This window comes from Melanerpes formicivorus, unplaced genomic scaffold (assembly GCF_026170545.1).
Source record: "Melanerpes formicivorus ecotype bairdi unplaced genomic scaffold, bMelFor1.0.p_v2 SCAF_34, whole genome shotgun sequence".
Taxonomy (NCBI): domain Eukaryota; kingdom Metazoa; phylum Chordata; class Aves; order Piciformes; family Picidae; genus Melanerpes; species Melanerpes formicivorus.
In genome coordinates this window covers 6,066,827-6,132,438 of record NW_027142386.1, presented here as the reverse complement: position 1 = coordinate 6,132,438, position 65,612 = coordinate 6,066,827, and the positions used below count along the sequence as shown (strand labels likewise).

At 56.4% G+C, this 65,612-nt stretch overlaps 6 protein-coding genes and 1 non-coding gene across 8 annotated transcripts in view; 4 read left to right on the top strand and 3 right to left on the bottom strand.

The window, feature by feature from the left end:
* Positions 1-13,841: 13,841 nt before the first annotated feature.
* Positions 13,842-20,398, top strand: DUSP26 (dual specificity phosphatase 26). Its single transcript, XM_068156696.1, is given in 5 exon segments — positions 13,842-14,167; positions 16,222-16,494; positions 18,591-18,669; positions 18,671-18,800; positions 19,613-20,398. Coding segments are annotated over 4 exon segments (588 nt in total). The 5' UTR covers positions 13,842-14,167; positions 16,222-16,315; the 3' UTR covers positions 19,813-20,398.
* Positions 20,399-23,282: 2,884 nt separating this feature from the next.
* On the top strand, positions 23,283-31,209 carry RNF122 (ring finger protein 122). 2 transcript variants are annotated; one of them, XM_068156186.1, is made up of 6 exons: positions 23,283-23,386; positions 26,562-26,718; positions 28,031-28,076; positions 28,757-28,798; positions 29,461-29,540; positions 30,886-31,209. In XM_068156186.1, exons 1-6 carry the CDS (start codon positions 23,362-23,364, stop codon positions 30,998-31,000), a joined length of 465 nt encoding a protein of 154 aa, XP_068012287.1. In that variant the 5' UTR covers positions 23,283-23,361; the 3' UTR covers positions 31,001-31,209. The 2 variants fall into 2 exon arrangements, with proteins under 2 accessions (XP_068012287.1, XP_068012286.1); XM_068156185.1 differs by having other exon boundaries at positions 29,458-29,540.
* Positions 31,210-32,520: 1,311 nt separating this feature from the next.
* Positions 32,521-32,614, bottom strand: LOC137450373 (small nucleolar RNA U13). Its single transcript, XR_010989577.1, has one exon. It is a non-coding gene; the product is annotated as a small nucleolar RNA U13 (small nucleolar RNA).
* Positions 32,615-32,849: 235 nt separating this feature from the next.
* Positions 32,850-37,275, top strand: TTI2 (TELO2 interacting protein 2). Its single transcript, XM_068156694.1, has 7 exons — positions 32,850-33,735; positions 34,407-34,593; positions 34,920-35,012; positions 35,345-35,529; positions 35,623-35,766; positions 36,232-36,394; positions 37,135-37,275. The coding sequence occupies exons 1-7, from the start codon at positions 33,083-33,085 to the stop codon at positions 37,213-37,215; spliced, it is 1,506 nt and encodes a 501-aa protein (XP_068012795.1). The 5' UTR covers positions 32,850-33,082; the 3' UTR covers positions 37,216-37,275.
* A 31-nt stretch (positions 37,276-37,306) lies between these two features.
* On the bottom strand, positions 37,307-42,604 carry MAK16 (MAK16 homolog). The gene is made up of 10 exons (XM_068156695.1): positions 42,549-42,604; positions 41,862-41,911; positions 41,222-41,331; positions 40,484-40,548; positions 40,226-40,377; positions 38,968-39,022; positions 38,804-38,878; positions 38,388-38,498; positions 38,135-38,191; positions 37,307-37,857 (listed from the first exon to the last, which is right to left on the bottom strand). The coding sequence occupies exons 1-10, from the start codon at positions 42,561-42,563 to the stop codon at positions 37,660-37,662; spliced, it is 888 nt and encodes a 295-aa protein (XP_068012796.1). The 5' UTR covers positions 42,564-42,604; the 3' UTR covers positions 37,307-37,659.
* Positions 42,605-47,144: 4,540 nt separating this feature from the next.
* Positions 47,145-59,976, bottom strand: SLC18A1 (solute carrier family 18 member A1). The gene is made up of 17 exons (XM_068156692.1): positions 59,887-59,976; positions 58,173-58,363; positions 57,578-57,938; positions 57,185-57,243; positions 56,840-56,923; positions 55,919-56,011; positions 54,979-55,068; positions 54,156-54,199; positions 53,941-54,001; positions 53,705-53,800; positions 51,122-51,200; positions 50,977-51,028; positions 50,120-50,183; positions 49,900-50,019; positions 48,912-49,045; positions 48,519-48,643; positions 47,145-48,322 (listed from the first exon to the last, which is right to left on the bottom strand). Exons 2-16 carry the CDS (start codon positions 58,294-58,296, stop codon positions 48,530-48,532), a joined length of 1,575 nt encoding a protein of 524 aa, XP_068012793.1. The 5' UTR covers positions 58,297-58,363; positions 59,887-59,976; the 3' UTR covers positions 47,145-48,322; positions 48,519-48,529.
* Positions 59,977-64,131: 4,155 nt separating this feature from the next.
* ATP6V1B2 (ATPase H+ transporting V1 subunit B2) overlaps positions 64,132-65,612 on the top strand; it is a 13,032-nt gene continuing 11,551 nt past the window's right edge. The window contains exon 1 of the mRNA XM_068156693.1: positions 64,132-64,276. Within this exon, the coding sequence (XP_068012794.1) occupies positions 64,165-64,276 (112 nt within the window). The 5' untranslated portion in view covers positions 64,132-64,164. The remainder of the gene's footprint in view (positions 64,277-65,612) is intronic.

Sequence of the window (65,612 nt, the reverse complement as noted above, 5' to 3'; positions counted from 1 at the left end):
CCTTCATCATCCTCACCACCTCTGCTGGACTGTCTCAGCCACAACAGCTCCAAGCCCTGGCTCTAGAGCACAAACCTCTGCCTGCTTCTCCTTCCTTTTCACCCACAGCCCAAGCTGCTCCTGTCAGCCTTCGCTTCCCTGCCTCCTCCCACCCTTTGCAAGTGGCACCTTCCTCCAGGAGGAGCAGGAAGATGTATGGCTGTAATAGATTTCCCCCCGCTGGAGTGTACATTGAATTTAAGGCTTTGCCCTGGACTCGGCTCGGTCGCTCATTAACGCACCTCGAAACCAGCCGCATAAAACAATCCTCCTAAGTGCTGCCATGAAAAATGGTGGCAGAGATCAGAAGTGATCAGAATGCAGAGGGGAGCTGCAGCTCTCAGTGTTTAAGGGAAAAAAAAGAGAGAGAGAGAAATGATTAATGAAATGGAAAAAAAAAAGAAACCCTCCCCAGCATCCTTTCTTCTCTTTGCAAGGGAGGAAGGCAGAGAGCTCGACAAGAGCTACAGCTCCTCGTGTGAGGAGGATAATAGCAGGAATGATATGTCTCCAGGAGATTCCCAAGGCCTTCTGCTCACATAATAAATTGCCCTTGTCACTTGTTGGGAAACTTATGAAGAAAGATAGGCCAAAGCCAGCAGAAGCAGCGAGGGGGTGGGGGGGTGGGGAAGAACAAAAGATTCAAAGCAAAGGAGCTCGGCCCCTGCACGGCTCCGCTCCCGGCACCTGCCCAGCTCCGCTCCCGGCTCCGCTCTCGGACCCTGCCTGGCTCCGTTCCCAGCCCCTGCCCGGCTCCGCTCTCGACCCCTGCCCAGCTCCGCTCTCGACCCCTGCCCAGCTCCGCTCCCGGCCCCTGCCCGGCTCTGCTCCCGGCTCCGCTCTCGGCCCCTGCCTGGCTCCGCTCCCGGCCCCTGTCCGGCTCTGCTCCCGGCTCCGCTCTCGGACCCTGCCCTGCCCTGCCTGGCTCCGCTCTCGGTCCTGCCCGGCTCCGCTCTCGGTCCTGCCCTGCCCTGCCTGGCTCCGCTCTCGGTCCTGCCCTGCCCTGCCCTGCCCTGCCCGGCTCCGCTCCCGGCTCCGCTCTCGGTCCTGCCCTGCCCTGCCCGGCTCCCCTCTCGGCCTCTGCCCGGCTTCGCTCCCGGCTCCACTCTCGGTCCTGCCCTGCCCTGCCCTGCCCGGCTCCCCTCTCGGCCTCTGCCCGGCTTCGCTCCCGGCTCCGCTCTCGGCCCTCGCCTCCCTTTGCTCAGCAAAGTGAGTTGGAAATGAACAGAAAGGGTTGGCTCTCCAGGCTCATGAAATGTCTGTCAGGGTGTGATGGCAAGAAAGCCCAGAAAGGGACTGAGAGATGCAGAGGTGCAGAGCTTAAACCCTGTGTAAGAGAGCAGAGGATGCCACTTGGAATGGAGGCCAGGGCAGGGGCTTCAGGCATAGAATCACAGAACTGTCAGGGCTGGAAGGGACCTCAAGGATCAGCCAGTTCCAACGCCCCTGCCGTGGGCAGGGACACCTCACACCACAGCAGGTTGCTCACAGCCACATCCAGCCTTGCTGCAAACACCTCCAGGCAGGAGGCTTCCACCACCTCCCTGGGCAACCTCTGCCAGTGTCTCACCACCCTCATGGGGAACAACTTCTTCCTCACAGCCAATCTGAATCTCCCCATTTCTAGTTTTGTTCCATTCCCCCCAGTCCTATCCCTCCCTGACACACTCAAAAGTCCCTCCCCAGCTTTCTTGTAGCCCCCTTCAGATACTGGAAGGTCTTCTCTGAGCCTTCTCTTCTCCAGACTAAGCAACCAACTCTTTCCCCCTGTCCATGTGTATCACACAGCTCAGGAATTCCTCCTGCAGACCCAGCAAGGGCTGGCACACAGCCACAGCCAGGCCTCTGAGCACTGCCCTGCTTCTCCTCTCGCCATGCAGGGCCATGCAGCAGTGCCACACAGGCTCAGCTTTGACCCTGAGAGTTTGCAGAAGCTCACTGGTGAGGTGAGGAGGGATTCAAAGCAGGGAGTCAAGCTGGGAAACCTGCTCTAATTTCCTGCTCTGCCTCCAGCTTTGGCCTGACATTGTAAATCAGTGCAAGCCAGAGGGTGGAAGATGGAGAGACCTTGCACTGCTTGGCTGGTACTGCCCAGAGCACACAGGGACCATCTCCCAGAGTGTAATCAACACAGCTTGGGACACCTATTTGTGCATATGCAGGAAGGGCAATTTCACCTGGCAGGGGGCCTGGAGGCTCAGGAGTGAGCCAGCTCCCCTTTGTGAGTCCCCTGGGAAAACCTAGGACCTGGTAAATAATCTTTGTGGTTTTTCCCTTCCTGTGGCACACTCTCTGTGTTTTAATTGCTGGGGCTGGCAGCTTGCTGCTTGCTCTCCTTTCCTGTGGGCATTGCTGTGAACACCTGCTGCAGGTGGTGGCTCCTCCTCTCTTGCTAAAGCTCAGCTGTGAGGATACTGCCATGAGTGCCAGGTGCATGGAGAAGATAAAAGCAGGTCCTGCAGTGCTGGCTGCCCTTTGGCTTTCTGCCATGGCTCTGGGGCTGGCTGTCAAAGGAGGGCTGGGCTGCGGTAGGTGAAAGCAGCCCTTGGCAGAAGAAGAGATGCCCACGGTCAAAGAGCAGCCACTGATGCTGCATTGTTATTCCACTGAGCAAAACACAGAGGAATGGCTTTTGCTTGAGCCCTGCTCCAGGTCTGTGTGGGGAGATAACAGCCTGTTGAGGGCAGGTTATCACTCTCTTGTTGGTGAGAAACAAGCTGAGGGGTTGGAGAAGGAGCTGCACTGTACCTTCCACCTCTGGGCAGCATAAATCAGCCAAGAGCCGCTGCACAGCCATGGTTCCCCTCTCCAGGATGGCCTCACCTGGACACAGTTGTTTAGCTGCTGCCAGAGCCTGTTAGTGCCATGGCTTTAGGCAAGGCAGGATCAGGATGTGGCCTCCTGGGCTCAGCCAAGTCTTTTCAAGCTATATGCCTTCCCCTGTGCAGTGCTGGAATAACAGGCCAGGAGCAGGGTCATTTGTTTGGCCTTTCATCCTTCAGCATGATGGATGAGGATGCTGATAAAGAGCTGCTTTGAGGAGAAAGTCTATTTTTGGCCCTCAGCTCCTCTCACATGTGTGGCTGTATGAATTGTCTTGCTGCTCACCTGCTTCATGAGCAAATTGCTCGAGACTTCTGCATCTGCAGCTGCTGTTCTCAGGGTTAAAGTTGGGGTTTGTGATAAAGGCTGAGGATATTCTGCTGCTTTCCTGTAAATAAAGACCAACTTTCCCCCTGCTTTACAGCCAGCTCCTTCCCGTGGGGCAATGTCTCCAAGGAAGCCCCACAGACACCCCTGGGACTGCAGCAAATCTTGGTGGATTTCACAGCCTGTTATGTGCCCCAATCCCTTGGCACTTCCCAGCTCCAAAGGTTCTCCATTCCTGAGGGACTGCTGCTGTAACTTCCAGGTCAAGGAATCACAGCTGCATATCCCACGGGAGAAAGGCAGAGGGGAAAACATGGAAATATCCTCATCAGCTACAGGAAAGGGGAGAGCGTGAGAGCTGTGGCATGGGAGTGGTGTGCAGGAGGCTTAGCTTCAGGGCTGCTTTTGCCTCAGCTCCCTGCATGGCTCTGCAGCAGCTGCTGTGCAGAAGTGAGGGCTTTCATTTTCTCTCCTCTCTCTAAGCAGATTTTCCAGCCTTTTCTGCCTTGTCTCTGCCCAGGCAGAGCTCAGGATAGATTCAGGTACCTGCATTCTGCCGCTGGATGTCTCCCAGTGCCATGGGACACTGATTTCATTTGGATTTCTAATTTATTTCACAATACTCTGCAATAATTAGAATTATTAAAAGCCAAAAATGTTCTTTGCTGCCTGTTCCTATTAGGCAAAGCAGCTCAGACTCTCAGGTCTTTGGGGAGGGAGGAGAAGGTTTGGGTTGGGTTGTTGTGCTTTTTTTTTTACCACCTCCTACTTTTTTTGTCCTCCATGACCTTTACTTCTTTTGCTGACACTAACAGAGGTGGAGAATTGGTTCCTCTTCCCGTTGCACCAAGCATTCCTGCAGAGGGAAGGTTGCTTTGTCAGAGCTGTGCTACAGGGCACATCAGATGCTATCATCTGCCCTTTCTCAGGCTAAATCATCAACAGCTTTAATCTGTTTTCCTTCCCTCATTATTCCTCTCCTTGGAGCAGGAGGACTTCCCATGTTGACTGTAATATTGCTGCCTGTGCTGGCAGCAGATGGGAAGCCAAGCTGGAGGTACAGGAGATGCTACCAGTAAGAGCCAGCAGCTAAATGGAATGGTTTGGAGTGTAACCCTTCCAGTCAGGGACAGAGATGGTTCTCAGAAATGTTTAATAATGATGACAATAATAATAGTAGAGGGAGAAGAAGAAGGAGAAGAAGGAAGTAGAAAGAAGGTGGAGGAAGAGAGGAGAGAAGGAGAGAAGGAGAGGGAGAGGGAGAGGAGAGGAGAAGAGAAGGAGAGGAGACAAGGAGAGGAGAGGAGAGAAAGAAAAGGAGAGAAGGAGAAGGAGAGAAGGAGAAGGAGAGAAGGAGAAGGGAGAAAAGAACAACAAAACAACAAAAATAATCATCATCATCATCATAACCAAATAGGCCTGAGGCACAGCTCTGTGTTCTGTGTACTGGTAAAATCCTGCTATGAGGACAGGCTGAGGGAGCTGGGGGGTGTTCAGCCTGGTGAAGAGAAGAAACCAGGAGGACCTTAGAGCTGCCTTCCAATAGCTGAATGGATCCTGCAGGAAGGCTGCAGAGAAACTTTTGCTGAGGGTGTCCAGAGACAAGGGGGAATGGTTTGAAGCTGAGGCAGAGCAGGGTTAGACTGGAGCTGAGGAAGAAGTTGTTCAGTAGGAGGGTGGTGAGGCTCTGGCACAGGATGCCCAGGGAGGCTGTGGCTGCCTCCTGCCTGGGGGTGTTGAAGGCCAGGCTGGATGAGGTCTTGAGCAGATGAGTCTAGTTGAGAGGTGTCCCTAGGCATGGTGTAGAGGTTGGAGCAGATGATTGCTGAGCTCCCTTCCAAGCTGAACCATTCTGTGGTTCTATGTGGAGAGGCTTGGATGCCACTGGGATTTTATTAGGTTTTAGTGGAATAAATCAATCAAGTGAGAGCTTTCCTGGGAAGAAGCAGGAAAGAATTCCCATGCTATGAAATCAAGCAGCCAAATATTCAGGAGGAGGATCATTCCTGGCAATCTCATTTGAAGCATCAGTTTGGGATGTAATCCAGCTGAAGCAAACCAGGGACTGCTGGAAAGGCTGAATGTGAGCTTGGGCTGTGCCACTCTCCTGGATCTGTGGACATCTCACTTAATATCCCTGAAGTGTTGACCTGCCAAGGCCTCTACAAGCTTTCCACAGCATCACTGCTGGGAGCACTTGGAGATCCTCCCCTCCCTCCCTTCCCAGCCTGCCGCCGGAGAGCAAACCCTGGGCTCAGAAGGAAAGCGAGGAGATGGTTTTGATTCGCGCATTTGCAGCGGTAGAGCCGAACCAGCGTTAGATCTTTAGGAGCCCTGTAGCCAGGCTGGGATTTTCAAAGCTCTCTGTATTAGCTGTCTCCCCCTTGTCCCACTCCCTCCCCCCCCCACCGAAGCCTCCTCGTTCCCTATTCAAGGAGCCGAGCGGAGCCTTTGTGCTCCCGATGCCCAGCAGTCACCCTGGTGCCTCTCCCTTCCTCAACAAAGAGAAACCTTATCTTCTGATGGACACATCCAGCACATTCTCTGTGACATTTAAATCTCCCTTTGTAGCCAGCTCAGATCTTTTTGGGGCTGTTAAAAGCAGCCCGCAGAGCCGGGTGATTTCATTACTGCAAATGTTATTACACTGAAAGCCTGTTTAAGACATAATGTCACTGAAGGGAAAATAGGATCCAGCAGCCACTGTGGCCCGATGGAGGGTGCTGGGATTCATCACAGCCTGAAAGAAACCTCTCCAACATCAGACCTGCTAATGGAACAGCTTTTTATTTTTGCCCCCCACCCCCGCCTTTCTTCCCACCCCCCTCCCACCCCCCCACCCCCCCCCTCGTTCATCAAATCAAACCAACCACTTCCTCAAAGCCTCAAGGCTAGGAATTAGAAGAGAAGATTGAAAGGAATTAAGAGAGCCAACCCTCGTTGACTTTCTAGTTGGAGCTCCTGAGCTGTTCTGGCTGCTTTAGAAATCAGAGCTGGGCTGCTGCTGGCAGTCTTAGCGCCACAGGCACAGGGAATGGAAATGCTTTGTGTTAACAGCAGCCTCACACCGAGGTGCTGCTGATGCCTGGATGGGCTCAGAACGAGGAGGTCCTGCTCCAAGAACAACTCAAGAAGAGAAATAATCACAGACTTGCTCCAAGAACAACTCAAGAAGAGAAACAATCACAGACAGGTCCCAGCCTGCCTGCAATCAGTGTGAATTTCCCAGGGACTTGGCTGCAGTGTCCATCCTGGTGCAGAGAGAATTCCTTTCTCCTCCCAGGAAGACTTCCCTAAGGATTTGGGGGTTTCAGGAGTAAAATGGGAGCTTCTAGAGAGGCAGGGGTGTGATGCAGTGAGGAGCACGCAGCTCTGGGAGGTTTACACAGGTGGGTTTGAGCTGTGCAGAGGTGGTGGTGAGCTACAGAGCAGAGCCAGCCAAAAGGACCTGCACCATGCAGGAGATTTAGGCTGGAGGTTAGGAGAAAGTTCTTCACCATGAGGGTGGTTGAGTGCTGGAACAGGTTGCCCAGGGAGAGGGTTGGGGTCCCATCCCTGGAGATATTCAAGGCAAGGCTCAACAGGGCTCTGGGCAACCTGACCTAGTGGAGGATGTCCCTGCTGACTGCAGAGGGGTTGGACTGGATGAGCTTTGGAGGTCCCTTCCAACCGAAGTGATTCCATGACCTATGTCTCCCAGGCCTTTGAGATGCAAGCGTTGGTGATTAGCTCTGTTTTGACCTTCAGCTCAGCCTTTCCAAAGCCTGAGCAGCTCAGGCTCCTCGCTAATGGGGGAGGGGGCATCAGGAACGCTTTGGCTGTGCTCCCTTCCAGGGTGGGGAGGGGCTGTGGGCAGCTCTCTTCCGTTTGACATCTTTCCAAGCGTTGAAACACGACGACTATCAAGTCAACAGCAAACCTCTCACCAGCTTCGAGAAGGTTTGGACTGTGCCCCAGCCTCCTCTGCTAACAAGATGTGACAAGCTGAAGTGAACAGCTAGACAGAAAGCATCAGGATTTCACAGCCCAGTTTGCAGCAACTTGTTGGGGGGGAGGGTTTCAGCTTCTTTATTTCCCGCCCCCCCCCCCCCTTCTTTTTTTCCTGCTTTCTTTTTCCTTTCATTTTTTCTTTCCTTTTTTCCTTTTCCTTTCCTTCCTTCTTTGTTTTTTCTTTCTTTTTCCTTTCCTTTTTCCTTTCCATTTTCTTTTTCTCTTTCCTTTTTTCTTTCCTTTTTTCTTTCCTTTTTTCTTTCATTTTTTCCTTCTTTTTTCTTTCCTTCTTTCCTTTTTTCTTCTTTCTTTCCATTTTCTTTTCTTTTCTTTTTTCTTTTCTTTTTCTCTTTGTTCTTTTTTCCTTTTTTTTCTTTGTGCTTTTCCCCTTCTTTTCCCCTTCTTTTCCCCTTCTTTTTCCCTTTCTTTTCCCCTTTCTTTTTCCTTTTCTTTTTCCCCTTCTTTTCTCCCTTTCTGTCTTTCCCTTTTCTTTCCATTTTCTTTCTTTTTCCTTTCTTTTTCCTTTCCTTTTTCCTTTCCATTTTCTTTTTTCTTTCTTTTTCTTTCATTTTTTCTTTCCTTCTTTCTTTTTTCTTTCCTTCTTTCTTTTTTCTTTCCTTCTTTCTTTTTTCTTTCCTTCTTTCTTTTTTCTTTCCTTCTTTCCTTTTTTCTTTCCTTTTTCTTTCAATTTCCTTTCTTTTTTTCTTTTTTTTCTCTTTTTTTCTCTTTGTTCCTTTTTCCTTCTTTTTTTTTGTTCTTTTCCCCTTCTTTTTCCCCTTTCCTCCCTTTCTGTCTTTCCTTTCTCTTTCCATTTTTTCTTTTTTCTTTTCTCTGTTCCTTTTTCCTTCTTTTTTCTTCATTCTTTCCCCCTTCTTTTCCCCCTTCTTTTCCCCCTTCTTTCCCCCTTCTTTCCCCCTTCTTTCCCCCTTCTTTCCCCCTTCTTTCCCCCTTCTTTCCCCCCTTCTTTCCCCCCTTCTTTTCCCCCTTCTTTTCCCCCTTCTTTTCCCCCTTCTTTCCCCCCTTCTTTTTCCCTTTCTTTCCCCCTTCTTTTTCCCTTTATTTTTCCCTTTATTTTTCCCTTTATTTTTCCCTTCTTTTCCCCCTTCTTTTCCCCCTTCTTTTTCCCTTTCTTTTTCCCTTTCTTTTCTCCCTTTCTGCCTTTCCTTTTTCTTTCTTTCTTCCTTTTTTCTTTCCTTTTTTTTCCTTACCTCTGATTTTGTAGTTTGAGTTTTGTTTGTTTGTTTGTTTGCGGGGTTTTTTTTCCTCCCCTCCTCACACTGCAGCAACTCAAATCCATCCCAGGCTGCTCCTGACATTGCCAAGGCAGTGGATGACAGGCAAAAATGCATCCCTGATCAACCCAAAGTCTCCCTGCTAAGTGATCATAAATGCTGCAAGCTTGCAACAAAGCCAGCAGCTGTCTCTCTCCCTCTGGACAAGCCTCACAAATTGAGGCTCTGCTGCTTTCACAGCTGTTGGACAATGACTCTGGTGCCTGTTGTTTCCTCCTTCTCCTTTTCTTAGTCTTTTTTTTTTCCTCTCTTGCCTTCCCCCCCCCCCCCCCCTTTCTTCTTATGGAAAATATCTCAGAGCTCAAGTGGCCTCCTCCAGCAGTGAATCAATACAGCCAAGTGATGAGGCTTTAACTTTCTGCCTGACACTCCTGCAATGGGCACAGAGGGGTTGTGTTGCTTGCACATCATCTCTGCAAGGGTTTATTACCTTCGACCACAGCCCTTACAGGGAAGCAGGAAGGTGTTTGGGGGCTGGGAAAAGATTCAACAGCACAAAACTTCTGTCCCAGGGGTGAGGAGGGTGTGCTGGACTGGGACTCTTAACTCATGGTAGGCTTAGTTTTACCTCATAGGAGCATTAAGGTTGGAAAAGACCTCGAGGATCATCCAGTCCAACCAGCAATCCAACCCCACCATGGCCACCAAACCATGGCCCCAAGTGCCATGGCCACAGGTTTCTTGAGCACCTCCAGCGGTGGGGACTCCACCACCTCCCTGGGCAGCCTCTTCCAATCCCTGACCACTCTGGCAGCAAAGAAATTGTTCCTCATCTGCAGTGAGGTCAACAGTTGGGTTCAATGATCTTAGAAATCTTTTCCAGCCAAAACAAGTCTGTGATTCTATGATTCCAAACCTCCCCTGGTGCAACTTGAGGCCATTTCCTCTCATCCTATCAGTAGTTATTTAGGAGACGAGACTGACCCCCACCTCACTCCAGCCTCCTCTCAGGGAGCTGTGGAGAGCCAGAAGGTCTCCCATCAGCCTCCCTTTCTCTTATGCCCCAGCTCTCTGTGCCCTCTGCACCCCCTCCATCTGCCACCTTCCTCTGCAGAGGGTCTCTCAAGCTGGCTGCAGTGTGTAGCTTCTCTTTGTGATTTGAGTGTGCTAAAACCTGGCTTCCTCTGCCTCCTAGGTGGCTTTTGGACATGCAGCATTTAGTGTGTGAAGTGACTGATCTCTGCTCTCTAAGACAGAGCCGTGAAGGCCAGGCTGGATTTGCATGCACGAGAAACCCAAAGGCAGGGAGCAGCAGCTCTGAAACTCCCTCACCCCTGCCCTTTTATTTCCTCGCGTGGACTTGGCCGCCTGGCAGCGCTGACGGCGGTGATTTATGTATAACCAGAGCAGCCTCCAGTGGTTGGATCCAGGAACTTCCTTCCGAGCAGCCCTTTTTTAGCTTCGCTCCCTCCTCGTGGGTTTTGCAACCCCCCAAGCCTGATCCTCCCCGCTCCGAGCTCAGCCGAGGAGAAGGGAGGGGAGAGCCGGGAGCAGCGGGTGTCCTGCTGCCGCTGCTGGGAGCTGATTTGGTCCCTAATTGAGCTGAAAACAGCTGCTCCGTCCCTGCTGCCGCAGGCCTGCTGTGCACAGCAGTTTCTGACAATAGCTGAGATACAGGGAATCAGAGACACGGGGAGATCAGAGCTGCCCCTGCCAGCATCCCACCCCTGCGGCAACAGCAGCCGCCCACCCCTGCCAGCCAGGGCAGGCAGGAACACTGCCAGCGCCGTCCTCCTACTGCCCACCCCTCCCTGCAGTGGTGCCGGGGGGAGAAGCCAGACCCTGCTTCCCTGTGCCTCCAGAGCCCTGCTCCCATCCAATCTTTCCCTGCCAAGGACCAGGTGATCCTTCTCAGCTGCTGGCCTCAGGCATCGTGGTCATGGAGCCTCTGGAGACTTCCAAGTGGTCATGGAGCCTCCTCTGGAGATTCAAGTGGTCATGGAGTCTCCTCCTCTGGAGATTCAAGTGGTCATGGAGCCTCCTTCTCTGGAGATTCAAGTGGTCATGGAGTCTCCTCCTCTGGAGATTCAAGTGGTCATGGAGTCTCCTTCTCTGGAGATTCAAGTGGTCATGGAGTCTCCTTCTCTGGAGATTCAAGTGGTCATGGAGTCTCCTCCTCTGGAGATTCAAGTGGTCATGGAGTCTCCTCCTCTGGAGATTCAAGTGGTCATGGAGTCTCCTTCTCTGGAGATTCAAGTGGTCATGGAGTCTCCTCCTCTGGAGATTCAAGTGGTCATGGAGTCTCCTTCTCTGGAGATTCAAGTGGTCATGGAGTCTCCTTCTCTGGAGATTCAAGTGGTCATGGAGCCTCCTTCTCTGGAGATTCAAGTGGTCATGGAGTCTCCTGCTCTGGGGATTCAAGTGGTCATGGAGTCTCCTGCTCTGGGGATTCAAGTGGTCATGGAGTCTCCTGCTCTGGAGACTTTCAAGCCCCATCTGGATGCATTCCTGTGTGACCTGCCCTAGGTGGCCCTGCTTTGGCAGCAGGGTTGGGCTGGATGATCTCCAGAGGTCCCTTCCAACCCCTCCCATTCTATGACTGTGTCCTGTCCCACAGCTGGATGCTTAGAGAGAGTCACTGCCAGGAGGAGAGAGTGTTTGGGGGTTGGTCCTCTTAACTTTCTCCCTGGGTCTTGATCAGTTCTCAGAGTGAGTTTTGCTTCTCAGGGCCCTTCAGGGCCAAATAGGTGAGAGACAGGGCTCTGAAGTGGGAGGTGATGAGAAGGAAGTAGGGAAACTGAGCAAGGTGTATGTGAAAATCATAGAATCAATAAGGTTGGAAAAGACCTCAAGGATCATCAAGTCCAACCTGTCACCCAAGACCTCATGGCTACGAGACCATGGCACCAAGTGCCACCTCCAATGCCCTCTTGAACACCTTCCAATCCCCCCTTGAATACCTACAGTCACAACAAAGTCACAACAAAGTCACAACAAAGCCCAAATGGTGTTGGTGCTCTGAGAGGCCTCTTGTCCTCATGGACTGGGGCTCCAGGAGCAGCCTACTGAGCTGCCAGGGAGCCAGGAGCAGCTCAGTCTCTGCTCCAGGCCTGATGCTTATGGAAAAGGAGGAGAGGAGGTGAGGCAAAGAGCTCTGGTTTGTGTCAGAGAAACTTCCCTTCATAGAAGGATAGCTTGCTGCCCCTTCTCCTTGCTGCAGCTGCCCAGGCATTTCAAAGCAGCAGAGAATTCATTACCTAAGAAACAGCCAGTGGCTTTGCTGGGGACTTCTGGCTGCTTTACAAAGCAATTCCAGTGTTATTATTGGAATCAAAACAACCACTAATCCTCTGCTTAAATGACCAGCAAGCTCCCTGCAGGCAAGGCTCTGCCAAAACATCCATCCACCTGATTTTCTCTCCTGTAGGCTTGTGGTTTGCTGGGGTTTTGTTGGATGCTTTGGGTCTTTTTGACTCTCCCCCCCCTCAAATCCAGGTGGAACCTTTTGTGATGGGGGTTGTAGGCACTTCTCTTTAAAAGAACATTTTAGGGACCACTGGGAATCTAATTCCTTGGTGCAGGGGGAGGGAGAGGGCCTCTGCTTGTCCCTGTTAAAGGTGTCTTGCAGAGCTGTGAAAGTGCAGATTGCCTTTTAGGACACTCAAGCCCTGGGTGGTTTGGGGGTTTTGGAGGAGTGCTGCCAGGCAGAAGTGAAAAGCTTGACCCTTCTGCAGGTGAGTGGAATCAAAGCCCTTAGCCAGGGGGCAGGACAGGCTTGTCCCAAGCTGGCAGCATCACACAGCAATGAAATTCTGTTAGCTCAGTGGGGACAGCAAAGCCAGCCCTCAGCCAGGACCTCCTGGGGTCTGCTCCTCACTAGCTGCCCCTGGGAGCCTGGGCATGGAGGAAGGGCCAGAATCAGGCTTCTGGGTGCTGCTTCTCCTGTGCTGCACTGCAGCTAAAGGGTGAGACCAGCAACTGCTCCTTGCTGCCTGTTGCCTGGGAGCAGTGGCAGCTGGCAGCAGTGGCAGCTGGCAGCAGGGCAGCATTTCTGGAGGGCAGGAGCTTTTGGAGGCCATGCCAGGGGAGAAGGAGGAGGCTGCTCCTGGCCAGCCTGCAGGGCTGTACCTACCAGCTGTGGCTCTCTGTGCCTAGAGCTGGTGGCAGTGTAGCTACCTGACCTGTCACAGCCCTGGCATGGCTGATGGACATGGGGCCAGTCAGGGTGGGCACAGCCACCCTGGGGGTGTTCACACAGCAGAGCTGCTTGGTAAGGAGCATTTGGGATGAATGGAGCTGGAGCCTCTGCTCCCTGAGGATCAGGTAAGTGTAGCTGGCAGGAGAGCTTATGGGGACAGCCTGGGGGTGTTCAGGGCCAGGCTGGATGAGGCCTTGGGCAGCTGAGTCTAGTTGAGAGGAGTCCCTGGCAGCTCTCAGGCTGGGGCAGATGAGCTCTGAGGTCTCTCCCAGCCTGAGGGTTCTGTGATTCTTTAGAAAATGTCAGAGCAAAAAGCCTTCAACCTTTGGGGTTCCTCCCTTTGATTCCTCCCCAAAGGGTAAACACAAAGGAAAATTACCCAGGGAAGCCTTCCCTGACTTGGACATGGATTTGTAAACAGTTTGGCATCTCACCACAGACACCCCCAGGCTTATGTTCTTAGCAAGTGATCCAAATGTCCCCAAGCCCTGGCTAAGCCACAGCAATCACTGGGAGGGGATTCTGCCCCTCTGCTCCACTCTGCTGAGACCACAGCTGGAGCTCTGGGGCCAGTTCTGGAGCCTCTGTGCCAGGAAGGATCTGGAGGTGCTGGAAGGTGTCCAGAGCAGGGCCAGGAGGATGAGCAGAGGGCTGGAGCTGCTCTGCTGTGAGGACAGCCTGAGGGAGTTGGGGTTGTGCAGGCTGGAGAGGAGAAGGCTCTGAAGAGACCTTCTTGTAGCCTTCCAGTGTCTGAAGGGGGCTACAAGAAAGCTGGGGAGGGACTTTTGAGGGTGTCAGGAAGTGATAGGACTGGGGGGAATGGAACAAAAATTGAAAAGGGGAGATTGAGATTGGATGTGAGGAAGAAGTTGTTCCCCAGGAGGGTGGTGAGAGCCTGGCACAGGTTGCCCAGGGAGGTGGTGGAAGCCTCATGCCTGGAGGTGTTTGCAGCCAGGCTGGATGTGGCTGTGAGCAACCTGCTGTGGTGTGAGGTGTCCCTGCCCATGGCAGGGGGTTGGAACTGGCTGCTCCTTGAGGTCCCTTCCAGCCCTGACACTTCTCTGATTCTATGATCCTAGAAGGTGAGCAAGGACAAGGTCAGCTGCAAGACAAAGCAGGTGAAGGAGGAGCAGCCTTCGGAGACAGCTGCAGATTTCTGAGCGGGGTAACCTGGCAGCAGCAGCAGCACTTTCTCAGCTGTTCCATCCCCCCCTCTGCTCTGCACGCCTGTGGCTTCGGGTTTGCTGGAGGAGGGGTGAGAGCCAAGCCGGCAGGAGAATCCTGAGCCGTTCGCTGCCTGCGCAGCCATGGGCGAGCGCTGGGCTGCGCGGCTGTGCCTGCCTCGCCTGCCAGCCCCGCGGCCGTGCCCAGCTCCCTCCTGCCTGCCTCAGCCAGCCATGCACAGCAGGATATAAACAAAGCTGCCTCTGGACATGTCATGGCTTAAAATAGATGTTCCTACATCAGCCCTTCTCCAGCGGCGGCGGCGGCGAGACATGGCCGACTGGATCTGACTCCTGCACTCCCTCCGAGCTGAGGAATCCCGGCCCTCACCAAGGTAGTGTTAAGGGGGTGGGCGTCTCCTCCTCCTCCTCCTCCTGCGTGTCTGTCTGTCTGTCTCGGCGGGGCTGAGCAGCCTGCGCTTCTCCGGCGATGCCTCTTCAGAGCTTGCTCCGCGCCGTGCATCCAGGCAGGCTCAGCCTGTGCCTCCCCTCCCTCCCTCCCTGCCAGCATGGCACCACTGCCACAGGGGCTCTGGAGGCAGCCATCAGCCTGCTCATGGCAGCAGGGCCGAGCCCCTTCCCCCTTTCCTGATGAAAGGGGGGGGTGCAGCCGACGCCTGTGAGGGTTTGGGGTGCCAGGAGTGCTCTGGGGTCTGCTCTGAGCTCTTGGATGTGGAGCAGTTCCTCTTCCCCTGCAGCCGTTTGTGGTGGTGGTGTGCTGGGGGGGGGGGGGATGCTGGAAGTCAGCTTTGGCCCTGAGGTCTCCAGAGCTCCATCCCAGGACAGCTCTGGGTCACCCTTTTTGCAGGCAGCTGTGGCTGTGAGGCTCTGCTGTTTTGCCTGGTTACAGCCTGATGATTCAGTTGTTTGGTTTTTTCCCCAGACCCTTCTGCTTGTTTGTTTCTTACTGCTGCCCCGGGGCTGGTGGCATGTGGCTGTGCTGCAGCCAAGGTCACCCAAGGTTTAAGGGCCCTGTGCCATGCTGGATGCCTTCTCCAGGGGGGCTTTGCCAAGTCTGAATTCCCAGCGTGAAGGAGTCCAACATTCATCAGGGCAGGGGAGAGCTGTGAGGGTGAGACCTGGCCCACAGCCAGTGTGGTGTGCTCGGTGCCAGCACCCCAGGATGCCAGGCAGGGCCTGAACTGCCACCTTGGAGCAGGCAGTGGGGAGGGAGATGTCCACAAGTCTCTCTCTGCCCCCTCTGAGCTCCCCTGTGCCCTTGCAATGTTTTCCTGCTCTGCACACTGCCGAGAAATGGCTGGAGGCTTCTTGCTCCTGCACCATCGGTGCTGGCTGGTGCCTTAAGCAAGATGTCAGTGCAGACAGACATGGTCCAGGACAGACAGATATGCTCTGATTCAGGACAGACAGACACGCTCTGAGCCAGCCTGGCCAGCCCAAGGTCGCTGATTTTCCTCCCCAGAGTCCCAGAGACTCAGGCCAGTGCTGGGGGGTAGGGAAGGCTCCAGTGGGATGCTCTTTGGACACCTTCCAGGGCAGCAGCAGTGATGGTGGGCAGAGAATTGTGTGCTCCTGCCTGGGGGGTTCTGTCAGTGGGGCAGCAGCAAAGGAGCAAAACCAAAAAGGCAGCTTTGGATGGGGAACTGCTCCCCATGGGTAAGGCTGTCCAGGGAGGAGGCTTGCAGGTGTGTGACAAACATCAGCATGATCTAAAGGCTTGTGAGCAGAGCTTCTTCCCAGAGAAGCCACTCTGCAAAATGAGCTTCTGCTCCCCTGAGGTTAACTCTTCCACTCCAGAGCAGTCCTAGATGTTCAAACACAGCAGCAGAACTGCTGCACTTGGAGAGGTTAATCCTTCCTCTCCCTCTCCACAGGCTTTTGTGCCTGGTCTGTAGGAGTCTGGGTCCTGGCCAGGCTCTGTGTGGTGCCATATGGAATCCTCCACCTGTCTGGGGGTTTCTCCTCCCCAGCCCTGGTGCCTTGCCCAGACCTGGCTGCCTCTCATTGCTTCCGATCGCAGGTTGGCAGCATCAGTCTCGAGCTGGCATTGTCCTGCTGGCAGGCAAAGCCCCAGAGCCAGCTCAGAAGGAAGGTGGTCCTGTGTAGAACATCTCTGCCAATGTGGCCTCAACCCAAAGCTGTGAGGCTGGAACAAAACCTCAGCCTGTGGAGACTCAGCAATCTGGCTGCCTCTCTGCCTGCCTCTCACCAGCCCTGGCATCACAAACATCTCCCCAGCAGGACTGATTCTTGGAAGGGGCTGTAGGTAGTACTCTGCTTCACACTGGGAACCCCTGGGTAGCTGACTTGACACAGCCCTTTGACCAGGCAGGTGAGAAGTGGCTGTTCTGGGCCAGGATTGCTACCACAGGGAGGGAGCCAGAGGTCTCCACTTCTTCTGATGCCATCTTCCCTGCTTCCATGACAGGACCGTGGGTGGCAGAAGCAGCAGAAGCGACCTGCAGGCCCCTCTCCGGCCCTCAGGAGCCCACAGGTATGCCTTGTGGGTCTGGACAGCTCCAATGGCTTTCCTGTCCAGGTTCTCCAGGAACAGCACCAGGTCGCCCAGCCGGGGCCCACGGGAGGAGCGCCACAGCCACCCCATCCTCAGCATCTTCGAGCTGGAGAGGCTGCTCTACACTGGGAAGACAGCCTGCAACCATGCTGATGAAGTCTGGCCAGGGCTCTACCTGGGTGACCAGTATGTATCATGAGAGGACAAGAACCAGCAGGGGATTTGGGGCTGGTTTGTTCGACAGACTGAGAGAGGGGAGCTTGGGAAATCAGAGAAGTGTCAGGGTTGGAAGGGACCTCGAGGCTCAGCCAGTTCCAACCCCCTGCCATGGGCAGGGACACCTCACACCACAGCAGGGTGCTCACAGCCACATCCAGCCTGGCTGCAAACACCTCCAGGCAGGAGGCTTCCACCACCTCCCTGGGCAACCTGTGCCAGGCTCTCACCACCCTCCTGGGGAACAACTTCTTCCTCACAGCCAATCTGAATCTCCCCATTCCTAGTTTTGCTCCACACCCCCCCCCAGTCCTATCCCTCCCTGACACCCTCAAAAGTCCCTCCCCAGCTTTCTTGTAGCCCCCTTCAGATCCTGGAAGGCTACAATAAGGTTTCCTTGGAGCCTTCTCTTCTCCAGACTGAACAGCCCCAACTCCTTCAGTCTGTCCTCATAGGAGTGGTGCTCAGCCCTCTGCCCATCCTCATGGCCCTTCTCTGGCCCTTCTCTTTGGTGCTCAAGGCATTTAGTGACCTGGTGCAGTGGCAGATGTCCCTGCCCATGGCAGGGGGTTGAAACTGGATGATCTTTAAGGTCCCTTCCAACCCAAACCATTTGATGAATCTATGGATGGGAAGGAGAAGAAAAAAATGTCTTTGCTGCCAGAGTGGTCAGGGACTGGCACAGGCTGCCCAGGGGGGTGGTGGAGTCCCCAGCCCTGGAGGTGTTCAAGAAGCCTGTGGCCATGGCACCTGGGGCCAGGGTTTGGTGGCCATGGTGGGGTTGGGTTGCTGGTTGGACTGGATGATCCTCGAGGTCTTTTCCAACCTTAATGATTCGATGATGGGTGTGGTCCACTGGGACAAAGGAAGGACATAAGCATGTCCTCACTCATGTTTATGAATACACAAAGGGTGAGTGCCCAGAGGCTGGAGCCAGGCTCTGCTGGGGGATGCCCAATGCCAGCACAAGGGGCAGTGGTGGAAGCTGAGGCAGTTCCATGGAGAGGAGGAAGAATTATTTCCCTGTGAGGGTGACAGAGCCCTGGAGCAGGCTGCCCAGGGGGGTTGTGGAGTCTCCCTCTCTGGAGATATTCAAGACCTGCCTGGGTGAGTTCTGTGTGATCTGCTCTGGGTGACCCTGCTCTGGCTGGGGGGTTGGACTGGGTCCCTTCCAGCCCCTAACACTCTGTGATTCTGTGGTAAGCATGGCTGTGCAGAGAGCTGAGAGCACTGCTGTGGAGGGCTAGGTGGAGGTGGATTGTCCAGGGGATCAGATTGATGCCTACCAGACTCTTGGCATCGCTCCTCCACATCCAGCTTCCTCAGGTGTAAAGGTCACAGCATACAGAATGCAGAACTAACCAGCCTGGAAAAGAGCTTCAAGATCATCAAGTCAAGGCCTAGAGCACAGCCCTGTGAGGAGAGGCTGAGGGAGCTGGGGGTGCTCAGCCTGGAGAAGAGGAGGCTCAGGGGAGACCTCATTGCTCTCTGCAACTACCTGAAGGGAGGCTGTAGCCAGGTGGGGGGTTGGTCTCTTCCAGGCACCCAGAACAAGAGGACACAGTCTCAAGCTGTGCCAGGGGAGGTTTAGGCTGGAGGTGAGGAGAAAGTTCTTCACAGAGGCAGTTGTCAGCCATTGGAATGTGCTGCCCAGGGAGGTGGTGGAGTCCCCATCCCTGGAGGTGTTCCAGAGCGGACTGGATGTGGCACTTGGTGACATGGTTTAGTAGCCATGAGGTGTTGGGTGACAGGTTGGACTTGATGATCCTCGAGGTCTTTTCCAACCTTACAGATTCTATGACCCCACACCATCTAATCAACTAATCCATGGCACCAAGGGCCTCATCCAGGCTCTTTTTAAACCCCTCCAGGGATGGTGACTCCACCACCTCCCTGGGCAGCACATCCCAGCAGCCAAGCTCTCTTTCTGGGAAGAATTTCTTCCTCACACCCAGCCTGAACCTCCCCTGCTTGTCCAGGACAAGCCTCAGCAGTGTCCTGGGAAACCTCTCACTCAAGTGACCTGAAGGCAGCTGTCTCTCTGCTCTGCTTCTGGCTCCCCACAGGGATATAGCAGCCAACCGGCGCGAGCTGGCCCAGCTGCGCATCACCCACGTCCTCAACGCCTCCCACAGCCGGTGGAGGGGGGGGTGCCGAGTACTACGAGGGCACAGGCATCCACTACCTGGGCATCGAGGCCCACGACTCCCCCTCCTTCGACATGAGCCCCTACTTCTACCCCGCAGCTGACTTCATCCACCAGGCGCTGAACGAAGGTCGGTGGGAGGGGCTGCCGGGAGGGAAGCGCAGGGGAGGGGGTGGGAAGGATCCGTCCCGGCTAGGTGGGAAGTCAGGCTGACATCCTTACATCCTACCCTAGGATACACAGCGCTGCCAGACTGGGGTGGTGAGTTCTGCACTGGAATCACCTTGTCCAGAGAGGGAACGGGCTAGAGGGGAGCACTGGTGCCCCAGGGCACAGCCCCACCACACAAAGCTCCACCTCAGCACCAGGAGAAGCTCACACCTTGGTGTGAGGCTGCCGGAGCCCTGGAGCTGGCTGCCCAGAGAGGTTGTGCAGTCTCTTTCTCTGGAGACTTTCGAGACCCGTCTGGATGCCTTCCTGAGTGGCCTGCCCTGGGTGATCCTGCTCTGGCAGAGAAGTTGGACTGGAGCTCTAGAGGTCCTTTCCAACCCCAACTACCATTCTGTGATTCTGTTCTGGCTGGTTTGGGAGACCAGCAGAGAGCTGGGAGCTGCCCCATCCCTGGAACCATGTCAGGTCAGGTTGTTTGGGGCTCTGAGCTCCAGTTGCAGACGTCCCTGCTGACTGCAGGGGGGTTGGACTAAGACAACCTTTAAAGGTTCCTTCCAACCCAAACCAGCCTGTTACCACAACACCCTGACACCCTCTGGCCAAGAAGGGCACCTTAGTGCCCCACAGCTGGGACCCCACAGCCAAGCCAGAGGCTGCACACCTGAGCCACAGCTCCAGGAGGCACCAGGGCACAGCTGGGCCCTCAGGGATTGTTCTGAGCTGGGCTATTTGCTCTGTCCTGACACAGCCCCTGTGTTTCCCACCCCCCAGGAAGGATCCTTGTGCACTGTGCTGTGGGGGTGAGCAGGTCAGCCACCTTGGTCCTCGCCTACCTCATGATCCGCCACCACATGCCCCTTGTAGAAGCCATAAAGACAGTCAAGGACCACCGTGGTATCATCCCCAACCGGGGCTTCCTGCGCCAGCTGGTGGCCCTGGACAATGCCCTGAGGCTGAAGAGGAGCTCCTGAAGAAGGAGGAGGAGGAAGGAGGGAGGGGGGGTGTGGGGGGAGCGTTGTGTGTGTGTGCTGCTCACCTCACCTCCATGCCCACATGCAGGAAGCAGACCGTGGCAGCTGATGGGCTAATGAGCAGCTGGCCCCTGGGCCTGCCCCTCAGCTAAGGGAGTCCCCAGACCCAGAGCTCTTCCCAGTGGTGAAGCATAGACCCTCAACCTGCAATCTTACCACCTAGGTAGGCCTGACATGTAGCCTCCTTCCCAGCCTGCTCGCTCCAAGATGCCTCCAGGGGGACTCAGCCCCACGTTTCAGGTTACTCTGGATCCCTGCTGGCTCCAGGAAGCCTCCCAAGCTGCTTCTCCCACGCGGCAGATGCATTTGCCAAGCCAGTCCTGGCCCTCCCTCGCAGGAGTCTGAAGCTCTGTGTGTTCCTTGTCTTGTTCCCCCCACGTGTTCTTAGTCTGTGAGTCGGGTCTGGTGCCTGGGCTCAGGCAAACAGCCCTTTTGTCGTGGTGTTTGATGTCCTCCATGCCTGGTGTTCCCTGATAAAATAAAGACAAAAAGTTCACACACACACACACCCCCGCTGTGTGCTGCAGGACAGACCTGATGTGGTCATTCATGTCTGGGCTAAACGTGGGGAGAGACTTCTTTGGTGTGCAGGAGCTGGAGGCCTGGAGCAGGCTGCCCAGTGAGGTTGTGGAGTCTCCTGCTCTGCAGAGCTTCCAACCCCACCTGGACATCGTGATCCTGAGCAGGCTGCTGTGAGTGTCCTGCTTTAGCATGGACCAGATGGTCTCCAGAGGAATGGAATGGAATGGAATGGAATGGAATGGAATGGAATGGAATGGAATGGAATAGAGAGGAGAGGAGAGGAGAGGAGAGGAGAGGAGAGGAGAGGAGAGGAGAGGAGAGGAGAGGAGAGGAGAGGAGAGGAGAGGAGAGGAGAGGAGAGGAGAGGAGAGGAGAGGAGAGGAGAGGAGAGGAGAGGAGAGGAGAGGAGAGGAGGAGGAGAGGAGAGGAGAGGAGAGGAGAGGAGAGGAGAGGAGAGGAGAGGAGAGGAGAGGAGAGGAGAGGAGAGGAGAGGAGAGGAGAGGAGAGGAGAGGAGAGGAGAGGGAGGGAGAGGAGAGGAGAGGAGAGGAGAGGAGAGGAGAGGAGAGGAGAGGAGAGGAGAGGAGAGGAGAGGAGAGGAGAGGAGAGGAGAGGAGAGGAGAGGAGAGGAGAGGAGAGGAGAGGAGAGGAGAGGAGAGGAGAGGAGAGGAGAGGAGAGGAGAGGAGAGGAGAGGAGAGGAGAGGAGAGGAGAGGAGAGGAGAGGAGAGGAGAGGAGAGGAGAGGAGAGGAGAGGAGAGGAGAGGAGAGGAGAGGAGAGGAGAGGAGAGGAGAGGAGAGGAGAGGAGAAAAATAGACCAGACCAGGTTGGAAGAGACCTTCAAGATCATCACGTCCAACCTATCAACCAACACCACCCAACCAACTAACCCATGCAACCAAGCACCCTGTCAAGTCTCCTCCTGAACACCTCCAGTGATGGTGACTCCACCACCTCCCCAGGCAGCCCATTCCAATGGGCAATCACTCTCTCTGTGTAAAACTTCCTCCTAACCTCCAGCCTAAACCTCCCCTGGCGCAGCCTGAGACTGTGTTCTCTTGTTCTGGTACTGGCTGGCTGGGAGAAGAGACCAACCTCTGCCTGTCTACAACCTCCCTTCAGGTAGTTGTAGAGAGCAAGAAGGTCACCCCTGAGTCTCCTCCCTCCAGACTAAGCAACCCCAGCTCCCTCAGCCTCTCCTCATAGGGCTTCTAACCCCAGGCTGTGTGATTCAGGCTGAGGCCCATCGCAGGAGCTGATGGGAAAGCATCACCCTGGGTGCTGTGGGTTGAGGTGGGCCTGAGTCCTTCGGGATTTTCGCTCCAGGGGCTGAATCTGCCGGCCCCCGCTGGCGGCCACTGCTTATGTTGGGCTTCACAACTCTTTTCCAGCCGTGGGGACAGAAAGGCTGGCTCCTGGTGGAGAGCAGAGCCGCGCCGGCAGCCGCCAGGGTCCCCATCCAGCACGAGGTGGCGATGTTGGTCTCCCAAAGGCAGGCAGGTGCCAAGCTGCCGCCCAGGCTTGCAGCAGGGAGGACCTTGTCCTCCGGGGACAGCAAGAATCGCCTTCACCTCTTGCAGAAGGGATGGGAGAGCTGAGCCCCCGGAGAGTGACCACTGCCAGGGGCAAGTGTCTGCGATGGCACCAGCCGCGCGGGCTCTGGGTGGCCCCAGGGGGTGCTGGGCTGCCCCTGCATGCTGCCAGCACTCATTGTCCGCAGGCTCTTATTATAGCTCCATTCTTCCTCTGCTTCCTGAGAGCACAGGGAGCAGCGCTGCCGGCTCCGGGATGTGCTGGGGACACGGAAACACGGAGCTGGAAGAGCCTGAGGACCACGCAGGGTGGGCTGCCTGGCCTGGGGGGGGAGGTGGTGCTCTGACACCCCCTTCGCTGCCGACTGGTGGCCCCAAGCCATCCTGCTCCAGGAAACATCTGCCCAAGTGCAGCAGGGAGAGCAAACTCCAGTTTGCAGGAGCTGTGGTGTCCTCTACGTGTGTTGCAGGGCTCCTGGGGTAGGGACTCTGCTCTTACAGGCTCCTGAGCTGCCTCAGGGTGCCCAGGGCATGGCACCATCCCAGAAAGGCACTGGGTAGAACAGATCAGCTGCTGGCAGCAAGGCCAAGGTTACCCCGAGGCAGGGCTGCAGACACTGAGGAGGAGCTGGTGTTGGGCAACCCTCAGGGGCTGGGCACATTCTGCTGGGTGGTGCTGGGACTGGTGGACATGCCAGGAGCTTCAGCGAGGGTGTTTCACTGCAAGGAGGACATTGAGGCCCTGGAGTGGCTCCAGAGAAGGACAAACAAAGCTGGTGAAGGGTCTGGAGAACAGGCTGGTGAGGAGCAGCTGAGGGAGCTGGGATCATTCAGCCTGGAGAAAAGGAGGCTGAGAGGAGACATTCTGGCACTCTACAACTCCCTGTGAGAGGAGGTTGGAGCCAGGTGGGGGTTGGCCTCTTCTCCTACGGAGCAAGTGATAGGACAAGAGGAAATGGCCTCAGTTTGCCCCAGGGGAGGTTGAGGTTGGACATCAGAAGAAACTTCTTCCCTGAAAAGGTTCTAAGAGCCTGGCACAGGCTGCTCCCCGTCCCTGGAGGCGTTTCAGAGCTGCAGAGCTGTGGTGTTGAGAGCCAGGGTTTAGCCCCAGCCTTGGCAGGCAGAGAATGGTTGGACTGGATGAGCTTCGAGGACTTTTCCACCCAAACCCATTGTGTGATCTACGATCCTCCAACTCCGTGGCTCCACCGCCCCGGGACCTCCCCGTTCCCTGCCATCCCACCGCCCCCGCTGCAGCCCCAGGGCTCCGCTGCGGGGGCGGCCGCGGGGGGGCGGCTCCGGGGCGGGGTTTGAGGGCAGGGACCGCTCCCGGCCGCCCAGCCCAGCCCAGCCCAGCCCAGTACAACCCGGCTCAGCCCAGCCCTGCTCCCGGCCATGGCCCGGCGGAGCCTCCCCGGCCCCGCGGAGCCGCTGCCGGATGCCCCCCTTCCAGTGGTGCAACGGTGAGAGCAGGGACCGGGGCTGGGGGCTGTGGAAGGGTCGGGTTTGGGGGAGGGAAGATGGGGTGCTGCTCCCCCACCTCCTTCCCTCCCTGGGAGAGGTGGCGGGGCGGCAGTCTGGGGGGGATCAGGCATTCCCCAGCCCCTCCGCTTCGCCTCCCGAACGCTCCCGGCTCCCTCCCTGCCCTTCGCTCGGCTCCTGACTTCCAGCCCCGGCTCCGGTCGGTCCCCCGGGAGCCCTAGCCCTGCCGCCCCGGGTCTAGGAGGAGCCGGGGGAGCGGTTTTACACCCAGGGTCCTGCTCGGCTGGCGAGAATAAAGCCCGTTCCTAAGTGGATTGGCCACGCTTTCGCTTCGCCTGCTGGCTGCAGAGGAAAAAGCTTCTTTCATGTTCCCGCAGAAGTGGAATAAACTTATTTTTAAGAGCCCCTAGACGAGCCCCTGGCTCCTGCGCCGGCTGCAAGGAGCTCGCAGGAACGTGGAACTGAGCTAGCCCATGTGAGAGGGGCTTGGTTTAACCCAGCAGTGGTTGCTTTTTGTGCCTTAAGCAGCTGAGAAGCCGCGCTGGGAATTCTCCCATCGAAGCCCTGCCTCAGCAACAAAGGCTAGGTCCTTGTAGTTTGTGAGAGGCTTCCAGCCTTTGAAGCAGCAGCTTCTTCTCCCCTAAAAGGTGCCCTGTGTGTGCTCTTGTGCAGCCTGAGGGGGGAGAAGCCACAGGTCCTGCAGGCAGCCAGCCCTGGACGTGTGGGCAATGCCCAGGTTCCCCCTAAACAGGGCACAAGCAGAAAGTGCAAACTTGGCCTTGGTGGAGAAACAGCCTAAATAAGAGAGGCTTTGCTTTGGGAGGCTTTTGCTGGCTTGCCCAGGCAGGGGCTTTGGGAAGCAGGGAGGACAGAGCCCCCCCTTGTTTCAGAGGCCAAGAAGTGGGGTGGGGTGAGGAGGCCTGCCCTGGGCAGCTAACGTTGTGCATTTTGGCCTCAAGCCCTCAGCTGGCAAAGATTTCAACCAGCAGGGTCCAGCAAAGTCTCTTATCTGTGCTAAGGACCTGTGCAGAGCTGTGGCCACCGGTGTCAGGCAGGACAGCAATGCCACTGGCAGCCCAAGTGGGCAGGCAGTGGGTGCAGTGCTGCTGGGGCACTGCAGCTCCTCTCTTTTGCACCCCAGGCTTTCCCCTTCTGCTGCTCAGGGGCTTTGCAGTCACTGGGCATGAGCCAGGGAACTTTGGAGGCAGAACTGCTCAGCCTTGGGGCAGCTTTAGCAGGGAGCCTGCTCCAGCATCACAGCAGCAATTCTATGGGAGCTGCATTCAGCTCTCTGAGGCAGAGCCCACAGCTTTTGTGTGGGAGGAGGAGAGAATGGTTTTATTTAATGTCCTGCTGAGTTCTCCATTTGTTTTATTGAACAAGAATTGGGGTGAGAGAGAAGCTCTGCTCAGCAAAAAACCTCCCATGCCTGCAGAGTCTGGGGTGCTGGAGCAGGTCCAGAGGAAGGCAATGAAGCTGGAGAAGGGTGTGGAGAACTTTTGAGGAGCAGCTGAGGGAGCTGGGGGTGTTCAACCTGGAGGAGGCTGAGGGGAGACATTCTGGCTCCCTACAGCTTTCTGAAAGGAGGTTGCAGCCAGGTGGGGGTTGGTCTCCCAAGGTACAAGTGACAGAATGAGAGGAAATGGCCTCAAGTTGCATCAGAGGAGGTTTAGGTTAGACATCAGACAAAAACATCTTCACTGAAAGGGTTCTCAAAGCCTGGCTCAGGCTGCCCGGGGAGGGGCTTGAATCCCCATCCCTGGAGGTGTTTCAGAGCCACAGAGATGTGGTGCTGAGGGCCATGGTTTAGCCCAACCTTAGCAGAGTTAGAGAAGGGTTGGACTGGATGAGCTTAAAGGGCTTTTCTAGCTGAAATGATCCTGTCCTGCAAACTGTTCTGTCCAGAGGGCTAAACCACCCACAGGAGGGTCTGCTTTTGGAGAGGTGTTGGGGCCCACACCCTTTGCTCCTCATTGCATCAAGAAAGAAACCACCCAGAGCAAGCCTGGGATCTCGCTGCTGGCGCAGAGGCTTCTGCCTCCTGCTCTCTTTCTGCCTTTGCCCTCCATGGTGGAGAGCACATTTCATCCCCGTGAGAAACAGGCAGCAGCTTCTCAGAGGCAGTAATTGCCCCCAGATGTGTTCCTGGAGGAGGTTTCTGATGGGGCTGTGCAGCACAGGGCAGAGGGAGCGGAAGGGGTGGGGGGAGATGCTCCGCAGAGCACAGATGGGGCTCGGGGGCTGCTCTCCTTTTAAGTCTCATCTGAGTGAGATCTGCTGAGAAATCAAAGCTCCAGCTCTTGTGGGGCCAGCATGACCCTCAGACATTCAAAGCAGCGCTTCAGTAGTGCCAGAGCCTGGCCTTGCAGCCTCCTCCAGCAGAGGCAGCTGCAGTGGATCTGTTTCTGTGCCTTTGCCCCTCAGTTAGCTGGGGACCCTCCTGCGGCGGCTCTGTGAGACCTCCACATTTCACTCCCATGCTGGCAGGCTGGCAGCAGGAGGTGGTGGCCCAGGCAGCAGGAGGTGGTGGCCCAGGCAGCAGCCCGTGGCTGGTGTGTGCTGGCCCCCAGATTCTTGCTCAGAAAGCGGATGTGGTGAGTGCAGTGCTGAACGTGCTCCTGGGGACAGCACCAAGGACAAACCAACCACTTGCTCTTTCTGGCTGCTGTGGAGCAACGTCAGACACCAACTGTTCCTGTTTCTCAAGCTGGTCTTTTGCTCTGTCCTTCCCTAAATCCCCTTCCAGCCTCTGTGGATTTCTCTGGAGAGGAAAGCATGGGGCTCCTTTTCTCCCAGCTCCCCTTCCAGCCTCCCTGGATTTCTCTGGAGGGGAAAGCATGGGGCCTCCTGTTTTTCCCTCTCCCCCTCCCAGCCGCCTGGATTGTGCCTGGGGTGCGTTTGTGCTGCTGGAGGAAGGTGTCCTGATGGCAGGGGTGATGCAGCAGTGTCTGCTGCCTGTGCTGCACTGAGCTGGTGCCCCTCCAGGGGACAGTTCACAGGCCACCAGGTGATGTCTTGGTGTGTTGATTTCTGCCCACTTGGCAAACTCCAAAAGGGATGGAGTCAGCCCAGGCTCCCCCTGCTCTCACAGCACCTCTTCTCCACCTCTTTTTCCCTCTTCCCATCTTAAACACTGACTTTTCCCTCCCCACTTAGGGTGCTCCTGCAGTCTGGGGCTGACCTATGCCAGTAAACCCTGCACAATGCCTCCCATCACGTTCCAGGACCTGCCACTCAACATCTACATGGTCATCTTTGGCACTGGCATCTTTGTCTTCGTGCTCAGCCTCATCTTCTGCTGCTACTTCATCAGGTGAGCTGGGAGTGGGGCATGCAGCAGTGGGTTGGCATCCCTGGGGCACCAGGCACTTCCCAGTGCCCCATTATAGAACCATGGAATTCTTTGGGTTGCAAAAGCTCTCTAAGGTCATCCAGTCCAACCAGCCACCCAACACCACCCTGGCCCCCAGTGCCATGGCCACAGGTTTCTTGAACACCTCCAGGGCTGGGGACTCCACCACCTCCCTGGGCAGGCTGTGCCAATCCCTGACCACTCTGGCAGCAAAGAAATTTTTCCTCATGTCCAACCCAAACCTCTGCTGGCACAATTTCAGGCTATTTCCTTCTATCACCTGAGACTAGGGAGAGGAGACCAACCTCCACCTGGCTCCAAACTCTTTTCAGCCTCAACCCCCCCAGCCCCCTCAGCTGCTCCTCACCAGCTGTGTTCTCCAGACCCTTCCCAGCTTCGTTGTCCTTCTCTGAACCCACTCCAGCTCCTCAATGTCCTTCTTGGAGTAAGGGACCCCAAACTGAACCCCAGTATTCAAGGTGTGGCCTCACCAGTGTCCAGTCCTGGGGTACAATCCCTGTCCTACTCCTGCTGGCCACACCATTCCTTGTCTGAGCTGCTTGCTGTGAGGATCTGCTCCAAGGAGGGGGTCTGCTGCCTGCCATGCTTGGGCCAGGCATGGTCATGGTCCCTGCAGTCCCCTGAGCTGGAGCAGGGCAGGAAACACAGGAAGGGGCTCTTGTTTTGCAGGGGAGCAGACAGAGGGATGCATTGTGTCGGGCAGGGAAGGAGCAGAGCTGCACGCAGAGGATGTGTCTGTGCATTGCACTCCCTGTTCAGGGAGGGCTATTTTTAACCCAAAGCCGAGGCAGCAGCTGCTCTTTCTGCAGGGCCTGGGTGGCTCCAGTCCCTCCCGTGTCCCATGTGCCCCTCAGCCACTTTTGGCCACTGGGAGCACACCTCAGCGCCTGGGCTGGAGCAGCAGCTCTGCGGCGAGCAGTCCAGGCCCTTTCTCCTCACAGCTGGGTGGTTTTTCCCAGCACCCTCTCCCCAGCCAAGGTCAGAGCAGGGGCTGGGAGCTGCTGGCTGGAAGTGGAGCACTTCCTGCGCCGCCAACGACTTCCTAAGGCAAACAATCCGGGGGGCAGCCGGCTCCCACCGCCCCCCTCTGCCGATCCCTGCCGGGCCCAGGCACTGCCAGGCTGCTCAGGCACAGCTCAGAGCTGCTTCTCCCCAGATCCTCTGGGCAGCAGTGTGTGCTGCTCACTTTGGTGCCTCCTGAATGTTGTGTGGCTGCCCTGGAACTCACAGAGCCTTTTTCTCCCCTCGGCAGCAAACTGCGGCACCAGGCTCAGAGCGAGCGCTTCGGCTACAAGGAGGTAAAGTCCATGGTGGCCTCCTGCACGGGCCCAGGGGGCTCTGGGGATGAGCAGGGGTGGCTGCAGGTGGGCACGGTGGGGACTGATGCTGCTTGTCCCAGCTGGGCACATTCAGAAGCAGTTGGATGGGAGGTGGTGCTGGCCGCACCCAGGTGCAGCTGGACCCTGCCTGGCTCCATTCGAGCTCCTCTGGGGCTCCTGATGGGAATCCTTGAATGCCTTGGGTTGGAAGGGAGCTCTGGAGGTCATCTAGTCCCAAGTCAGCAGGTACATCCCCAACTAGATCAGGATGCTCAGAGGCCCTTCAAGCCTGACCTTGAATGTCTCCAGGGGTGGGGTCTCCACCGCCTCCCTGGGCAGCCTGGGCCAGTGTCTCACCACCCTCATGGTGAAGAACAACTTCCTAATGTTCAATCTAAATCTCCCCTGCTCCAGTCTCAAACCATTGTCCCCAGCCCCTGTCAAAAGTCCCTCCCCAGCTCTCCTGTACCCCTTCAGGCTGCTCTAAGGTCTCCCTGGGACCTTCTCCTCTCCAGACTGAGCAGCCCCAACTCTCTCAGCCTGTCCCCACAGGGGAGGTTCTCCAGCACTCTGATCATCTTCCTGGCCTCCTCTGGGCCATGTCCTTCTTGAGGGCCCAGAGCTGGACATGGTAATCCTCTGCCTCCTTTCCTCCTCAGGTGGTTTTGAAGGGTGATGCCCGGAGGCTGAACGTGCATGGGGTGAGTGGTGCCACCGCTGGGCTGGGCTGGAGTGGGGGCTAACTGGGCCAGTGCCCTGGGGCACAGCTCCTCTGCTCTGTGAGGTTGAAGGCCGCTTGAAGGCAGAGCGAGGCTGGGATGGGGACATGCCAGCAGTGAATGGCTGGGGAATGATGGTGCTGGGGGAGGGAACCCTTCCCTGGGGGCAGCTTGGGAGCTGGGCTGAGCTGCCAGCTGGCAATACCCAGGAAGGGGCAGCACAGCAGTAGGATTTCACAGAATCAACCAGGTTGGAAAAGACCTCAGAGATCACCAAATCCAACCTATTACCTATCCCCTAACACCTCCTGACAACTAAACCATGGCTCCAAGTGCCACATCCAGGCCTTTTGTGAACACCTCCAGGGATGGGGACTCCACCACCTCCCTGGGCAGCACATCCCAATGGCCAGTTCCTCCTTCTGGGAAGAACTTTCTCCTCACCTCCAGCCTAAACTTCCCCTGGCACAGCTTGAGACTGTGTCCTCTCTTTTTGTCACTGGCTGCCTGGGAGAAGAACCCAACCCCCTCTGTCTACAACCTCCTTTCAACCTCCTCCATGCCTGGTGGGAGCAGGGCCACTCCTGGGCGTTGGGTAGTGACCATGAGCCAAACCTCACCTCCCTTCTCCCTCCCCACAGCAGACCTGTGCTGTCTGCCTGGAAGACTTCAGGCTGAAGGAGGAGCTGGGGGTGCTGCCATGCCAGCATGGCTTCCACAGAAAGTGAGTACAGCCCCAGCCTGGGCTAGCTGTAGTGGGTTGGAATTCCTCCCCCCGCCCCAGCATTCCCTTTGCCAGCCCAGATGGAAGCAAATGAAAGCTCCCATGGGATGCCATGGATGTGTACAGAGCAGACAGGATTGACAATATTTACAGGTGTTAACAAACAGCACAAGAGCCCTGCCCTGAGCAAAGACCAGGGGAACCATAGAGCCACAGAGCTGGCAGGGCTGGAAGGGAGCTCAAGGAGCAGCCAGTTCCAGCCCCCTGCCATGGGCAGGGACACCTCACACCACAGCAGGTTGCTCACAGCCACATCCAGCCTGGCTGCAAACACCTCCAGGCAGGAGGCTTCCACCACCTCCCTGGGCAACCTGTGCCAGGCTCTCACCACCCTCCTGGCGAACAACTTCTTCCTGACAGCCAATCTCAATCTCCCCACTTCTAGTTTTGCTCCATTCCCCCCCCCCAAGTCCTATCCCTGACAGCCTAAAAAGTCCCTCCCCAGCTTTCCTGTAGCCCCCTGCAGATCCTGCAATGCCACAATTAGGTCTCCTGGGAGCCTTCTCCTCTCCAGCCTGCACAACTCCAACTCCCTCAGGCTGTCCTCACAGCAGAGCAGCTCCAGCCCTCTGCTCCTCCTTGTGGCCCTTCTCTGGACACCTTCCAGCCCCTCCAGAGCCTTCCTGGCACAGAGGCTCCAGAACTGGCCCCAGAGCTCCAGCTGTGGTCTCAGCAGAGTGGAGCAGAGGGGCAGAATCCCCTCCCTGGCCCTGCTGGCCACACTCCTCCTGCTGCAGCCCAGGCTCTGCTTGGCTCTCTGGGCTGCAAGTGCTCACTGCTGGCTCCTGCTGAGCTTCTCCTCCTCCAGCACCCCCAAGGCCTTTTCTCCAGGGCTGCTCTCAAGGCAGTCCCTGCCCAGTCTGTATTGGTGCTTGGGATTGCCCCAGCCCAAAGAGCTTCTAGCAGCTGCTAGCTTCTCCCTCTCTGCCTTCCCCTACCCTCCCTGTACAGAAAGGAAAAGAGACAGAAGCAGAGAAAGTTAATACTGAACAAATGCAGCCAAGGTCAAGCAGAAGCCAGTTAGGATCTCTCCAGAGCGAAGAAGCAAAAGGAGAGGAGAATTGTTTTGGTGCCACCAACCTTCTGGTAGCTCTCTCTCCAGGGGGGACTGTTTAGGCTCATCTTTGTTTCCCTTTCCACACCCAACAGTGATTTGCCATTTTGCTACTCTTCTGCTCAAGCTCTGCGAAAAGCCTTAAAGCCTAGCAGTGCCCCAGCGGCAGGGCAGGGATTGGGTTGTTTTGCCCCTCTGGATGGCTCCATCTCCCCCGGTTCTGCCCCGCAGGTGCCTGCTGAAGTGGCTGGAGGTGCGCTGCGTTTGCCCCATGTGCAACAAGCCCATGGCAGGGCTGGCACAGCCCCGCGCCGCCATCGGCACCCTCCTGGACGAGCTGGTGTGACCATCGCCACGCAGACCCTACCGAGCCGGGGGGGGCCATGGCGGGACCGTGGCTGCCCACCACCACCATCACCTCCTCCTCCTCCCCCACTGCCCGGCCAGCCCCCACCCCGCTGGGGCCACCCCGTCTGGGATCTCTGAGTTGGGACTTTTGTAACTCTCAGGTGGTTGCTTTGTTATTTTTTAAGGCGGTTTGGGGTTGTTGGGGTTTTTTTTGGGGGTGGTGGGGGGTGGTTGTTGACATCACCCCGGTTGGTGCTCCTACAAGGTGTTGGGGGGGGGGGGGGGGGGCTGGGCAGGGATTGTGTGGAGCTGAGCCCCCACGGTGCTGGGGACACCTTTTGCTGCACAGAAGACTTTTGTACCTGATCCCCTGCGTGCCCTCAGGCTGCCCCCCGATGGGGGGAGGAGGGGGGGCGGCAGTGTACAGTTTTGTGTGGAAAAAACAATGATTAAACGGACAATTCTGAGCTGTCCTGAGCTTGAGCACGCCGGGGGGCTCGAGGGGGGTTTGGGGTGGGAGCTGAAGAAACCTCCTGGGCTGCAGCAAGCTGGGGGGACCCTGAGACACCCACACAACCCCAGGGCACCATTGACTGCGGCTCTGCTGTGGCAGCAGTGGTAGAAGGTACTGAAAGTGCCTGAGTTAGCCTCAAACTGGAGCCTTTCAGTGCTTGGTCAGGGAGAAGGTACCAAAAGTGCCTGAATTAGCCTCAAACTGGAGCCTTTCGGTGTTTGGTCAGGGAGAAGGTACCAAAAATGCCTGAATTAGCCTCAAACTGGAGCCTTTCAGTGCTAAGTCCAGAAGAAGGTACCAAAAATTACTGAATTAGCCTCAAACTGGAGCCTTTCAGTGCTTGGTTGGGGAGAAGGAACCAAAAGTGCCTGAATTAGCCTCAAACTGAAGCCTTTCAGTGCTAGGTTAGGGAGAAGGTACCAAAAGTGCCTGAATTAGCCTCAAACTGAAGCCTTTCAGTGCTTGGTTGGGGAGAAGGAACCAAAAGTGCCTGAATTAGCCTCAAACTGAAGCCTTTCAATGCTAGGTTAGGGAGAAGGTACCAAAAGTGCCTGAATTAGCCTCAAACTGAAGCCTTTCAGTGCTTGGTTAGGGAGAAGGTACCAAAAGTGCCTGAATTAGCCTCAAACTGAAGCCTTTCAGTGCTAGGTTAGGGAGAAGGTACCAAAAGTGCCTGAATTAGCCTCAAACTGAAGCCTTTCAGTGCTAGGTTAGGGAGAAGGTACCAAAAGTGCCTGAATTAGCCTCAAACTGAAGCCTTTCAGTGCTAGGTTAGGGAGAAGGTACCAAAAGTGCCTCAATTAGCCTCAAACTGAAGCCTTTCAGTGCTAGGTTAGGGAGAAGGTACCAAAAGTGCCTGAATTAGCCTCAAAGATAAGCCTTGCAGCGATGTGTAGCACCGAAGGGCCGCAGCTGCAGCGCCCCCAAAGCGCCACTACCAGCTGTTTTTCTTCACACTGAAGGAGAAGCAGACGCCAGCGATGACGTCGGAGGACCCCCCCGGCGCTCAGATGGGAATGTGCAACGTCGTAACGGAGGGTGCACACGTCACGCAGCCGCGTGCCGCTCCCATTCATCATTGATATGAACCGGAAGGATCAAACAGCTTTTCCACCCGCTCCAGAACCCAACACCGCGCCCCTCACATCTAAGTCACGGTGAGGCATCCTCACTGGTAGGTTACACGCTGGTGTGCTGCTCTTTCCACCACTTTCTCCCGCTTGTCCAGCCTCTTTCCTCTCTTCCTCCGACTGCAAGGCCGCAATTCCCTTCCTTTCCGGCGGCTAATTATCCATGCTAATTTATGCGCGAATAGAAGAGCACACCCTCCCACAAGCGCGCTTACGGCAATGGCGGCGTTTTGCGACAGCGACGCACTTTGCGGCAGCCGCTGAGCGAGGCGGAAGCGCTCTGCAGTGAAAGGTTCTGAGGGGTTCCGGGGGTCTCTCAGTGGCCTGCGGTCGGTACCGGGACGTGGACCTGAAGTGGGCTGTGGGGGTGTATTGATAGGGAGGGTTCGAGTGTGGGAGGTCGCGCCGTGGGGCGGGAGGTGGCGGCGGTCGGGCTATGGAGCTCAGCGGCTTAGTGCGAGCCCTGAGGCTGGAGGAGCCACGGGACGAGGAGCAGCCGCCCCCCGCCGTCCCACCGGCCGAGCAAGTCCTCCTCCAGATCGGGGCGCTCTTCTCTGAGGGGCCCGGCGGCGCCCCCAAGGCCGCCGTGGTCAGAGAGCTGGGTGCGCTCGTGGAGGCCGCGGACTGCCGGTGGCTGCTGGGGGGCGTGAGCCCTGCGGCGCTGGGCGGGTTGGTGACCGCGCTGAGCGGCTACGCCGCGCCCCCAAAGCAGGAGCAGGATGCTGCGGATCTCCCCAGCAAGGACAGCGCCTACGCTGCCACCGCTGAGCGAGCAGCGGACGTCGGCTCGGTGTTTCTCTGCCTCCTTGCGAAGCTGGAAGCTGCCAAGAGCCAGGAGTCTCTGGGCGCCGCCGTGGTGGGTCCAATCCTACGCTGTGTGTTGGGACCCATCTACATCTTCACTGCTACACACCTGGTGGAGAGGCCGTGGACCGACACAAGGTCTCAGGCGGTGGCACAGCAGCTGCTGGAGCTGCTGCTGCAGGCTGCAGGCTGCGGGTCCGTGGCTGAATTCCTCCGAGGGAAGAACGAAGATGAGGAGGGAAGATTTGCAGCAGTGATGGGGCTCCTGAAACAGGAGTTGACCAAGTGAGTAAGGAAGGGAGGAAAATAGTGGAAAGTTTCAAGCAATGGAGGGAACACTGCTATTAGAAGAATCTCAGTGACAAATACAAGGCCAAGAGCTTTACAAATACCCCAGAAATGGAACGGGGGGGGGGGGGGGGGCGGGAAATCAGAGCTTATTGTCAGCTGGGAGGCTCAGGTGTGTAGATAATTAGGGCCACAAAGATGCTGAGGGGCCTGGAGCATCTCTGTGAGGAGCAAAGGATGAGAGCCCTGAGGCTGTTGAGCCTGGAGAAGAGCAGCCCCAGAGGGGATCTGAGCAATGCTCAGCAAGAGCTAAAAAGGCTGGGGGGGGGCAAGAGGCTGGAACCAGACTCCACTCAGTGGTGCCCAGGGACTGGACAAGGGGCAAGGGGCTCAAAACTGGCACCCAGGAGGTTCTGAATAGGAGGAGAAAGTAGTTTGGTGTGAGGGTGCTGGAGGCCTGGAGCAGGCTGCCCAGAGAGGTTGTGGAGTCTCCTTGTGTGCAGAGCTTCCAACCCCCCCCGGGCACTGTGCCCCTGGGCAAGCTGCTGTGGGAGCCCTGCTGGAGCAGGGAGGCTTGGACTGGAGGATTCCCAGAGGCCTCTTCCAAACCCCAGCAGCCTGTGATTGCTTAATTCCAGTGTTCACTGAGCCTGTGTTTGCCTTTCTAGGGACACTTGGAAGCGAAACCCTGCCACAAAGTTTGTGTTCTCCTGGAGCCTGCCCCAGGTCAGCCGGCCCTGGCTCAGCGCTCACCTGGAGCGCGTCCTGCCGCCCTCGCTGCTCCTCTCCGACGACTACAGGGAGGAGAATAAAATCCTGGGGGTGCACTGCCTGCATCACATCATCCTCAACGTGGTAAGGTTGAGGTCACACCTCCTGTCACTGCCCAGAGTCACTTTGCCACCTTTTGAGCTCCTGTGCCAGCCTGAGGAGCGTTTGCGGAGCAGGCTGTTGCAGCGATGCCGGCGGAGCTGCAGAGCAGGCAAAGGAAGGTGGCTGCTGCTGTGCATGGCAGGCTTCAACCTGCACTCATTGTGCCACCTGCTGCCTGTTCTCTTGGCAGCAGCATTCCTCCTGCACAGTGTCTCCAAGGGTTTGGGAAGCCCTTTTCTCTTCCAGTAGATGAAGCATCTGCTGAGCGGGATGCACAGCAGTTAACGCTCTGTCCTCTGCTCTTGCAGCCAGCTGCTGATCTGTGCCAGTTCAACAGAGCTGAGGTTGTGTACCATGCCCTCTACAACCATCTCTACTCACGAGAGGCTCCTCTCATCCAGGTAGGGCAGCAGAGCTGCGTTTCCATGGTGTGTCAGGCCCATGAGGCATGGCCAGCTCCAGGCAGGGGGCAGAGCCTCTCCCTCACAGACAGGCTCTTACCAGCTCATGCCTAAGAGACAAAGTCACTCAGTAGATCTGAGGAAAACACCAAAGCAGAGGGCAGAATCTCTTGCCTCCTGGCCCCATCCAAGTGGCAGCCTTGCTGCAGAGGGCTTGGGAACAAGCAGCAGAAATAATTTGGTCTGTGGGTGCTCAGCAGGGCTGGATGCTACTGATGGTGTGGAGACAACAGCAGCAGCATCACTCAGAGCCCTGTCTCTCACTGAACCAGGCAGTACTGCTGTGCCTGCTGGACTTGCTGCCCATCCTGGAGCGAGCCCAGAGGCAGCAGAAGCAGCCCAGACCAACCTCCCACTGGCAGGAGGTGCTGCAGCTGGTGCTGACCCACATGGAGGCAGAGCATCGGCTGGCGCTGCGGCGAGTGTACGCCAGGACCCTGCCTGCCTTCGTGCAGAGGTGAGAGCAGCACCCACAGCCCTGCAGCACTTGCTTTGCCCTTGCTCTGTGGCTCCCTCCTCAGCATGCCTGGGTTGTTTTGTGTGCTGGCAGACTTGGCATCTTGATAGTGAGGCACCTGAAGAGGCTGGAGAGAGTTATCCTGGGCTATCTGGAAGTCTGGGATGGCCCTGAGGAAGAAGCCCGACTGGGAGTACTGGAGACACTGCAGTGCACCATACAGCATGCTTGGCCCAGGTACACAGCTGCAGAAAGCATATCCTGGGTGCTCTCTCAGAGCCAGAGGTGCTGTTGCTTGAGCAGAAGGCTCTGAGATCTCAAGGGAGAATCTGGCCCAGGGAGGAGTCGCTGGCAGTTCTGTTTTGCTGGTGGGGCCTGATTGTGGTGTGGCTCCTGTGTTCCCTGCAGGGCACAACTGTGGAGCCAGGCCTGTGCTGCCAGTTCAGCACTCCCAACACACAGCCCTGAGCTCAGCTCTGTGTTCAGGGCTTGTGTCCTCCTCCCTCTGGTGGACACATGGAACGAGGCAGCTTCTTCAGCCTCCAGGCTGAGGGAGTTGCTCCTCTTGGGCTAGCTGCAGTCTCTCTCCACACCTAACTGGTAGTGAGCAGCTCCTGCCTGAAGCATGTAGGAACTGCCAAGCATTCCCCTGGCTTGCCAGGAGGGTTTAGACTGGGGTGCAGCTGCTGGTTCCCTTTGCAGGATGCCCTGCAGGCTCCCTGTGCTCCTCAAAGCCCTGCTGAAGCTGATGTGGGACGTGCACACTGACCAGGGCCCAACACCAGAGCCAGTCAAAGCTGCCTTGCTGCAGGGAGCCACTGAATGCCTCATCCTGCTGGATCGCTGCTCTGAGGGGCAAGTGAAGGTGAGCCCAGAACTGCTTCAGCTCTGGTCCCTTGCCTCTTAGAATGGGCAACAGAATGCATGCAAGAGCCCACCTGGCCACCCTCAGCACCACATCTCTGCCTCTTTAAAACCCCTCCAGGGATGGGGATTCAACCAGCTCCCTGGGCAGCCTGTGCCAGGCTTTGAGAACCCTTCCAGTGGATAAGTTTCTTCCAGTGTCCAACCCAAACCTCCTCTGGTGCAACCTGAGGCCACTTCCTCTTGTCCTATCACTTGTTCCTTGTGAGAGGAGGACCAAGCCTCACCTCACTCCCTTTCAGGGAGTTGTAGAGAGCCAGAAGGTCTCTCCTTGGCCTCTTTTTCTGCATGCTGAACAACCTCTGGTCTCTCAGCTGCTCCTCAAAAGTTCCCCAGATCCTTCACCAACTTCATTGCCCTTCTCTGGATGTGCTCCAGCCCCTCCATGTCCTTGTAGTAGGGATCTCAAAATTGAACCCAGGACTCACCCAGTGCCCAGTCCAAGGGGACAGTCCCTCCCCTACCCTCTGCTGGCCACACCATTGCTGATCCAGGCCAGGGTGCTGGTGGCCTTCTTGGCCACATGCTGGCTCAGTCTGATTGCTAAGTGACTGGATCCACACTGAGAGGTGTGGAGAGATGCTTTGTGCCTTTCTCTTCCACCAGATAGCTGGGGGAGGGTTGGTAAGCCCAGAATCCTGAGGGAGCCAAGGCTGGAAGTGGATGCCTCTCTCCTTTCAGGTCCTGCTGGAGGGTGTGTACAGCAGCTGTGAGGAGAACCGAGTCCGGGAGTGCATCAGGAGAGTGCAGGAGGACACCTGAGGTGTGGCTGAGCACTGCTCACCTGCTTTCTGTACAGTAAAAAGGGGTTATTTATTTAAAGTTCCTCTCCTTCTCATCCCACCCTGCAGCCCCCCACCCCTCACCCAAACCAGACACATTGATGTGCTCCCCCTGCCTCCTGTGGGCTTCTCCAGAAGCAAGCAGCAGTGTCCCCCCAGGCAGGTTCCTTCCTGGAGCACAGCCTGAGCTGTGGGGTTGAAGAGAAGCTGGGAAGACCTCTTCCTTCAAGCTGTGCTTCATGGGGCCAGGGGGGCTGTACAAACTGGCTGCAGTGCCTGGAGGCAGGACAGAAACCCTTCTTGTTTGACAGACAGTCATTAGAGTATGGGAAAAGGAGGAGTTGGTGAGGGTCCTGCAAAGCTGGCAGTTGTGGTGGCAGCTGGGGTCCTGTCCTTCAGTACAGAGTGGGGGTTCAGGTAGGGCTCAAGCTGCTTTTGTTTTGCTGGCTGCCTCTGTCTCTTCCTCATACTCTATCTCAATGTAGGGACGTTTCCTCCTGGCTGGGCCTTTCAGGGGAGCTTTCCCTTTGGATTTGGAGTGAGAGGCTTGAGAGGCTTTTTTCTCTACTTCTTCCTCCTCTTCCTGCTCCTCTTCACTACTGGTCTCCAGTTTATCCATGTCCTGAGAAAGACAGAGAGCAGTCACATCAAAGCACAGTCTAACTAAACCTCTCTCTGCAAAATTCTCTCCTGTACCTGGTTCCACACCAGAGTTCCTGGCTCCCAGCTGTCCAGGCAGAGGAGCTGGGCTGCAGGGGATGTGCTGCAGCCTGGCTCTATCCCCATGTCAAACAGATCTGATTTTGCTGGCTCCCAGCACACCCCCAGAGCCACCAAGAGCGTGGAGGTTCCCTCCCAACAGCTTAAACCTGACAGTTTATACCTGGAGCTTCACCTACCTCAAAGTCACTGAGGTCACTGTCATCTGCTTCCACAAACTCCCTTTTATTCATGTCCTGCAAGAAACAGAGTCAGGAATAAAAGTGAGCAGAAGCTGAGCACAAGAGCAGCAGAGCCACCGAGGCCACCACTTGAGTTCACCTCTGCTCATCTCCTCTGCTCACCCCAACAGTGCCCAGCATGCAGGTGAACAGGAGGTGCTGCAGCAGGGCAGGGAAGGACTCCCCCCAGCGCTGAGGCTGAAGGCATTACCTCATCATCTTCCTCTTCCTTCTCTGCTTCGGACTCGCTCTCGCTCTCAGCGTCCTGCTGCTGCAGGGCTTTGTCAAAGGCATGAATGGGGAAGTTGTAGATGTCTCCATACTGCAAAGGAAAAGCATTTGCCATGAATCACAGCAGCAAGACAGCTGGTGCTGGGAGGGTCCTTCAAATCTTGCACAGGAGCAGTACCACACTAACTGTGAAGGACTCAGGGAATGAGAGCTTCTGCGGTTTAGGGTCCTCCAGGCTGTTCTGAAGCCCCTCAGGAAGGGCAGCCTGCAGTCATCCCCTGCCCCTCCTACCTGAGTGATGCTTCATGCCCAACACCTGTGTCCCTCCCTGGAGAGCCAGCAGGACAGAGGGCAGGAGCAGTTCTCCTGCCCTGCTCTGAAGGCAGTGATCCTTACTGTGTCCTGCTTTAGTCTTTCCAGCAATTCCTTCTCAATGGCATTATCCAGCTGGGCAGCAATCAGGGCCTTCTCCTGAAGGAGGAGAGAGGAGCTGTGTCAGTTGTTTGCAAGATGCTTGGAAGAGAAGCAGGAGAGCAGCTGAAGGAGTGGTGTGGAGTTACCTCTCTCCTCTTCTCTCGCCTCTCAATCTTCCTGCGTAAAGGAACGAGCTTCCTCCTGCAGGAATGGGGGACAGAGAATCAGGGAAGGGGCTGAAGCTGGAGGAGGGAAGATTGAGACTGGAGGTGAGGAAGAAATTCTTGACAGTGAGGGTGGAACAGGCTGCCCATGGAGGTTGTGCATGTTACCTCCCTGGAGGTGTTCAAGGCCAGGCTGGATGAGGCCTTGAGCAACCTGGGCTGGTGGGAGGGGTCCCTGCCCATGGCGGGGGGGTTGAAACTAGATGACCTTTAATGTCCCTTCCAACCCAAACCCCTCTGTGACTGACTATGAATTTCTCAGCCTCCTGGAGCAGATGAGCTCCTCTGGGCCACCAACCAGCCAGTGGTGTCTTTAGACAAGGCTGCAGGTCATTTGTACACTCAGGCTACACCACAATGAGCTCCATTCCAGCCAGGTTCCTTCACAAGCCTGCCTAAAGCCTCAGGAGAAGAGCAGCAGAGCTGTGGTGGTGGCTTTGGTGGACAGAGAGGGCCACAAGGATGGGCAGAGGGCTGGAGCACCTCTCCTATGAGAACAGACTGAGGGAGTTGGGGCAGCCTGTGCCAGTCCCTGACCACTCTGGCAGCAAAGACATTTTTTTCTTCTCCTTCACATCCATAGATTCATCAAATGGTTTGGGTTGGAAGGGACCTTAAAGATCATCCAGTTTCAACCCCCTGCCATGGGCAGGGACATCTGCCACTGCACCAGGTCACTCAATGCCCTGAGCACCAAAGAGAAGGGCCAGAGAAGGGCCATGAGGATGGGCAGAGGGCTGAGCACCACTCCTATGAGGACAGACTGAAGGAGTTGGGGCTGTTCAGTCTGGAGAAGAGAAGGCTCCAAGGAAACCTTATTGTAGCCTTCCAGGATCTGAAGGGGGCTACAAGAAAGCTGGGGAGGGACTTTTGAGGGTGTCAGGGAGGGATAGGACTGGGGGGGATGGAGCAAAACTAGAAATGGGGAGATTGAGATTGGCTGTGAGGAAGAAGTTGTTCCCCAGGAGGGTGGTGAGAGCCTGGCACAGGCTGCCCAGGGAGGTGGTGGAAGCCTCCTGCCTGGAGGTGTTTGCAGCCAGGCTGGAGGTGGCTGTGAGCAACCTGCTGTGGTGTGAGGTGTCCCTGGCCATGGCAGGGGGTTGGAACTGGCTGAGCCTCGAGGTCCCTTCCCACCCTGCCAGCTCTGTGGGTACTGGGGCAGGGCAGGGCCCTCACTCACTGCCGCTTGAGCGTCAGCTTGCGGATGCGGATCAGGTACTGCGTGATCTTGGTGAAGCGCTGCTTGCACTTGTGCCGCAGGAACCGCGGCCAGTAGATGAGGTTCTCGTCGATCTCCTCCAGAGCTTTCTCGTAGTTCTTGCTTAGCAGGACCTGGGGTGCAAGGGATGGAAAAGAGCTGAGCTGCAGAGCGGCAGCAAAGCCAGGGACTCGCCCTGCTTTGGTGTCCCCTCCCAGGGGAGCAGCCGGCCAGACTCACCCGCTCCCAGAGGCGGCGGGGGAAGGGTGCTCGCTCTATTGTCTTCATGTACAGGTAACAGCGGCCTGAGGAGAGGTCAGGAGGTCAAGAGAGGTTCTTGTCCCTCTCTACTCTGCCCTGGTGTGGCCACAGCTGGAGTATTGTATCCAGTCCTGGGCCCCACAGTTCAAGAAGGACCTCAGGGAACTGCTTGAGAGAGTCCAGTGCAGAGCCATGAAAATGATTAAGGGAGAGGAACATCTGCCCTAGGAGGAGAGCCTGAGGGAGCTGAGGCTCTGTAGCTTGGGGAAGAGGAATCTTAGGGGTGACCTCATTAATGTTTGTAAAGATGTGCAGCTGAGTGCCCAGAGGCTGGAGCCAGGCTCTGCTGGGGGATGCCCAATGCCAGCACAAGGGGCAGTGGCGGAAGCTGAGGCAGTTCCATGGAGAGGAGGAAGAATTATTTCCCTGTGAGGGTGACAGAGCCCTGGAGCAGGCTGCCCAGGGGGGTTGTGGAGTCTCCCTCTCTGGAGATATTCAAGACCTGCCTGGATGAGTTCTGTGTGATCTGCTCTGGGTGACCCTGCTCTGGCTGGGGGGTTGGACTGGGTGATCTCTCGAGGTCCCTTCCAGCCCCTAGCACTCTGTGATTCTGTGGACATGAGAGCGTCCCTGACACTGGGAGGGTGCCCTCAGGCAGAAGCTATCTGCCCCCTCCCCACACAGGGGGTTGTTGATTCGTAGCTGCCTGACTCCCACCTTTCTCCTCCCTGACGGTGGCGTACTGGCTGTTGGCCAGCGGGCAGGAGGAGCGGTTGCAGAGGCCGGTGAGGTTGTACTCATTGCGGCAGAAGTTCTGGGTCTTCGTCCTGCAGAGGAGAGAAGATGGAATTGTTTGGGCTGGAAGAGACCTTTCAGGTTACCAGGTCCATCCCTTAACCCAGAACTGCCCAGGTCAACATTAAGTCGTGGCTCTCAGCACCGCATCTCCATGGCTTTGGAGCTCCCTCTTGTCCTATCAGTTGTTCCCTGGGAGAAGAGCCCAACCCCCAGCTCTCTCCAGCCTCCTTTCAGGGAGCCAAAAGGTCTCCCCTCAGCCTCCTTTTCTCCAGGCTGAACCACCCCAGGTTCCTCACCAGCCCTGTTCTCCAGACCCTTCACCAGCTTCTTTGCCCTTCCCTCTGGACCTGCCTGGAGTGGAGGCCCCAAGCTGAACCCAGTGCTCCAGGTGCAGCCTCACCAGTGCCCATCCTCTGTGCCCATCACATGGAGCTGTGGCAACACAGGACGCAAAGGAATGTGCTGGGGGGGAGGGGCACCCAAATCTGTCCCTCCCACTCCTCACCCTGCAGCTCCCATGCCTGGGAGCTCAGGCCACCCCCTCCCCACACACACTCACGTTATCTTGTAGGAGCAGAACTGTCTGTTTCCCAGCATATCCCAGACGACCTGCAAGGACACAGCAGGTGACACTCTGCACCCTGTGCACCCCCGGCTAGGCTCTAACGATGGGGAATACCCCACCAAGGCAGGGGACCGCTCTCTGCCCCCCTCCGGCACAGTGGGTTCAGTGTGGCAGTGGCGCAGGGACAGGAGATGTGCTGCTGACATGTTCCCATTTGCAGCCCTCCCATCCCGGTCTATCAGCCACTGCGTTGGGAACAGAGGACTCCCCCCAGGGCTGGGTACTGAGGATCCGCGATGGGCTGGGGGGCAGGGAAGCCCCCAGTCTCGATACTGAGATCATTCCAGGTTGGGTACAGGGGACCCCCACGCGGGATGGGGACCGAGGGAACCACCCAGGTTGGGTAGCGGGAACCCTTTGGGATGGGTATAAAGGACACGCACCCATGTTCGCTACAGGGGACCCCCTCCCCGGGCTCGGTACCGGGCTCCCTCTGGGCTGGGTACAGAGAGCACCCACCCGGGATGGGTACAGGGGACCGCCCCACGCGGCGGGCTGTGTACCGGTCTGGGTAGAGGCCACCGCCCGCTGTGCGGCGGGTGTGTGGGGAGGGAGGGACGGGGTGTCCGCCCCGCCGCCGCAGCTGCCTGAGGCGGGGCGGACGGGACCGACTCAACTCACATCGTCCGAGTGCATGCTGCCGGTTCCGCAGGGCCGCGCCGCCTCAGCGCGCCGCCATCACCGGAAGGGGCGGGGCGCGGCGCCTGTCGCGAGAGCGGCGTCACCGGAAGTGAGCCTGGGCCGGGCCGGGCCGGGCTGGGCTGGGCTGTCATGGCGGCCGCGCTGCTGCTGCTGAGGGCAGGCCCTCGCAGAGAGGCCTTTACTGGCTCTCCCTTTACTGGCTGGAACTGATCATCCCGTTCCAGCGCCACTCCCAGCGGTTTGCTTTGTTCTGGTTCTGAGCGCTGGGCCATGAATCGCAGGCCCGGCTGGCCTCACCCACAGTGCGAGCCGTGAAGGCTCAGAGCCGTAGATGGGTTGGGTTGGAAGAGACCTCTGAGATCAGGGATGCCAGCCGTTAGCCAGGGCGCCACCAAGCCAGGGCCCGCAGCACCACATCTCTACTGCTTTGAAACCCCTCCAGAGACTCCACCACTGCCTTGGGCAGCCTGGGCCAGACCTTGACAGCCCTCAAGGGAAAGGAATTGTTCCTCGTGGCTAACCTGAACCTGCCCTGGGGCAACTTAAGGCTGTTTCCTTTGTCCTATCACTTGTCCCGTGAGAGAAGAGACCAACCCTCACCTGGCTCCAGCCTCCTTTCAGAGAGTTGTAGAGAGCAATGAGGTCTCCCTTCAGCCTCCTTTTCTGCAGACTGGACAGCCCCAGTTCCCTCAGCTGTTCCTCACAAGACTTCTCCAGCTTTAATGCCCCTCTCTGGGCTTGCATCATGAAGACAGAGGAGTCTCTGGCCCCAGCAAGGTGGATTCCTCACCAGCCAGCTCTCCCCAGGCACCTCACCCACCACTGAAAGGAGGTTGAAGTCAGGTAGGGGTTGGTCTTTTCTGCCTAGTAACAAGTGATAGGATGAGAGCAAATGACCTCGGGTTGCCCCTGGGGAGGTTTAGGTCAGACATTAAAAGAAACTTCTTTGCTGAAAAGGTCCTAAGAGCCTGGCACAGGCTGCTCAGGGAGGTGGTGGACTCCCCATCCCTGGAGGAGTTGCAGAGCTGTGGTGCTGATGGTTGTAGTAGGGTTAGGGAATGGATGGACTGGCTGTTGTGCAAAGGCTCTTCCAACCAAAACCATTCTGTGCTGCCAGGAGGTGAGTTTCCAGAGCAACCAGCATGCAGGCAGGGCTACCATTAATATTGATCTGGGAGCTGTGCTGTGGAGGTGTGAATAAGATCCCCCCCAAACAGAAAGGCTCACTCTTCTTCCTTCCATCACACAAAGCAAACAGCCTTTGTTGTTGTTGTTTTGTGGGGTTTTTCTTTTCCCCCCCTTTTATTCTTGGCAAAGCAGGGAAACAGGTGGAGGATAAAAATAAGCACTTTGGGAGAGCAGGCTCAGCATTAGTCACTTCCAGTCGAGCCTCAGAAATAATCGTTGCAGCTCATGTGGTGCAGAGCAAGGGGGGCAGGGGGCTTGGCCCGGCTGGGGCACTGCCTGACAAGAGTCGTTGGTGATGAGTCATATGGTCCCAAATCCTGATGGATTGTTGTTGGCCTCCTGTTTGCCCGCTGGAAAAAGCATCTGCATTGTGCTGCTGGGGGCTGCAGAGCAGTGAATCATCTCTGCTGTCTGGCAAGGGCAAGGGCTGTGCCTTCCCCAGCTGCTCGCTGGAGGCAGAAAGGAGTTGGTTCGAGAAGCTGCCGGCAGAGGAGCCAGAGAAAAGGGTAAAGTGTCATAGTATCAGTCAGGGTTGGAAGGGACCACAAGGATCATCCAGTTCCAACCCCCCTGCCATGGGCAGGGACACCCCACACTAGATCAGCCTGGCCACAGCCTCATCCAGCCTGGCCTTAAACACCTCCAGGGACAGGGCCCCAACCACTTCCCTGGACAACCCATCCCAGGGTTTCACCACTCTCATGGGGAAGAACCTCCTCCTCCCCTCCAGCCTGAATCTCCCCACCTCCAGCTTCATTCCATTCCCCCTAGTCCTATCACTCCCTGAGATCCTGAGCAGTCCCTCCCCAGCCTTCCTGTAGCCCCCTTCAGATACTGGAAGGCCACAATGAGGTCACCTCGGAGCCTTCTCTTCTGCAGACTGAACAGCCCCAACTCCTTCAGTCTGTCCTCACAGGAGAGGTGCTCCAGCCCTCTGATCATCCTCCTGGCCCTTCTCTGGACACCTTCCAGCACCTCCACATCGCTCTTGTAATAGGGGCTCCAGAACTGGAGGCAGTACTCCAGGTGGGGTCTCCCCAGAGCTGAGCAGAGGGGGAGGATCACCTCCCTTGCCCTGCTGGCCACACTTCTCCTGATGCAGCCCAGGATCTGATTGGCTTTCTGGGCTGCAAGTGCACACTGAGAGCTCCTGGTGAGCTTCTCCTCCCCCAGCACCCCCAAGTCTCTCTCCTCAGGGCTGCTTTCCAGCCAGTCCCTGCCCAGCCTGGATTTGTGCCTGGGATTGCCTCGACCCAGATGCAGGACCCTGCCCTTGGTCTTATTGAACCTCCTGAGTTTGGCTTCTCTGCCAAAAGAATTGAAAAATGAGAGCAGAGGAATTTCTCTGATGTCTCCACAATGTATTTGGTACCTCTTTCTTTCTTAGGCTGGAGGTTAGGAAGAAGTTCTACACAGAGAGAGTGATTGCCCATTGGGATGTGCTGCCTGGGGAGGTGGTGGAGTCACCATCACTGGAGGTGTTCAGGAGGAGACTTGATGGGATGCTTGGTGCCATGGGTTAGTTGTTTAGGTGGTGTTGGATTGGTTGATGGGTTGGACACGATGATCTTGAAGGTCTCTTCCAACCTGGTTTATTCTATTCTATGACTTCACTCTCTCTTGGCTGTAAGTTTTACAGCCCATGCTGCTCAGCAATTCTTGTTACCAGTGCAGCTGCTCTCTGGTCTAAACCTGGGGCCAGGAAATCGCCAAAGGGCTCTTAAAATGCATGGAGTGTGCCTCTGCTCCCGAGGGGTTAGGATCACAAGCACAGCTGATTACCCCAGTTCAGCCCAGGGGCAGGGTTTAAAACCCTGCCTTAGTCTCTTACAACCACAAGTGACCAGAGGCTCACAGGGTGGTGTGGTTGGAAGGGACCTCTGGAGATCATCCACTCCAAACCCCCAGCCAAGGCAGGGTCACCTAGAGTGGGTTACACAGGAGCACGTCCAGGTCAGCTTGGAATGACTCCAGAGATGGAGACTCCACCACCTCTCTGGGCAGCCTGCACCAGGCCTTCATTGCCCTTAAAGAGGTTCCTCCTCATCATTATGTTCAGGCCTGTGCCCCTTGCCCCTTACTTCAACAATGCCTTTATTTAGAATAAACCTTTATTTAGAATAAACCAAACCAGGTTGGAAGAGACCTTCAAGATCATCGTGTCCAACCCATCAACCAATCCAACCCACCCAAACAGCTAACCCATGGCACCAAGTACCCCATCAAGTCTCCTCCTGAACACATTCCCATGATGGTGACTCCACCACCTCCCTGGGCAGCCCATTCCAATGGGCAATCACTCTTTCTTTATAGAACTTCTTCCTAATATCCAACCTGAACCTCCCCTGGCACAGCTTGAGACTGTGTCCTCTTGTTCTGGTACTGGCTGCCTGGGAGAAGAGACCAACATCTGCCTGTCTACAACCTCCCTTCAGGTAGTTGTAGAGAGCAATAAGGTCACCCCTGAGTCTCCTCCAGGCTAAGCAGCTCCAGCTCCCTCAGCCTCTCCTCACAGGGCTGTGTTCCAAACCCCTCACCAACTTTGTTGCTCTTGTCTGGACTCGTTCCAGCAAGTCAACCTCCTTCCTAAACTGAGGGGCCCAGAACTGGACACAGGACTCGAGGTGTGGCCTAAGCAGTGCAGTGTACAGGGGCAGAATGACCTCCCTGCTCCTGCTGGCCACACTGTTCCTGATGCAGGCCAGGATGCCATTGGCCCTCTTGGCTGCCTGGGCACACTGCAGGCTCATGTTCAGCCTACCATCGACCAGTACCCCCAGGTCCCTCTCTGCCTGGCCTCTCTCAGCCACTCTGACCCCAGCCTGTAGCACTGCCTGGGGTTGCTGTGGCCAATGTGCAGAACCTGGCACTTGGATGTGTTCAATCTCCTGCCCTTGGCCTCTGCCCATCTGCCCAGCCTGTCCAGGTCCCTCAGCAGAGCCTCTCTACCCTCCAGCAGATCAACTCCTGCCCCCAGCTTGGTGTCGTCAGCAAATTTACTGCTGATGGACTCAATGCCCTCATCCAGATCATCAATGAAGATGTTAAAGAGCACAGGGCCCAGCACTGATCCTTGGGGCACACCACTGGTGCCTGGCTGCCAGCTGGCTGTGGCACCATTCACCACCACTCTCTGGGCTCAGCCTCCAGCCAGTTCCTAACCCAGCTCAGAGTGCTGCTGTCCAAGCCACGAGCTGACAGCTTGGCCAGGAGTTTGCTATGGGGGACGGTGTCAAAGGCCTTGCTGAGGTCCAGGTAGACCACATCCACAGCGTGCCCCACATCCACCAGGCAGTCACCTGATCGTAGAAGGAGATCAGGTTGGTCAGGCAGGACCCTTGTCCTGTCACTAAGCAGCACTGCACAGAGCCTGGCGCCATCCTCCTGCCACCCACCCTTGAAGAGTTTCAGATGTGCCCCCCTCAGTCTTCTCCAGGCTGAAAAGCCCCAGTTCTCTCAGCCTTTCCTCATGTTCCAGTCCCCCTCAACATCTTTGTAGCCCTTTTCTGTACCTCCTTCAGCAAGTCCCTGGCCTTGAACTGGAGAGCCCAGACCCGGACCTAGTACTCCAGCTATGGCCTCGGCAGGGCTTCCCTGAGAGGAAGCTCCTGACCTCTGGTGGCTGAGTCTGTGTGTGGGACTCTAAACCTGCTTTCAGCCTCATTTCTACCTCGATTTCTTAGAGTTCTCCCAGTGTTTGATTTAATGGCTGGTGGCAGGGACACAGAAGCAGCCCTAAGTAGCCCATAAATAGCACAACAGATAAAGCTTCCCCCAGCCAGCAGCCGGAGTTTGTTGTTAGCTGTCCTCTGAGGAGCATGGAGCACACCAGCAGCACGCTGACACCTTTATTGATGGCCTGGCAGTGACACAGAGGGATGAAGCCCTGCTGCTGCAGGAAGCTTTCATGCTGGGGATGATAGCAGAGCTCTGCAGAAGGAAACCTCCCAAAGCTGATGCTGCTGAGTTTGTCTCCAGTGCTTCCCTTTCGAGAGCTTTAACTGCGTTAACAAATGGATTCAGCTGGGAGAGGTGTGGATGGTGGCCCCTGCTGCATGGTGAGGCTGTGCCCAAGACAGGTTGAGCCCAGAGGAGGCCACAAAGATGATCCAAGAGCTGGAGCAGCTCTGCTGTGGGGACAGGCTGAGGGAGCTGGGGTGTGCAGCCTGGAGAAGAGCAGACCCCGGCAGGACCTTAGAGCTGCCTGCCAATAGCTGAAGGGATCCTCCAAGAAGGCTGCAGAGAGACTTTTCCTGAGGGTGTCTAGAGACAGGGCAAGGGGGAATGGCTTGAAGCTGAGGCAGAGCAGGGTTAGATGAAAGGTGAGGAACAGCATGAGGGTGGTGAGGCTCCCCAGGGAGGTTGTGGATGCCTCCTCCCAGGGGGCAGTCAAGGCCAGGCTGGATGAGGCCTTGAGCAGCTGAGTCTAGTGGAGAGGTGTCCTTGCCCATGGTGAGGAGAGTGGAAGAGATGATCTCTGAGGTTCCTTCCAACCTGGGCCATTCTGTGATGTGGTTCTCCTCACCTTTGTAACTGTTCAGATGCAGTGGGTTTGGGTAACTTGCCTGTGAGCCATGCAGTGAAGGAGAGGCTTAGCTGAATGGAGAGAGCCTCCAGCTCCTGGGCCTCTTACTGCCTGCTGTGGCTTGCATGGAGCCTGTGTGCATCCCATGTCTGCAAGCCCTGGGAGAGGCTGGGATGTTCTTGGGGTGCTAATGCATGCTCTGTAAGCATGCCCTGGCTTCCAGGGGGGGCACTCACCCTTGCCTGGGCTACTCCACCCTCTCTGCCTCCACAGCACTGCCGGCGGCGAGAGGGAGCTCACGCAGGGCCTTCTGGGTGGTGTAGCTTTTGGTTTGCATGGGGCACTCCTGGCTTAAGATTGCCTGGGGACAGGAGAGGAGAAACCTTGCTTTAGAATAGAGATGGTGATCAATTTGCATAGTTAATGAGAGGATTACTGCTTCCAGAGAAAGCCAACAACTTCTGCCCGGGGAATAGCAGCTGGGAGGTAAGGGAAGGGTGATAGCCCTAAGCCTTCCTGCTTTTACTGTCTGAATTTTCTGTCCCTTTTTGGAAGAGATAATCCCTGGCACATCTGTTTTGAGATGCTTGGATTGTCAACCCCCCAGGGAATAAAGGACTTCCACTCACAATCTTCTCCTCCTTAGCAGGAGGGCTGCGCAGGTACCAGCAGAGAGGAGCATAAGCAATGTTGATGACTCCAATGCTGACCATCAGCCAGGGGAAGCCAACAGCTCGGACAACTGCACCACCTGTGGAGGGGCCTGCAGGTGGAAGATTCAGAAAGGCTCAGGTGACAGAGAGAAAAAGCTGCTTTTCCACTTTGGAGGGGTTCTGGGCTGCAGGCACAGTGCTGGTCACTTGCAGTGGCTGCTGGGTGGAGGAGAGGGAGTGACAGAGTGAGTGAGACACACACTGAGGACATCATGCCACAGGCAGGGGGGAGACACACACTGAGGACATCATGCCACAGGCAGGGGTGAGACACACACTGAGGACATCATGCCACAGGCAGGAGCTCCTCCATACCTGTGGCAAAGGCCATGCAGAAGGCAATCCCATGCCTATGGAGAAGCTCCATACAATGCAGGAGGTAGTCCCATACCTATGGCAAAGCCCATGCAGAAGGCAGTGCCATACCTATGGCAAAGCCCATGCAGAGGGCAGGCAGTGCCATGCAGAGGGCAGTGCCATGCAGAGGGCAGGCAGTGCCATACCTATGGCAAAGCCCATGCAGAAGGCAGGCAGTGCCATGCAGAGGGCAGGCAGTGCCATACCTATGGCAAAGCCCATGCAGAAGGCTGGCAGTGCCATGCAGAGGGCAGGCAGTGCCATGCAGAGGGCTGGCAGTGCCATGCAGAGGGCTGGCAGTGCCATACCTATGGCAAAGCCCATGCAGAGGGCTGGCAGTGCCATGCAGAGGGCTGGCAGTGCCATACCTATGGCAAAGCCCATGCAGAAGGCAGGCAGTGCCATGCAGAGGGCTGGCAGTGCCATGCAGAGGGCAGTGCCATGCAGAGGGCTGGCAGTGCCATGCAGAGGGCTGGCAGTGCCATGCCTATGGCAAAGCCCATGCAGAGGGCTGGCAGTGCCATGCAGAGGGCTGGCAGTGCCATACCTATGGCAAAGCCCATGCAGAAGGCAACATCAGCTATGGCATAGACGTTGCCATAGACAGAGGTGTGGCGAAGGTCCACCAGGTACCCCATGATAGGCATCATCGAGGAGTCCACCATCCCTGCCCAAAGCAAGAAGCCCCTGGTCAGTCACCAGCTCCAAGGGCAGTGGTGAGAGCTGCCTTTGAGCTGTGGTGCTCAGCCTGGCCCCTGGCAGCTTACCTATGGCAAAGCCAAGCCCGGCGTTGGGACCGATCAGCCCAGAAATGGTTTTGGCCAGAGGCACCTTGGAGAGGAGAGATTGGGAGTGCATGGATGAGGTCAGAGGAGCTGTGTGAGGTGTGGAGGTGTAACACAGATCTGTGCACAGCTGCACCCCACTGAGCACCCACTGCCAGCCCATAACTCCATCCCACTGCTGCCACCCACACTGCCCTGCTGATTCTCCTGCAGAAAGGTCCCTTCCAACCCAACCCATTCTGTGATTCTCTGACCACCTTGCTCTCTAAAACTCCCTGAGATGAGGCTGTAGGCAGGTGGGGGTTGGTCTCCTCTCCTAAGTAACAAGTGAGACAAGAGGAAAGGGCCTCAGGTTGTGCCAGAGGAGGTTTAGTTTGGGTGTTTGGAGAAAAATGTTTCCTGAAAGGGTTGTCAAGGCCTGGCCCAGGCTGCCCAGGGAGGTGGTGGAGTCACCATCCCTGGAGAGGTTTAACAGTTGTGTAGATGTGGTGCTGAGGGACATGTGGTGACCTGGCAGTGCTGCATTAATGGCTGGACTTTAATCTTAAAGGTCTTCCATCTTAAGCAATTCTCTGATTCTATGCTCATGGCTTCAGTGTCTCCTCCTGCCCCACACCCCTTGCCCACCCTTGCTGCTGGCTTTTGGAGGCAGCCAAATGCCTCTGGGCTTCAGCCTTGCTGCTGCAAGTGAGACCCATCCCAGGGAACAAACCCCGTTTCTCCCTGCTGGTGCAGGAAGAAGCAGCAGCAAGAAACCCTTCAACACCCCCCCTGCCCCCCAAAGCAGAGCAGAGCCCTTCATGCTCAGGCTGTTGGAGATGTGGTCTGGTGCTACTCACACAGAGGAGGCTGATCCCCACCACAGCCATGCCAATGAGGGAGCACAGCCACCTGCAAGGGGGGCTGCAGTTAGCAGAGGTTCTCAGGGTGCACAGCACCAGCAGCTGAAAGCACAGGACTGGGGTGAGCTGGAACCCCACTTACCGACCCATCTTGTTAGCCAGGATCCCAAAGAGGTTGGTGCCAATGAGGTAGGAGATGCTGGCAGGGAGGAAGGCCATCCCTGAGAGAGAGAGGAAAAGAGTTCCAGCTCTATGGAGAAGGATCTTGGAGTGCTGGTGAACAGTAAGTTGTCCATGGGGCAGCAGTGTGCCCTGGGGTGAGTGGAATGTGGCCAGCAGGTCAAGAGAGGTTCTCCTGCCCCTCTGCACTGTCCTGCTGAGGCTACAGCAGAAGGATTTGGTCCAGTTTTTGGCTCCCCAGTTCAAGAGGGACAGGGAACTGCTGGAGAGAGTCCAGTGGAGGCTAAAAGGATGCTGAAGGGACTGGAACATCTGTGTGATGAGGAAAGCACTCAGGGCTGCCCCTGGCACCACTGAACTCAAGGGGAACATCTGTGTGATGAGGAAAGGCTGAGACCTGGGGCTGCTTAGCCTGGAGAAGGCTGAGAGGGGATCTTACTAATGTCTATAAGTGAGGGGTAGGGCTCAGGAAGAAGGGGCCAGGCCCTTTGCTGTGGGGACCTGTGACAGGATGAGAGGCACTGGACACAAACTGGACCCCAGGAAGTTCCACCTCAACACAAGGCAAAGCTGCTTTGGTGTGAGGGTGCTGGAGGCCTGGAGCAGGCTGCCCACAGAGGTTGTGGAGTCTCCTGGTGTGGAGACTTCCAAGCCCCACCTGGATGTGTTCCTGGGTGCCCTGCCCTGGCAGGGGGATTGGACTGGATGATCTCCAGAGGTGGCTTCCAACCCCTAACATTGTGTGATTCTAAACAAAGAGGAATGAACTCAGTGTGCCAGGGGCAAGCCTGGGGCTCAGCCTGTAGCCCAGGTTCAATACTTGGAGTGTTTGCTGTTCTCCCAGCTGTTTGTTTTTAATATCCTCTTTGTTTGATGTGAGCACAACTGATAGCTGCATGGCACTGGGGCAGCTTCCTTATTGGAACACTGATTTATGGTTGGTTTTCTTTCCTCTCTTTCACAGCTACACAGCATGGTTAATCCTCCAGCTTTAGTCCAAGCTTTCCTTTGGATTTGTTGCAGAATTCTGGGGGTGGGCAAGCTCAAGCCAGTAGAGAAGGGCCTTGGGGTGATCACAGCTTGTGAGCTGGGTGGCTTTGCAGCTGAGCTGGGTGGTGAATCCAAACTGCTCTCAAATCTGAAGCCACATCCGTGGAGACATCCAAGATCAGGCTTACTGTGGCCCTGGGCAGCCTGCTCTAGTTGGTGGTGTCCCTGCTGAGTGCAGGGGGGTTGGACAAGATGAGCTTTGAGGCTCCCTTCCAGCCTGATCCAAGCTGTGATCTGTACCTGAAAAATCTAGGGACTACATCTGGGGTTTCCTTGGATGTCTGCTGCCCCCTGGGTCACCTCAAAGGTTCCCCTTGAGTTCAGTGGTGCCAGGGGCAGCCCTGAGTGCTTTCCTCAGCCTGTGACACTTGTCCTTTCCAGGCAGCTACACTGTGCCTTCTCCCCACCATCACAAGCCTTTGGGATGCTGCTCTGCCCTCCTCCATCCTCTCTCAGAGCCCTGCTCATGAGCTCTTATCAGGAAGGAAGCTGCTGCCTGACCAGGGGGTAACTCAATTAGGAGCTCTCTAGAGCCTCCTGCTCCCAGGCTGCAATTCAATTTGGGCTCTGAGTGTCACCTGGGGCACCCCCTGGGGTGGTTTCTCAGCCAGTTGGATTTGATGAGCTCTGGGTTTTTATTTGTGCAGCAAACACAGGCTGCTGTTATCTGCAGCTCCCATTTCCCAGGCAGCTGCTAATGAGCACGTAGCATCCTGTCCTGCCTGGGACCCTCTGTGCTGCTCACAGCTGCCTCTGCAGCACCCATCTGGCTGCCACCATTGCTGCCCTGCAGAGGACAGCATCCAGCAGGCTCCCTGTGCAGAAGCAGCCTTCCCTCCACCCCCACTGCTGGGGGGGGGAAGGCTGCAAAGCCTCCAGTAATGGAGGCCAACACATTGAGCAGCCAGCACAGAGGACATCTCCAGCTGTGAAAGGGGAGCAGCCTGGGATCTCTCTGGCTGCCTGAGGACATCTCTTTTCCTTTTTCCTTTTTTAGAGTGACATAAACCCCAGGCTGGAAGGGACCCCAAGGGTTGCCTGCTCCAGGCTTCCCAAGTGGTAGTGGAGTTGCAGTGAGCTGGCCTAGCACCCTGGCAAGCTAAGCTGCCCAGTGCAGGGCCATCCACTGCTTCCCTTGGGAGATGATTCCAGTGGCTGACTGTGCTCATGGAGAAATATCTTCTGCTGGAGCCCAGGGGGAATCTCCCCAGCAGGAACTTGTCCCCATCACCCCTTGTCTTGGCCTCCTTGTAAGAAGGAAGCCTCCATCCTCCTGGCAGCCTCCCTTTATGTCCTGCTCCATGCCAGTAAGGTCTCCTCTGAGCCGTCTTTTCTCCAGGCTGCACAAACACAACTCTCTCAGCCTTCCCTCACAGGGCAGGGCTGCCAGGCCTCTGAGCATTTGCAGTCCACCTCCCAGTGCCAAAGCAGGGCCCAGTCCCAGCTGAACTACACCCAGCAGCTGCTGAGGGAGGCCACAAAGCCCAGCACTCACCCAGCTGCCATTTAGGGGAGCACATCGTTTGCATCATCCAGATGGGCAAGGTGGGCTCCAGCATGGCCACCCCCATGTTGGAGAAGCAGAGGGCTCCTGGTGGGGAGAAAAGGCAGAAAGGCTGTGGTTTAGCCACTTGGCTTTTGGCTGTTTCCAAGCAGGCAGTGAGGGAGTCTCTGATGAGGAGAGGGAAGTGCCCGGCGGGGAGCGCGCTGCCTGCCAGCGCCCTGCCTTACCTGCAGCGATCAGGATGTAGGGGTCTCGCAGCAGGGTGGACACTGGTGTGCCCTTGGAGCTCTGTGGGATGCCAGAGGGGTTGGGGCTGGCTGAGAGCTGTGTCTGCATCACCCCCATCCTCAGCTTGGAGCTGGCACAGCTCTGCAGCCTGGGGAAGCCACCTTGGTGATGGCCCTGGGCACCGGCTCAGGTGTGCCCGGGGGTCTGTACTCACCTCGGGGCAGATCTTGGAGGGCTGCAGTATGCAGAGCTGCAAAGCTGGGAAGGAAGCACTGCCTTTTTAGCTCATTGCTGGAGACAGCATCCTTCCAATCCACATTTCCCTCTGGCTTTTCCTTCAGCCTGACCCCTCTGGTAGGCAGAGAGCCCCCCCAGGGATGCAGTATCTTGAGGTGTTCGATAAGGGATTGGATGTGGCACTTGAAGCCACGGTTTAGTCAGGAGGTGTTGGGTGATAGGTTGGACTTGATGATCTCTGAGGTCTTTTCCAACCTTATTGATTCTGTGATTCTGTCTGTGTTTGGGGACATTGCTCCAGTGAGCTGGGGGAGAGGTGGCTGCCAGCCCTGCTCCCGTGGGAGTGAGCAGCCAAACTCCCTGGAGTTTCATGTGCTGGAAGTGTTTTGTCAAGCCAGGAAGCAGTCAGCCATGCAAATGCTCTCCATCAGGCTGCCTGCTGGGGAGCCACAGCCAGAGCATGACAGGAATTGGATGTGGGGGAAAAAAAAAGAATAGGATGAAAGGAAGAGAGGAAGTCTGCTGGGGCTGGGGCCCATGTTTCAGCTCCCCCAAGCTCTTCCATGCTTCATTACAGATGTCTTGCACTGCAGCTAGGCAAAGATGGAAGCTGTGGCTATAATTTAATTAGCTTAATACTTCCCACTAAAAACAACCCAACACTTTGCTGCTGCCTGGAACTCTGCTGTGCCACTCTGAGGGCTCTCCCAGGGAAAGGAGGAGGATCACCCTGGGTGAGGGCAAAGTCTTCATTCCTGCCTGGCCTGCTGAAGGAAGGATTCAACCCTTTGGCCTCTTACCTCCATCCAAGAGGGCAAGGAATGCCAGGACCAGGAAGGGAGATGATTTGCCCACGAACTCGTACATCACACTTCCAAAAGGGGCCCCAACTGCAAGGGAAAAGTGTGCCAGAGACTGGCAGTGCCACTGCCCCCAGCACTCCCTCCTGCCAGCCTGGGGGGCTCTGAACCCCCACCAGCTGCTTGGTGGAGGGGAAGGAGGGGAAGGAGGGGAAGGAGGGGAAGGAGGGGAAGGAGGGGAAGGAGGGGAAGGAGGGGAAGGAGGGGAAGGAGGGGAAGGAGGGGAAGGAGGGGAAGGAGGGGAAGGAGGGGAAGGAGGGGAAGGAGGGGAAGGAGGGGAAGGAGGGGAAGGAGGGGAAGGAGGGGAAGGAGGGGAAGGAGGGGAAGGAGGGGAAGGAGGGGAAGGAGGGGAAGGAGGGGAAGGAGGGGAAGGAGGGGAAGGAGGGGAAGGAGGGGAAGGAGGGGAAGGAGGGGAAGGAGGGGAAGGAGGGGAAGGAGGGGAAGGAGGGGAAGGAGGGGAAGGAGGGGAAGGAGGGGAAGGAGGGGAAGGAGGGGAAGGAGGGGAAGGAGGGGAAGGAGGGGAAGGAGGGGAAGGAGGGGAAGGAGGGGAAGGAGGGGAAGGAGGGGAAGGAGGGGAAGGAGGGGAAGGAGGGGAAGGAGGGGAAGGAGGGGAAGGAGGGGAAGGAGGGGAAGGAGGGGAAGGAGGGGAAGGAGGGGAAGGAGGGGAAGGAGGGGAAGGAGGGGAAGGAGGGGAAGGAGGGGAAGGAGGGGAAGGAGGGGAAGGAGGGGAAGGAGGGGAAGGAGGGGAAGGAGGGGAAGGAGGGGAAGGAGGGGAAGGAGGCCATGCCCATGGGGTGCCCCCAGGGCAGGGGCACAGCCAGGCAGGTGGTGGGCAGCAGAGCTCTGGAGCTGCTGCTGCTGTCACTGCTGCTTTCCTTACTCAGCACACCCAAGGCCAGGCCTCCCAGGGCGATGCCCATGGCGCTGCCCCTCTCGAAGTCGTCGGTGTAGGCGCTGGCCAGCATGCCCAGGCCTGGCAGCAGAGGGAAAGCAGAGGCCACCTGAGCCTGGCTGCTGCCAGGACAAGGGGACACAGTCTCAAGCTGCTCATGGGGAGGTTCAGGCTGGATGTTAGTTCTTCCCAGCAAGAGAGATTGGGCATTGGGATGTGCTGCCCAGGGAGGTGGTGGAGTCCCCATCCCTGGAGGTGTTCAGGAAGAGCCTGGCTGAGGCCCCTGGTGCCATGGTTTGTTGAGTAGATGGTGCTGCTGGATGATCTCAAAGGGCTTTAACAACCTGGTTCATTCTGTATTCTACCAGGCTGCTCTCTGGAAGCATCCTATGGCTTAGGAGGGGATTTCTCTGCTTGCCAGCAGGTTCTGCCTGCACCAGCTGGGCAGGAGCAGTGAGGAGGAGGAGGAGTTTGAAGCTGAGGAAGGCTCTCAGTGTGTTTGTGCTGCTGATCATTACTGGGATAGTGGCTAAGCATCAGGGCAGCCAACACAGGGACTAGGGTGCACTGAAGGGCCCTACAGGAAGGCTGGGGAGGGACTGTTCAGAAGGGCCTGTGGGGATATGAGGAGGGACAATGGTTTGAAACTGGAGCAGGGCAGATTTAGGCTGGACAGCAGGAGGAAGCTCTGCACAGTGAGGGTGGGGAGGCACTGGGACAGGCTGCCCAGGGAGGTGGTTGAGGCCCTGTCCCTGGAGACGTTCAAGATGAGACTCAGTGTGGCTCTGGGCAGCCTGCTCTAGTTGCAGGTGTCCCTGCTGACTGCAGGGGGGCTGGAGAAGATGCCCTTTGGGGGTTCCTTCCAAGCCACTGCAGTCTGAGCTGTGGTTCTGTAGCTGAAGCATTTACCTGCAACTGATGAGAAGGAGGAGCCGATGCCTTGGAGGGCTCTGGCGATGAAGAGCAGGGTGTAGGTGCCTGAGAAGGCAAACACTGCAGAGGAAGGAGAGAGATGACATCAGGCAGGACTGTGGCCTGAGCATCTAGACCCTGCAGAGGGTAAAGGCAACCTCAGCTTGCAGCAGTTTGGGTGCTGGAGGGAGCTGGGGGCCACTCCTTCTTGCTTGTTTCTGGTTTCTGAGCCTGGTTGCTCTGCTGTCTCTCCTCCTGTATGGAGGCAGCAGCAGAGCCCAGCACAAAATACTTTGAGCTGTGCTGCTGCCCATGAAGGGCAGGCAGAAGGGCAATACTCACTGAGAGTGGAGAGGAACATGATGGTGAAGCCGATGAACATGGGGATGTGGTATCCTATCCTGCAGAGGGAAAAGATGGGCTCAGGGAGGAGCCCTCCTTCCAGCCTGAGAGCTGCTCTTGCTGGAAGTTCCACCCCAGCATGGGGAGAAACTTCTTTACTGTGAGGCTGCTGGAGGCCTGGAGCAGGCTGCCCGGAGCAGGCTGCCCAGAGAGGTTGTGGAGTCTCCTGCTTTGGAGAGCTTCCAAAGCCACCTGGATGTGTTCCTGAGCGACCCTGCCCTGGCAGGGGGGGTGGCCTCAATGATGCCCTCCAAGCCTCACCATTCCCTGATTTCATCAGCAGGAAGGAGCTGCCTGGCCCTCAAGGGCTACAGCCAGATGTGTCTGACCTACCTGTTGGTGAGGAGCCCCACGGCTGGGTTGACCACCAGCTGCACCAGGGCCTTGGAGGCAAACAGCAGCCCCACACGGACATTCTCCTCGGCCAGGAACTGCTCACCCTCCAGGCAGCTGCTCGGTGTTGGGGGGCTGCTGGGGGGGGGCTGTGCTGGGGGGCTGCTCTCTGTCCTGTTCCCCAAGGCCACAGTGCTTGTGGAGCCCGAGACAGTCACTGTGGTGTTGTCAAAATAGGAGAAGAGGAAGGAGAAAGGAGGAGCCTGTGAGGCTGGAGGAGCCAGCTCGGGCTGGGCTGGGGCAGCAGAGCTGTTGGTGCCTTTGTATTCTGTGGTGTAAAGGAAGGTTGGCACGATGGGCACTGGAAGAAAAGGCAGGGAAGGGCTGAATTAGTGATCTGACTCCATCTGCTTGCCCAGCACACACCTGAACTGAATGGTGCTGGCCAGATACTGATGTCCTGCAAGCTGCCAGCACCCTGCCCTCCCCGTGGCTCTCCCCATGCAGGGACCCTGCTGCCATCAAGCAGAGATCAACCAAGGAGCTGAGCCCCAAGGCAGCACCCAGAGGGCACAGGGAGAGCCTCACACCATACCCACAACTGTCAGCAGCATGTTGTCCAGCAGCAGTGCCACGAAGACCACCACCAGCACCAGCCTCCTGGATGCTCTGCCTGCTGCCAGCCAGCCCCAGGGCCTGTCTCCAGCAGCTGAGGACATGGCTGAGAGCCTGGAGCTCAGCCTGGGACCTGCTGGCTCCTGCTCTTCAGGGCTGATGGTCTATAACCTGTGAAGAAAACACCTCAGGTTATTCATAGGTTCATGGAATGGGTTGGATTGGAAGGAGCCTCAAAGCTCCTCCAGTTCCAACCCCCTGCCATGGGCAGGGACACCTCCCACCAGCCCAGCTTGCTCAAGGCCTCATCCAGCCTGGCCTTCAACACCTCTAGGGAGGAGGCATCCCCAGCCTCCCAGGGCAACCTGTTCCAGTGTCTCCCCACCCTCCCTGTCAAGAATTCCTTCCTCATCTCCAGTCTCAACCTCCCCTCTTCCAGCTCAAAGCCATTGCCTCTCCTCCTGTCCCTACAAGCCCTCATCAAAAGTCCCTCCCCAGCTCTCCTGTAGCACCCTTCAGGTACTGGGAGGTTGCTCTGAGGTCTCCCTGGAGCCTTCTCCAGGCTGAACAACCCCAACTCTCCCAGCCTGGCCCCATAAGGATCTCACAGAGCTCTTGACTTTTCCCTTGAGGAGGCAACTCCTGAGGTCACTTAGTGCTGTGTCCTGCAGGAGCTGTTCCCTGGCAGCTGGGACCATCCTCTTTGCTCTCTCAAAGGTCATGGCTGGATCAAGCTGGCATTTCAGTTTGCAGCTGGGGAGTGGCTCTAACCCATTTCCACTCTCCTGAGACATCCTGTACCTGCTGCAAGGCATCATTTAAGTCTTCTTGCAAAGACCCAGAGCACAGCTCAAGCCTGGGGTTTATCTGTGGTAATCTGAACATCCTTTATTCCATGTTTGTTCTTCAGAGACTCAATTAGGTCTCAAAGGAAATTCATTTACCTTGCATGTCTTTTCATTTGACCTAATTGAAATGTCCTGGCAAGAAACAGCACTTAAAAGCCTCACACAGGTGATTAAGATCAGGGCTTCAGAGGGGCTGAGAGAAGATTGGGTGCTCAGTCCCCTCTGAAAAATATCAATCAGCAATTTGCAAGCAAGCCATTAGCCCTCTGCCTCCTCCCAGCTCTGAGGCACCACACAGGCTGAGTGGCAAGATGGATGGAGCTGGGTCCTTCAGAGCTTTTACATCAGCAGGTCTCTGAAATCTTTATAGTGAGGGGAGGGAGACCCTGGAACAGGTTGCCCAGGGAGGTCCTGGATGCCCCTTCCCTAGAGGTATTCAAGGTCAAGCTGGATGAGGCCTCGAGCAGCCTGCTCTGAGGGGAGGTGTCCCTGCCGTGGGACTGGAGGATCTTTAAGGTCCCCCCAGCCCAAACCATTCTGTGGTGCTCCCTCCAACCAGCCTCTGCCTTCCCCACACCCCAGGCAGTGATATTTATCGGTTTTTAATTAACAAAAGCAAACATTCCAAACCCTCCATCACCTAACCAGAGCTGGGAGGCAGGGCTGGCTTCCCACTGCCCCCCCAAGCACTTGTAAACACCAAATAAGGGCAAGAGAAAGGGAGAATGAGGGAGCAGAGACAACAAAACCAGGTAGACTGCCACAGCCTTGACATCTCAAGCCATCAACCCCATCCCCTGCTCAGTGCAGACCTGGTGAGTGGAGCAGAACAAACCAAACTCTTACCCTGGCGCTCATCTTGGTGTGAGGAGCTGGCTGCTGGCACAGGAGCTGCTGTGGGCTGCAGCTGCTGCTCCCAGTGGATTTATGATTAGCCCTTATCAGAAGAGGATAGGAGTGGTCCTCTGCACAGGAGATTTAATTGGGACCTCAGACAAGATTCATTCAGCCCTGCAGCTCCCTCTGCATCAGAGCAGGGTGAAGGGGTGGGCAGAGGGGAAACTGGGAGGAGAGAGCCAGGAGTGTTTATCTGCAGCAGAGGCCACCTGCTCTGCAGGCTTTCATCAACCTTATCTCTCTCTGAGCACTTTAATTCTTGCCTGGGTCTGAGCACACTGAGTGTGCCAACCTGGGACTGCAGCAGCAGGTGGGCATGGAATGGGTTCCTCACTGGGAGGCAAGGCTGGCATCATCAAGTGGCCCTGGAGTCTTCTCCTCTGCAGGCTGAGCACCCCCAGCTCCCTCAGCCTGTGCTCACAGCAGAGCTGCTCCAGCCCTTGGATCATCTTTGTAGCCTCCTCTGGACTCACTCCAACAGCTCTGTGACCTTCTTCTGCTGGAAACACCAGGGCTGGAGGCAGGATTGGAGGTGAGGTCTCAGCAGAGCAGAGCCAAGGGGCGGAATCCCCTCTCTTGCCCTGCTGCCCACACTCCCCTGGCTGCAGCCCAGCACACAGCTGCCTGCAGGGCTGCAGGAGTCATCTTCCATCATTTTTGTTTTCTTAAACCCCTGACACTTTGCCCCACAATTTCTGACACCATCATCCATCCAGGATGCAGAGATTTACCTCAGAGGAAGAAAATAAATCCTAAACATATTCACCTTCTCTCCACTGGCATGTAAATCTGCCATGGAGGCCATTTATCCAGCTCCTGCATGGCCCAGAAACTATTGCCAATAACATGAGATGAGTAGGTCCCAGCAAGGAATTCCCTGGGTGGGCATTAGAGCACAAGCTGAAGCCTTTCCATATATTTCATGAGCTCACAATTGAATGTCTGGGCTTGGAAATGGCTTTCTGAAGGTCTGTGGAGTCAGCAGAGGATGAGTAGAGCAGCACTACCATCTACTGAGGGAGCTCAGAATTGCTCAGCTCTGCTCTGGGCTCTGGGTGGAAAATCCTAGCATGGCTCAGGTTGGAAGGGACCTCAGAGATATCTGCTCCAACCTCCCCACCATGCCCAGGGACACCTCTCAACTAGACTCTGCTGCTCAAGGCCTCATCCAGCCTGGCCTTGAACCCCAAGGCAGGAGGCAGCCACAGCCTCCCTGGGCAGCCTGTGCCAGAGCCTCACCACCCTCCTACTGAAGAACTTCTTCCTCACCTCTCATCTAACCCTGCTCTCCCTTAGCTTCAAACCCTTCCCCTTGTCCTGTCTCTAGACAGCCTCATGTCCCTCTGCAGCTTTTCTGGAGGATTCCTTCAGGTACTGGAAGGCAGCCCTAAGGTCCACCTGGAGTCTTCTCCAGGCTGAACATCCCCAGCTGCCAGCCCTCCCACTGGCTCTGTGGGCTGATTGCAGTCCTGGTGAGTTCAGGCTTTGCTTGGGGAGGTTGGTCCCTGCTGCTGAGTCACCTAGGAGGGTGCCATGAGGCCTGCTGCACGGCCAGACCGAGCAGTGTGACACAAATGGCTTTCAGGTGCAGTAGCCCCACCTGCACAACTCTTAGTTTTGCTTTGAAACCACTCTCTGCCCATTTTCCCCCTCCCAGGAGGCTTCTGTAACCCAGCCCCGGACCTTCTGCCTGTTGCCTCCTGCTCTCCAGCAGGCAGATTTGCATCCTCCCCTCCCAGGCTGGCTTTGTTCTCGCTCTGCCAGGCCAATTTTCTCAGCCTGAGAGACTAATTCAGGACTCAATAAAAATATTTAGAACACAGAAAATGGGCTGTTTGGAGCAACTGGGGGGTGCCTCCTCGAGGCTGCCTTTTAGCCAGGCATTGAATGCAGGTGGAACCAGCGGGCAAAGCGGTGCTGGTCGAAGCAACCCTTGAGGCTGTTCACTTCCCAACTCCCGCTGGCTTGGGGTTTGTTAAGTCCTTTGGAGTCTTTAGAAGCAGAAGAGGTCTGTAATTTGCTGGAGGTCATGTTGCATTAGAAAGGAGAGCTGAAAGCTGGCCAAAGCCTGCTGGGTTTGTGTTTAATCCACTCCATGGCATTGTCCCTTTGTCTGGGGATTATTGATTGTGTTTGCTCCCTCCTTAGCCAAACAGTTCTCTGGGGTTGTTCTATCCCTCCGTCTCCCCAGCCCTTGGTACTTTGCTGCTCCTCCCAGAGCGGCACAGGATTGCCAACAGCTCTTTGAAGGCAGAGAAATGTTGCTGGGTTTAAGGTGGAAGAGTTTGGGTTTCCAAAGTCAGATAGCTCTGTCTCGCTGCCCAGGGAGGAGGGCAGCAAACAGCAGCTGCTAAAACGTAACCTGTGTGAGGAGACCCTGAGGGAAGGCTCTCATGGAGCCGTGGGACACCAAAGCCCAGTGCCAGAGCTGTGCTAAGCTGAGGCAGTGGGGAGAGGGAGCCCCAGATGTCCTTCTCACTCCTGGTCCGGGGCTGTGGGCACCGGGGTGGGGGTCAGGGCTCTGCTTTCTTTACTTCTGAGTCATTTGACCCTTCAGTCAATGCTTTAATTAATTACTCTTCCTTGCTTCCTTCTTTCCTCCCTTCCTCCTCCTTTTTCCTTTTACCTTGTCCCTCTCTTATTTTCCTGTTTCTTTTCTCTTTTTCTATTCATCTTTTTATCTTCCCTTTTCTTTTTCCTTTTACCCCATTTTTTTAGCTCATTTTTTTTCCTCTTTCCCCTTCCCCCTTTTTCTCTTACTTTTCCCCCATATTCCCTTTTCCTCTTTTCTTCCCCCCCCTATTTTTTCTTCTTTCCCCTTTTTTCCCTCTTACTTTTCTCCCATATTCCCTTTTCTTCTTTTCTTTCTTTTCCTATTTTCTTCCTCTTCCTCCACTTTTTTTCTTACTTTCCCCCCATATTCCCTTTCCCTCTTTTCTTTCTTTTTTCCCTATTTTTTCCTTTCCCCTTTTTTCTTCCTTCCCCCCCATTCCCTTTTCCTCTTTTCTTCCCCCCTCATTTTTTCCTTTTCCCCTTTTTTCTCTTACTTTCCTCCCATATTCCCTTTTCATCTTTTGTCTTTTCCCCCTATTTTTCTCCTCTTTCCCCTCCTTTTTCCTCTTTTTCCCTATATTCCATTTCCCTCTTTCCTTTCTTTTTTCCTATTTTTCCTCTTCCCCCTTTTTTCCTTCCTTTCCCCCCACATTCTCTTTTCCTCTTTTCTATTTTTTCCTTCCCCCCTTTTTTCCTCTTACTTTTCTCCCATATTCACTTTTCCTATTTTTTCCATCCCCCCCTTTACCCTCCTTTGTTTTCCTCCTTTCCCCCCATATTCCCTTTCCCTCTTTTCTTTCTTTTTTCCTACTTTTTTCCTCTTCAGCATCCTTTTTTCTCATTTTTCCCATGTTGCTCTTTCCTCTGTTCTTTTTTCCTTCTTCTTTTTTTTTCTTTCACCTTTTTCCCCCCTCTTACTTTCCCCCATATTCCCTTTCCCTCTTTTCTTTTTTCCCCCTTTTTCCTCTTTCTCCCTTTTCTTTTCTTCCTCCCCTATTCCCTTTTCCTCCTTTCTTTTTTTTTACCCCTCCATTTTTTTCCCTCTTTCCCCTCCATTTTTCCCCCTCCATTTTTTTTCCTCTTTCCCCTTTCCATTTTTTCCCTCTTTCCCCTTTCCATTTTTTCCCTCTTTCCCCTTTCTCCCTCTTTCTTTCCCTCTTTCCCCTTTCTCCCTCTTTCTTTCCCCTTTCCCCTTTTTCCCCTCTTTCTTTCCCCTTTCCCCTTTTTCCCCTCTTTCTTTCCCCTTTCCCCTTTTTCCCCTCTTTCTTTCCCCTTTCCCCTTTTTCCCCTCTTTCTTTCCCCTTTCCCCTTTTTCCCCTCTTTCTTTCCCCTTTCCCCTTTTTCCCCTCTTTCTTTCCCCTTTCCCCTTTTTCCCCTCTTTCTTTCCCCTTTCCCCTTTCTCCCCTCTTTCTTTCCCCTTTCCCCTTTCTCCCCTCTTTCTTTCCCCTTTCTTTCTCGCTCCCTTTCCCCCGCTTCCCCCCCGCCGGCGCGGCTGCGGTTGCCGGGCTGCGGCTGCTCGGCTGCGGCCGCTCCGCGGCGCCTCCCCCCCCAGCACCGCGGCCAGCTCCGGCTGCTGCCCGCCCGCGGCCGGGGCCGGGCGGTGGGCGGCGCGCGGCGGGGCCTTATCTGCGCGTGCGCGGTGCGGGCCGGCGCTGGGCGGCGGAGGCGGAGAAGATGGCGGCGGCGGTGCGGGCGGTCCGCGGGCTGGTGAACGGCGCCGGGCCCGGCGGGCCCCGCGAGCAGGTGGCGGCGCTCACCCGCGACTACCTGTCCCAGCCGCGCCTCAGTGAGTGCGGCGCCCGGCGGGCGAGGGCGGCGGGAGGCTCCCCGCAGCCGCCGCCGAGCGCTGGGCCGCGGCCGGGCCGGGCTGCCCCGGGGCCGGGCGGGAGGCCTGAGGCCGGCGGCTGGGCCGCGGCTCGGGGGCGGGAGCGGCCTCGCTGCGAGGCGCGGGGGTGCGCGGGGGGTGGGGGCTGCGCTGCCCCTCGGCAGCGTTTCCTCCTTTCCGAAGGCTTAGGTGGGTGCCAGGCCGGAGCCGGGGGCCCGCAGCCCGCCGGCTGGCACAGGGCGCTCGGGTCTCCTCCCTGGTGCCCCGCGGGGGGGACTGACAGGGCGGCAGGTCGCTGTGAGTTGCGGGAGCTGACGCGGGTGCTGTGCTTTCGGAACGAAGTTGAGCAATGTGACGGAAAAGGGGAAATGAGGCTGCAGCCTGGCAGGAAGCCCTCTCCTTGCAGCACGGCAGGGGGGGAGGCAAAGCTGGTTGAGATTCGCTTCTCCTTCCTAACCTCTTCTTGGTCTAGGCAGCAATTACTCGAGGGGCTTCGCAGCTAAACGGTGTCAAGGCTTAGGAGGTGGTGGCCAGGGAGCTGCTTTGCCGTGGTCAGTGCAGATGGCAGCTTGGCTTGAAAGCCAAATGGATCATTTGCACTTCTGCTCCCCCCAAGCTTACTGCCCTGCTTTACTGCCCTGCTTTACTGCCCTGCAGAGGCTTCCTCTGCTCTGGTTGGAGCCAAGGTGACTTCACATTCACCTCATGGCTTTCTGTCAGGCTTCTGGCTTTTACCCAAACTGATGTTGATTGCAAGCTGGCTATGAAGAAGGCTTTAGTTGCTTCTGGTTTGCCATGGAACTGTTTGATCTTGCTGGAAAGAGGGATCTTGACTTGGGGGTGAGCTGATGCTGATTGGTGTCAGGGAACTCTGCAGATCTCAGGGTCACTGTGGTTGGAAAAGACCTCTAAGATCACCAGGTCCAACCATTAGTTAGGTCTACCAGAGCCAGTATTGCATCACACCTTGATGGCTTTTGAACACATCCAGGGGTGGGGGATTCAGCCTGTTCCCTGGACTTTTGACAAGGGCTTGTGGTGCTAGGAAGAGGGACAGTGGCTTTGAGCTGGGAGAGGGGAGCTTGAGACTGGGGATGAGGAAGAAATTCTTTCCAGTGAGGATGGTGAAACACTGCAAAACTTGGGGACAAAGCAAGGAGTGTGAGCCCTGTGCTGCTGGCTGAGGAGGAAGTGTGCTCATGAGACAGTCATGAGATGGAATGGTTTGCTCAGGGTCATGTTCTCCATTTCTTGGGGGCTGCAGACACTTGGAGTCTAAGCAGAGCCTTCTCCCTAG

Excerpts from the sequence above, each read along its gene's own strand:
- RNF122 (XM_068156185.1), top strand. The coding sequence starts at position 23,362 with ATGCCCCCCTTCCAGTGGTGCAACG. Across the intron at positions 23,387-26,561 it reads CCCCTTCCAGTGGTGCAACG|GGTGCTCCTGCAGTCTGGGG; the intron begins GTGAGAGCAGGG and ends CTCCCCACTTAG. Across the intron at positions 28,799-29,457 it reads GGAGGCTGAACGTGCATGGG|CAGACCTGTGCTGTCTGCCT; the intron begins GTGAGTGGTGCC and ends CCCTCCCCACAG.
- MAK16 (XM_068156695.1), bottom strand. Across the intron at positions 41,332-41,861 it reads TTCTGCTCCTACAAGATAAC|GACGAAGACCCAGAACTTCT; the intron begins GTGAGTGTGTGT and ends TCTCCTCTGCAG. Across the intron at positions 40,378-40,483 it reads CCCGCCGCCTCTGGGAGCGG|GTCCTGCTAAGCAAGAACTA; the intron begins GTGAGTCTGGCC and ends CTTGCACCCCAG.
- SLC18A1 (XM_068156692.1), bottom strand. The coding sequence starts at position 58,296 with ATGTCCTCAGCTGCTGGAGACAGGCCCTGGGGCTGGCTGGCAGCAGGC. Across the intron at positions 50,184-50,976 it reads TGGGGATCAGCCTCCTCTGT|GTGCCTCTGGCCAAAACCAT; the intron begins GTGAGTAGCACC and ends CTCCTCTCCAAG. Across the intron at positions 50,020-50,119 it reads CGGGCTTGGCTTTGCCATAG|GGATGGTGGACTCCTCGATG; the intron begins GTAAGCTGCCAG and ends TGCTTTGGGCAG.
- TTI2 (XM_068156694.1), top strand. The coding sequence starts at position 33,083 with ATGGAGCTCAGCGGCTTAGTGCGAGCCCTGAGGCTGGAGGAGCCACGG. Across the intron at positions 34,594-34,919 it reads ATCACATCATCCTCAACGTG|CCAGCTGCTGATCTGTGCCA; the intron begins GTAAGGTTGAGG and ends CTGCTCTTGCAG. Across the intron at positions 36,395-37,134 it reads GCTCTGAGGGGCAAGTGAAG|GTCCTGCTGGAGGGTGTGTA; the intron begins GTGAGCCCAGAA and ends CTCTCCTTTCAG.